General features: G+C 34.2%; 4 protein-coding genes and 1 pseudogene across 7 annotated transcripts in view; all 5 read left to right on the forward strand.

Moving 5' to 3' along the window:
- The first annotated feature begins 1,858 nt into the window (after nucleotides 1-1,858).
- On the forward strand, nucleotides 1,859-33,887 carry LOC115482732. Of its 4 annotated transcripts, XM_030223712.1 has the most exons (10): nucleotides 9,642-9,983; nucleotides 30,028-30,134; nucleotides 30,216-30,327; nucleotides 30,397-30,787; nucleotides 30,857-31,071; nucleotides 31,135-31,293; nucleotides 31,962-32,326; nucleotides 32,411-32,599; nucleotides 32,678-33,369; nucleotides 33,642-33,887. In XM_030223712.1, the coding sequence occupies exons 1-10, from the start codon at nucleotides 9,685-9,687 to the stop codon at nucleotides 33,795-33,797; spliced, it is 2,685 nt and encodes an 894-aa protein (XP_030079572.1). In that variant the 5' UTR covers nucleotides 9,642-9,684; the 3' UTR covers nucleotides 33,798-33,887. The 4 variants fall into 4 exon arrangements, with proteins under 4 accessions (XP_030079574.1, XP_030079572.1, XP_030079571.1 ...); XM_030223714.1 differs by lacking the exon at nucleotides 9,642-9,983 and adding an exon at nucleotides 1,859-1,988 and having other exon boundaries at nucleotides 32,411-33,369; nucleotides 33,642-33,886; XM_030223711.1 differs by having other exon boundaries at nucleotides 32,411-33,369.
- LOC115483016 (putative uncharacterized protein DDB_G0283051) lies at nucleotides 9,106-9,630 on the forward strand (the record flags this gene model as incomplete). Its single annotated transcript, XM_030223715.1, has 1 exon — nucleotides 9,106-9,630. A coding segment is annotated over exon 1 (222 nt), but the record flags the coding sequence as incomplete, so codon positions are not given.
- Nucleotides 33,888-37,027: 3,140 nt separating the features above from the next.
- On the forward strand, nucleotides 37,028-38,706 carry LOC111600350 (catalase). Its single transcript, XM_023316421.2, has one exon. The coding sequence runs from the start codon at nucleotides 37,171-37,173 to the stop codon at nucleotides 38,689-38,691; it is 1,521 nt and encodes a 506-aa protein (XP_023172189.1). The 5' UTR covers nucleotides 37,028-37,170; the 3' UTR covers nucleotides 38,692-38,706.
- Nucleotides 38,707-62,765: 24,059 nt separating this feature from the next.
- Nucleotides 62,766-66,159, forward strand: LOC115483015 (annotated as a pseudogene).
- An 814-nt stretch (nucleotides 66,160-66,973) lies between these two features.
- LOC115483014 (cell wall protein DAN4) overlaps nucleotides 66,974-72,089 on the forward strand; it is a 5,707-nt gene continuing 591 nt past the window's right edge. The window contains 4 exon segments of the mRNA XM_030223710.1: nucleotides 66,974-67,139; nucleotides 71,017-71,366; nucleotides 71,421-71,492; nucleotides 71,495-71,644. Of these exon segments, the coding sequence (XP_030079570.1) occupies nucleotides 67,108-67,139; nucleotides 71,017-71,366; nucleotides 71,421-71,492; nucleotides 71,495-71,644 (604 nt within the window). The 5' untranslated portion in view covers nucleotides 66,974-67,107.

A 72,089-nucleotide genomic window follows, 5' to 3' on the forward strand; every position in this document is an offset into this window, starting at 1 on the left:
CTAATGACAGCGAAGATGAGTACTCATCGAAGGTGGAAGCAGGGCAAGAGGAAATAGAAATCGATGAAAATATAGGCGAGAAAACGCAGATCATTGAAGCAAAGTCAAGGAAGTGGAGGTCGATGATACCACCGTGAGACTGGCATTGGAAGTCTTACAAAAACGGGCCAACAAGCAAAGCGAGGAAGAAAATGCTTCAAAGATGGAGGAACGAATGCAAAATATTTGGAATCTTATGCAGGATATAAAATGCGGGACGCATAAAAAAAATTGAAATTGAAAAAGTGCTCCTGGTGGAAGTGATCGACTAGAAGATACCCTGAACCCAGCACAGAGCTGCTACTTGCATCATTCTGCGCTTATATAATAAATAACATTGAAATATCTCTATTCGATCATTTTATTATTATATTTATCGATATTTATTATTAAATTAAATAGAGATTTAATAACTACAAAATATTTTAAAATTTAAATATAAAAAATAAATAAAAAACCATAACTAACCGAAAAATATTTCAATATATTCAAAATACAAATTTTTTTCAATTATATATATATTATATATATATATATATTGTGTATTTATTTTCTTTTATTATTATTAATTTATTAATATTTTTGTTATAATTCTAACGAATTTCGAATTGCCCATTAAATATGAAATTTATATTTGAAATAACGGCATCTCGCTTGCACGCATGCCATGTATGTGCATTGATATCAAGGCGTTGTCCTGTTGCCTCGCTTTCGCTGCTCTCAACTCCGTCCACTTGAGTAACTCATTAACAGGTGCCGTGCAACTGGTGTGGTCAGAAAGGATAGCAGGATAGCAGCGTCGAGCCGAGCCGAGTCGAGTTGAGTTAAGTTGACTCGAGTTGAGTTGAGTTCTCATTGTTGCATATTCATTAAGAAATGCGGCACTTTAACGGCCATGTGTGTAAGCGAGCGGGTGTTTGCGTGTGTGTGTAGGTAGGGGGCGCTTTGAGTGGCAATTAAACAATGCAAATATGTTGTTCAGTGGTGGGCGGTAGGTGGCGCCAGCTGCTGTTGTGGCTGTTGTTGCTACAATTAAGAGAGGTGGGCACTGCCCATTAATCTGACAGGTAATTGCAATTAAACGCGAACAATAAGACCAGCCGCCGCTGAAAAGAGCGTCGCAGATATCGAGACACTCGAGGCGAGTCTTGTAATTAAGATATTGCGAGTGACAATGAAACCAGCTAAGTGCAAATTCCGGACAAAGTGTGGAAAATGATTCACACATTACCTTGCTTCTGCCCTGCTCCTATGTTTAATTAATGAGCAGTTCATCTTTTACATTACATAATTTTGAATTTGGCGCTATGTTGCGAATATCTAATTGCTCGCTGCTATATCATTCCTAATTGCCACAGTAAGCAACCTTTATCTGGATATGTGTCAACTCTATTACCAATTTGAGCACAACATTTATTTAACAAAAATGTTATATAGTTTCAGATACAAATAATTTGATTGCATTATTATTATGAGTAAGAGTCGTTAATTTCAAAAATATATGTGTTTGTAAAATCTTTAATAAAAATACAATTTCAAACATGAAATAAATATAAATTCCGCACATTGCTTAACAAAACAAACAGTGGCGCTTAAAATTGAATTTAAGAGGGCAGCTTATGTGTTCAGATTCCGCTTTTTCGATATTTTGTGGCGGCCAAACGATAAATTAATACTTTAAGGGACAGTGTCATTCTGTTGTTAACGTTTTCCCCACACACCAAAATGACAAGAAGCTCAGTGCTACGTGAAAATCTAAACGAAAAGTAGTAGATTTTTATGTGTGTGCAAAACAAAACCTGCGGCTCGATTAAACAAAAAAATAAAAAACAAACGCGCTATTCGTGGCAATGTAGCTCAAATTTGTTTAAATATGTATAAGAAGAGTGTCAAGTAACAACGACAGCCGTTTAAATAATGCCAAACAAAATGGTTAAAATATTCTTCAGGTAAATAGCTAAGTGAGAACGACCAGCAGCAGCAGCAGCAGCAACAAGAACAAGAACATACGAAAACATAAAGCAGCAACAACAAGGGAGAGAGACACTGAGAGTGAGATAGCGATTCAGCGGTGCTGCTCATTTGCTTTGCGCTGCGTTTTTATTTTTATGAATGACGTAAGCGCACACCGCTTTGTACCATACAACAGCGCTAAAAAACGACAAAAACAACTTTCCTTTGTGTGTTTGGTGTTGGTGTTGTAGTTGTTGTTATTGCTGCTGCTACTGCTGCGTGTTATTATTGTTTTTGCTATTAAAAGTATTGTTGGCTTTGCCAAAAAAGCAAAGAGCCAGCCCTCATAGACGGTATGTCGTATGTGTACATGTATGGGTGCCTGCTTGTGGGAGAGATCGCCACACACACACGCGCACACAAACACAAAAAGTAGCGTCGTTGGCTTTTTTCTTGGAAAACGTGCTCGGCACCAGAGCGAATGAGCGACAAAGAGAACCAGAGAGAGAGAGAGAGCGAGTGCTCCAATGGCAACGCTTTTGGTAGACTCTCTCTCTCTTAGTTTTTTACAATAACATTAATTCTTTTTGGTCAATGACCTAAGCAACGCTCTTTGCTCCGTTAGCTTAGCTTTTTTCGCTCACATTCTGCTTATAGCTTTGCGTTTTTTTTAAAGGAATTGTTAACAATTTTTTACTATTGTTTATGGCAATTCGCTAGCGGTCCGTTAGTTTCGGCCAGAACGCGGACCTTGACTGGTTTCGTTTTTGAACGCGTCTCTGGAATAGGTCAAAAAATTAAACAAAAAACATATATAAATCAAAAATAGACGCTGTCAGCATTCAAGGCAAATTCTAGGCAAGAAAAAGAAATTTATTGAAAAATGTGTTAATATTTAACCGAATCGAGCTATTGAGCTTTTATTGCTCAGTCTAGGAAATCAATTTGCAATTAATTCAAATGCGTTTACCTTTCAACTATATCAGAGTCCTTGGCTCTTAGTGTAAACTTTGAGATGTGCTCAGCAGAATTTATTATTGTTATTTGTGGCACTGATAAAAGTACGTAATATTTTATTATATTCTTAAGTTTATATTTTGAGAAACAATCTTCAAAAGATTTTTAAATGAATAAGAACGTATATATATATATATATATATATATATATATCAAATTTCATTAAAACTTAAAAACGAATAAATATAAATATATAATTCAATAACATTATTAAAATTAGGGAAATTGTATATATATTTCCATTGTATTTCAAAACATAATTAATTAAACAAAACCAAAAATTGATATAGTCAATAATCTGGAAAATAATACCCACGATCTTTCTTTTCTGGGAAACAAAAGAATATTTTTTAAAACTTCTTAACCCATGAAAAATCTGTGAAAACAGAATGCCCGAATCACAATACTAAAATCTTTAAAAACTAATTATAGATAACTAGGCATTTCTTAATTGACTCAGAAGTATTTTATAAGAACTGAGCAGATCAAGATAAGCTCTTGCAATTAATTCCAGAAAAAATACTACAATCTTAAGCTAACATTATTAATTACATTTGTTTCTGGTATGACATCAGGCAATGTCAATTGCTAATTGCAATACATCATATTTTAGTCATGTGTGTAGATATATCTATATCTATATCCATTCCTATTGCTATGTCTATCTAAAGTGCAATGCCAGACATGAGCAGAGAGTGCACTCTGCCCCCAATAATTTATCATTTCCCCACTCGACTCATCCGCAAATGGCAATGCATTGTTGTTTTGTTATTGCTATTATAAGAATATTATTTGACAATAATCTACTTTTGCACTTAAAGTGATTAACGCGGAAATACATGGGCAAGTAACAAATAAAATAGAAAATAAATTATAGTCAAAAATAAAAAAAATTCCTTATAAACATCAACAACGTAGCGAACAACAAGAAACTTCAGCTAAGAGAGTGTCTTCTGCTTAAAAAGATTAAATAAATTCTTTTCCGTTATCTTATTAATAACAATAACGTAGAAAACAAAACAACTGCAAGCTCAGTCGCTGTAACCAGAAAACAATTATTGTATTTTGAAGAAAAATAAAAAAAGATAAAACATCAAAATATTTGTTTAAAGGTTATGAAATAATTTGAAGAAGAAAAACCGTATAAAAAAAAGATTAAACTGTAGGGAGTGCCCGACTAGCATAACGATTGAATAACATTTCTTCTAGATATACGTTCTTAATGAGTTTTAAATTTTTTACTTTTTTGTTGAAATGGTGAGATGAATTATCTTAAACAATAATAAACTCGTACTGTGTTCAAGAGTGTGAGACGAGGGAGAATAGACTGATCTCATACTGATCATACATAGTAAAAATTTAGATTTTGCTTAGGACAACAAGAGAATCAATTTTGAAATTTTATCAGTCTATTCATAACTTTATAACATATCCACAATAAGAATCGTAAAGCAATAAAATAATATTCCTTTATGAACAAGAAAAGGAAAACTTCAATTAAAGAGTATCCAATGCTGTGCTAGAAATGCTCGCAATGCTCAGGCCTTTGTTTACGGTTATTCTAGTGCGTTTGCAGAGAACTAGAGAGAGAGCACAAATGTAATGTTCTGAGGAGTGAGCGCCATGGCGCTGAAAGCCTCTCTGCATCTCCCTTTGCTCTCTTTCAACATGCTGGTGAGCGCCACTGGTAGCGCTGACAATGTAAACAAGAAGAAGTAGCGACGCATCGCGTCGCAAAAGAATTAATTGCATTCATTACAATAACAGTTATTGAGGAAAAGGCTGCAAGGAAGAGGAAGGCGAGTCCGGCAATTGAGCAACGAGTGAAAAGCAATTAAAGCAAAACGGAAATAAAAACGTGTGTAAGCAAAAAAGGCAAAGCCCGGGCCATAAAAGCCTGAAGGTCGTTTGTGTTTGCGCGCGATAAATTTGTATTTCATTTTTGGCTGGCGTCTCGTAGCTCTTCTTCTTTTCTCTTCATATTTTTATTTTTAAATAAATATCACACATACGCATATGCAAATATGGCATAAAGTTTTGTTATATTTACTTTGATTGTTTTCAGTGGTTTTTGTTTATCTACGCCCTAGCTTTTTAGAAACTTATCGCTAGGCACACACATGTCCACATATATATGTCCATGTGCGGCTAGCTTGATTGAATTGTCGTGAAATATGCGCATAAAGTAAGCGGCCAGCGCTTATCAGAGTCAAACAGCGCAAAGCTAAATAAACGAAATAAATAAAAGTAAAGCTATATAAAATTTGAATATCTAGGCAACAGAATGTGCGCAATGCCAGGTTAAGGCGACAAACCTTCCAAACGCATACAATCGCACAATTTGTCAATCAACTGGCAATCAACTGCCAATCAACTCATCGCCCGCTCCCCCTTTCAGAGAGAGCGTGAGAGAAGGAGGGCGCGGGCGAGAGAGGCGCCAATGTATTTGCCATTTACTTTGGCGTGACCAATTTGCAAATGTTTTCAACTATTTAGCTTCAGCTTAGCTCTAGTTTATACCCTTCATTTAAATGTTTCAATGAGGTAATAGTTACGTCCCAAAATTTGATGAATATCAATTTTAAATATATTTTACTTGAATAATAAATCAATAATTAATGAATTGAATATTTTGTAATCAATTATTTAAAAAATATAAATATAAATAATTGAATTTTAATTGATTTTTGATTAATTTGATGTTTATTAAAGTCTGTTTTACGCCTTATATTATTTTTTAATTTAAAATCAATTTATCCATATTATTTTGCATGTTAATTTACGTCAAACTTGATATTCCTTTTCTTGATATATTGTTAAATTCTAATATACCCTAATACTTAATTGTCTTACTTTAGCGACTTACTCAGCCCATGCAAAAATAAAAGAAAAAGCAAACAGAAAGCAAACGCCGCAAGTCGCTAATCAAGCGCCTAATTTCTTGCAAATTAGCTAAGACGATTAAATGATAAGCTTTGATCGCGTTTTTATGTACTGCGCAGTCAGGTGTAAATATTTTGACATTTGATATTACCTTTCATTAGCTGAATCCATTCCACTTGCCCATGAATTCAATTAGCTAAGAATAAACTAATATTTACTGTTATTTTTAAGTAGGTCGTCGTATTAGATTAGCATTTTGTATTATTCATTATCCAACTCAACACCCTTCCAGTATTTTATGTCATTAGATCGTATTCTAACTTTAAATATCGAAATTCTTATCCACATTTGTATATAATCGAAAATAAATTTAACTGCTAAGCTTTATCCGTTCAGAATATTCTCATTTTTAACATATATCTTATCCGCTGCCAATACAAATGTATGACAAATCTATAAGCATTACTTATCTTAAAATACACACAGATTCTTATCCAAACAAATATATATATCATTTGCCATACGTCATCAATGCAGAATATATTCTTCGGATAAAACCCATTATAGTCAATAGCATAACTAGTCTGTTATCCGTATTCAACTCAAATGTATGCAGTATCTGTCAGATCTTGTCTGCTGTACGTTACGTTTACGTTTACGTTTTTGCTTAGTATTTCATTCGGATAACACCCAATTTAGTTAACATTTATGCTAACCGCTGCCAATTAAAATGTATGACAAATCTATTGTTCCTAATTTAAATATATTTCATTGTTCCACATTATCCGTTCAGAATATTTCATTCGGATAACACCCATTATAGTTAACATTTATGTTATCCGCTGCCAATTAAAAGATATGCCAAATCTATACGCACAGCTTGTTATCCGGCTTTAAACGAATTCGCAATTTGTAAGCTTTTTCTTAAACGTATTCACCTTATACACACAGTCCAATCATTTTTGTTAAGTTTTTTTATTTTATTTTTTTTAAACGTTTTCAATAGATCATTAATAAACAAGAAAAAAAACAAAAGCAACCCACAACAAAATGGCATCATCGCAAAATGCTCATTTAAGGCGCGTACATGACAGCATCCACAATATCTCTAAAAATTATTTTGGCCAAAGGCAAAAAAGCATACAAACATACATAAATATAAACTACATATGTGTTTATAGATATAGATATATATAGTTGGTTAGATGTGCGCAAATCTTTTTGAACTTTCGTGTGGCACAAGTGCCAAGAGCAAACCCTGACATACATTATAATATTTAAAGCAACGCCCTCTTTACCGTGCCAGTTTTTTTTGTTTTAAAAAAAAAATAGATATATCACTATATATAACTATATATTCATTCACCTACACGCGCTCATAATCTCATTTCGAGCGGCGTCAATAAATTATTGTTTGTATTTAAATTTGGCATCTGGACTGTCATATATAGTATCTCCCAGATACATTTATTTATATATATATATAGGTTAGCCTGTCTTTCACACACGCCCACCAACAGCTGCTGACAATCAGAGGAACTCATCTCTTGGCTAGCAGCGCGGAAATACCTTAGAATACAGCTCATATGCATGATACCTGCTTGTTGGTCCTATTTAAGGAGCAGCTGTTGCCATGTTTTCTGCATTCATACATCCCACTTTTAGACCTTATCGCCGTAACTTATCTGGCTCCGATTGTTACTCACATTGGCCCCAACTAAATGCCTAATTTTTGTTGCTGTTGTTTTTTTTTTACTTTTTGTTTGCACAATCTAAAATACCAATGAGTAATCACTATAATTTGTAATTAGGAGCATTTCCAAGAGTTAGTCATAGTATTGAGAAACGAACAAGAAAAAAACTATGATTCCACATTTATTATAATAACTTTCATTGTTGGGAGCCCAGACAGTTTGTTTTGAAAATCCATATTAGAAAAAAAAGAGAAAGCTACGCACATTGGGCACGAAAAAAGATTTCTGAAATAAAATATTGTACTTAATTTATGACTAAAAAATATACAACTATATAAATATACAAACAATTAAAGTATTTCATTTAAATCTTTCAATATGATGCTAAAAAAATGTTTATATTTTTTTATATATATATTTTTTTTTTACTTTTCTGTTTTTTCAATTAAACTTTTCTTTTTTAATTTTTATTTAATATATAATATTTAATAGGACGTTTGGCATAATAATGTTTATCATATAGTTTACAATTTCAATGATAAAGTAATTGTTTGTATATAAAATTTAAATTAAATGAAAATAGTAAAAACATAATTTTTACTTTCAAATAATTTAGCAAATGGGCAAAAAAAATTATTTTAAATTTACTCCAAATGTTTTATTAAATTTGGTTACAATATTAATATTAGCATCCATATAATGTGTGCTTAGGAAATATCAAAATTAAGTTGAACTTTTTTTTATTTAATTTTTGCTACCACTGTGCGCTGCTTCAATATTGTGGAAATTGCGAGCAGTGCTGGTTCGTTGCCATGAAACCCATTCGATCGAACGACCGATCGATACGCCAAATAAGAAAAAAAAACATAATTTTTCGACTATCGAAAGCAGCCCACGCGCGCTGTAAGCTGAGAGCAGCAAACTTGAGATGGACAGCATTTGATTGAATGTTTGTTTTTAAAAACAAAAAACTTAGCAAAGAAAAGCGGCCAGCGGCACAAAGAGAAGCAGCACACATGAACGAAAGAGAGAGAGAGGGCGACACACGTGCGTGTGCTCTCAGAGTAACAACTGCGCAGCGACCGCAGTGCGAAGTGACGCTGAGCGTAGTACTTCTGCGCGCTTTGTTGTGCTGGGCGAATCATTCAGCAACGTTGGCTCGACGCGTTCACAACGTTGTGTGTTGGTCGTCGTGTGTGTGTGCGTCTACGTGCGCACTGTGTCAAAAGCTGCTAGCTTTCGGGTGCTATTCGTGTGTATGCTGTTTGTGAGGCAATTTCCGTTCGTTCAAAATGTACACACAAACACACGCATACATATGTATATATAAAATCATTTCTAAATTTGTATAAAGAAAATAAATATATAAAAGAAATTAATTTGCAGCGCGCGCAAAAAATAACAAAATAAAATAAAAAATTTGAAAAGCAAAGCCAAATATTTACACTCAAATATTTGTCATGGTGCACACGCCTACAGTTGCTAAAGAAAACAACAAATAAGTGACTTTAAGATATATATACATATACGTATTTTATACACAATATTTAAGAAAAGCTTATCAACATTCTGTTTGTTTTGGTTTTATTGTTTCTAAAAGAAAAAACAAAAATACTCTGTTTATTTTCTATTTTGCGCACCTCAAAAATTCTTTAGTTGAAAGTGAAAGGCACCGCTGCACCTCTGTGTGAAATGTTGTCTCCGGCATCACAGCACAACAACAAACAGCATAAAAACATAAATCAGTAAAGGGCAAAAGGAAATTATTGCAGAAATGTTTGACATAAAGTCAGCAAGCCGAAGCCTTTAAATTATTTATTCGATGCGCAGCAAATTGGCCAAAATGCGTTTGCAACAACGCTTCAACAGCAGCAGCACCAGCAGCGGCAACACCAACAACAACGCTAGCAGCACAATGGCAGCACAAGCAATTGTCGGCAGCAATCGAAGCAACAATCAACGCGCCAAAATACCAAATCTCATCAACAACAATCGCAACAATCACAACAACAATGTCTACAACAAGCTGCGCAGCAAAGCTAACAACAACAACAACAGCATCAGCAGCAGCAACAGCAGCAGCAGCAGCAGTCAGCCCATGCAGCTCGATTCAGCTGAAGACCTGGTCGAAACACTAGAGGAGACAACAACAGCTGTCGAGCTACGTTCCACGTCTGCCGCCTTGACAGCGGCTGCTGCGGCAAATGCTGCAAATGTTGATCAACTGCGAGCGTATACAACGCTGCGCAGCAACTCCACATCGGCCATCATAGCGGAGGCTGCCTGTCTGCCCAATCTGTTGGGCAACAGCTCAAGCATGCTCTTCTCCCGCCCCCGCACCCTCAATGTGCACAATATCTGCCAGACGCCAGCGCAAATAACGCAATTGTTTTTTGGGTATGTTTAATTTACTTTTCAGTTTTCCTTATTTAGTTATTTCTATTTTTTTACTAATTTTTGGTGCTTGGTGCAAAAAAATTGAGCTATATTTTATGAATTTTGGCTGTGACTAATATTTAGTTTAAGTAAATATATATGAATTAATTTAAAAACTGACTATTTACTAAAATGTTTATTATATATATCTTTTTTATTGAGATTTTTTAGAAGCAAAACTTTATACAACAAATTTTTTTAGCAAAATAAAACCCAAATAATTATAATTTTTAACAGAATATTAAAAAAAATATTTTAAATGCAATTATTTATATATAATTAATAGCAAATGTTTTAATTTATTCTACCCACATGGCAACTGATTTTACTTTACATAGCAAATATTTCGCATACCTCTATAAAATAGTTCTCAGCCTTTTTTTTTTGTTTCAATGCAAGAGCTCTAATCTAATCTGTCTCTTATCTTTAGTTTTTTTCCCAGACGATTATCCAAGAACTTTTGCTATGCCATATGGACTGTTTCTATTGCGTCTGACACACCCACAATTGAACTTTGAGCATTCTCCCATTTGTCTTAAGCAATATTTATCTATAAAGCATAAATTTGCTTTTTTTATAGTTTCTTTTGAACTGCTTTCAATGTCTTTTCAGTACATAGGTCAAACTCTCTTCAATTGCTCAAGGTCGCAATAGCAATCGGAACGATATAAATATTTATATATTGTTACCATAATTTATGGGCTTTCAAATTTTATTCGTATGGCGTCATGTACTATGAATGAACCACATATAAATAACGCAGCCGGATAATGACGGATAAACCTATCTGTCTTTTGTTGATGCATTTTTGCCATAATATGAATGCATTACAAAAATAGCAATTGAAGCTTTCAACAATGTAAAGTTATTTGCTGATCGTAACGTAATTGGCTTAATAATAAGCTGGAATTAAATAAGAATGTAGCAATAAATTAATGCTCGACTGCGAGCTACCCTCAGTTACCCTATGTTGTTTTGATTGAAATTAACGAGTTTGCAACTTTAAACTTACAATCAATCTCAGCTTTAATCTTTGTATGACAAAATATTACATTCGGATTGTTAATCCTCTATATTTCTGTTATCCGTATTAGCAAAAGAGAAGTCATATTTTTCAAATTCTCAGATTCGCTGTTATATGTTGTTTTACAATGTATTTCATAGGTTCCTGTTTATCCGTTGACAGTTGACAAATTTGCTTTTATCGGTCATGACAAAGGAAACGATTTTAAATTTTTTTTTTAGATATATATTTCTTTTCTTGTATACATTATTTAAATGTATTTATCTCAGTCTCTGTTATCCACATATATTATCAGTTTTATCCGTTTTGCCGCCAAAGAGCAGCGGATAATATATTTAGCTTATCCGTTCAGTCACATTTGTGGCACTTACTGCTTGATATTCATGACATAAACCGTGATTAATCACATGGGCGGCCGAGACAACACATGAATTATGGCCACGCCTTTAATCTAATTGCGCTGCCGCCTTCCTGGGCGAATGCCCCCCAAACAAGCCAAAAAAAGTCGAATAAAAACCAAAATAACAACAAATTTCTTCAAAAACAAATACATCTTGTTCTCTTGTCTTCTTTTAGTGCCTTTTGTTTTGTTGCACAAAAATACAGCGAGCGAGATTTTGTCATCGTTATTTTAAAATGCTTTATATATTTTGTTTATATATATACTAAATACTATATACATATATATTTGATTTTTGCGAACTCTCACAACGCGGCGCGCAGCACTAAAAATATTCAATTAAATGACAAGGCGAACTTTTTGCTGCTTTTATTTTTTTCACACAGAGCAAAGACATTTTTTTTGCTTTTCTTTTACGTTTATTTTTATTTAAATTTTATATTTCTTTTGTCGCCAATGTGAAAATTCAATGAACTTGATCTCTTGCCAGCGCGTGAGCTGCATATACACATATATAATTCTTATTTTTATTTATTATATTTCATTTATTGTTTATTTTTGTTATTGGCAAAATAAATTGTTTTTAAATGAGCCACAATAACAATGTATTAAAATGTCAAATGCTGTAAACACAAACTGTGCAATATATAAACATACATACATACATATGGACATACATATTTCTTGTCACAATTTGCATACGATAAAGTCATAAGTCAGCCGACAAATTGTCATTTTCATAACATATTTATTGTGCCCGCGGCGTTGACAATTGCTTGGAGCACAGCAAACGAATTTTGTAGTGTAACCCGACTTTGAGATACCCGAACCAAATGGTGTACAAAGCCAAACGACTTGCGTGCTTAGAGTTTTGTAAAAATTATAGGCAAATTGTCTGTGATTGTATGAAATTGTATAAATTTGCTGCTTGCATAACCCGAGTTACGTATACGCATGCGTATACTTAATATTACAAATTAAGAACTACGGATAGAATTTATATATATTTTGTGATATTTATGTTTTTATATTAAAAAGATGATTACATGAAAAATATACTTAGTAGAAAAGAGCAAGAACAGAGGGTTTTCTCTAAATATGGAAATATATTAAATACATTTATCTTTGAATCTCGATTGTCCTGTTTAAAATTCTTCCTAAAGCATTTTATTTTGAAAACTTTCTTATTTTAATATTATATTATTTTTTTAAATTTAGTAATTATTTTAATAAAATCTTTAATTTATATTCAAAGTCAAGTGGAAAACCTTTTTTAAAAAATATAGTTTTAAATGTTTAATGAATATAGATTTGTATTCAATTAATTTTTTTTTTTAAATATTTAATTTTAGTTTAAATAAAAATTGAATTCATTTCAGTTCGCTTCAACAAATTTTAATTTTTTTATATTTTTTCCAAGTTTTAAACAAACAAATAATCGTTACAGGGTATTTTATATGCAGAGCGATACTTCATTTAATTAAATGATTTTTACGACTTTGGACCACTGGCGGGCCTTTGTCTTTGCTTTATGCATTGGCAAATTGAATTTGAGCGTCTGACTTGGTTTCGTTTTATTGTTTCTTTAATTCGTGATTCGTTTGACCTTCTTGCAGATTGCTCGACACGTGTTATTCATTTGCAAAATATTTTGTAGGTAAATGCATTCATATTCAATCAATTGTGAATCCACACACACACATTCACACACACCCAGATTTACTGACAGCCAAATGTTTGGTGAAATTAACGCTTTTGTGTGACTTTGCAACTGGAACGTGAAAACGGCAGCAACTAATTCAAACACATAAATCACAGAGCTGCGGCTATAAAAAGTTATGGGCTCGAAGCACACAGAGAGGCTGTTAAATTGAAAGAGTTGTTGCGTTTCATTATTAATTACATTTTGTTGCTGTTGTTGTATTTGAATGTCGCTTTAATTCAATTGCTGCAAGTCAGAACGTTGATCACACACTGACTGCGGTCATTGTCTTTCGCTTCGGTTTTTTGATGCTTCAATTTCATTCATTTTATTACTGCATCAATAAATCACGCATTGACCGCGCGCAAAGGCCGCTCTTACATATATCTTTAGATATATACACAGATACATACATATATATGTATTTTATGACTTTATCAGAGGCACTTCAATTTAGCAAAAAAAAATATTGCCGCATTCTTTTGTCAATTGTTTTATGCCATTTACTATCATATTCTTTTTGTTTTATTATTTTCCTTCTTTTTTTTTGCAATTCAATTCAGTTTTGTTATTGTTTTTGTTTTGCTTATATGAGCTGCATTTATCGCTTTTGGCTTATAAGTACTTGTGTTTTATGGCGTCGTGATATTATGCTTTATTTTTAACTTGATTATGGCATGGAGTCCAAGCATATTTATATGTAGAATATGAAGATAATAAATAATTTCATTAAATAACAAAGCCTTTATTAGCCACAATTCGAGCCATTATGTTAATTATCCAGCTACGAGTAAAAGTAATTTATTCCTATAGTTTTCAAAGGCGTGATCGTTGTTGAAATTCATTTAATTAACTCTAGAGAATTTCACAGCAACTATACCTCGCCAGCTTTTAATTGTAGTTTAAACACTTAAATTCACACCAAAAGCTTAGTCACATAATTATCCATAATTATCTGTAATAAAAAACTACTTTTTATCTTAGATTGTGTCGAAATTTAATGCTGTGCAAATCTCATATACATATTTTAAGTAGTCGGATAAGTTTGGCTCGTTTGTCCACATGCTTATTCATGCAGTCTGAAGTAAAAAATTGTTTAACAGGCAAATTGACACCTAAAACAGGTTCATATCGAGATATGTAATGAATTTGGATTCGGATAATATTAAAAGGCACTTTATGAGTGATATAAAAGTAGTATAGTCATTTTCACGGCTGATAGAAGTGTCTTGCGTGCTTTTTGGGGTTTTCGGATAAAATCGGATAATTTATCCGATTGTTCAATAGTTGAACGTTTAAAAGCTACTACTTAACGGATAAAATTGTAATCATTACTCATTGGGCAAAAACCAAGTTAATTGATGTAAAGTTTAACTGTGCTTTGTCATCTATAAATATATATAAGATATATATTCATATAATATTTTATTCATGTATTTTCCATTATTGTGTTTTTTTGTAAAAATCAATTAGGCAAAAGGTTTTGCTTGGCACTCAATTTTCACACAATTGCGCCCGGTCATCGCGGAACTGCGGCACGTTTGCTAATAAATAATAATTAATGTTGTGGAAAAATGCATTTTATAAACAAATGTGCGCATTCGCTTATTATTCATTCAGCTTTTCCACAAACGCCTCCATTACGAAACGTGTAGTAAACAATTTGGCCCAGTCGAGAACCAGCAGACGAAATACAAATACCGAATTAGAAAGGAGCAGAATAAATCAAGTAATTCCAACAGATACTCACCAATTTGCATAGCCATTGAATTAATTGATTATTAATAACAAATTGCAATAGCGAATCGAATTTCTACAAAAGCAACTGCAGTGAGCTAAAAATAATGCCAACTACTCATAAAGGCCTTTCCTACACACTTACTGCGTATACGTAATACGTTTAGCTAAAGGCCAAGTTGACTGACGCCTTAAACAGAAGTGCTTGGCAAATATATATGTATATTCGTGATAGCAAATCGATAATGCTAACAATGTCGGCGACTTATATAGCCAATAGATCAGCGCCATACGCTATTTTGATTGTTACTCTATGGTGTCACCTGCTATATACACAATTAGATCCAAGCAAACAAAGGGTATTATGAAGTCAAGGAAAAGTGTTTATCAATTATAAACAAAGCCAACTAAGTGACTAACTAGATGGCCGAGACAAATAAAGTAACAAACTTTTATATCATTGTTTAATGCAGCTAATTTAGCCTGACCAAATATGAGCAATAGTAAAGGCAAGTCCAAAACATTAATAATCCATTTGACATATTACATTGTTTTTGGTTTCAATTTGCAGCTAGACTCATGCCATTCTGAATGCAATAACAAAATTTATATTCTTGCAATAGCCTATGCCAAAAAAAATATTTTAAAATATTGCAATATTGAAAATCTAACCCAAGTTTATTTCTTAGATATTTATTTTGTTTTGAACATTTTCCTATATATATTTTTAAACAAAACAACCTTAAATTAAATTTTATAGCAGTAATTCGCTCATGTTCAATTTATTTTTAAATTTTAATTTAAATATTTGTTCAAATTAGCCAGCGTTATCTCGCTCTTTTTTTCAATTTTTTATGATAGACAATGTTTAGATTTCAATACATCATAAATATAAATATATATATATGTGGGTGTGTGTGTAATATTTGTGCATTTTTATAGTCTTCAAAAATGGCTGTTTTCTCTATTTTTAGCACAAGCATTCCATAGACACAGCCACAGCCATGGCCATAGATCAGTTTTGTTTATGCTCTTGCATTGCACTTGATTTTCATGGTCCGCGCGAAGAGTTGCTCAGTGCCATCGTTTGTATACACAGAAGAGCAGAAGTAAAAAAAACATAAGCAAAATTATTGTTTAACACATTCGTTGTTTCGTCTTTGTTTTGTTGTTTGACTTTGCTTTATTTAAAAGCATTTCTAAAAATAAAATTCGACAAGTCGAATGAAAGAAAGTGTGAAAACTGAGGGCCGAGGCTACTTCATAATTTGCTAAGCAAATAATTGCCACAAATTAGCAAACATAATCGTAAATATTTAGCTCAACAAAATATAAATGCACAACACATATAAAAAATCAAGAATAATAATATACAAAAATGCGTTTAAATCATGTGAGCGCCAAGTAAAATGAAACAAGCAACAAATTCAAACAAAACAAAAGTTTATCGAATTTATTTCGTATGGAGGCGTTTTTGGTTGGCTGTCAGTTTTGGCTAAGCTGCTCCGATTGTTCTGCATTTTATGATTGACGTCTTTAGACGTTCAAAAGCCGCATTTTAATAGGATTTTCTTCTTATAGGTTTTTTCTTTTATTTCAAATAAATATCGAATATTGCTTAAGGACAGTAGCTAAATGCTCTTAAGGCGTAATGATATAGCAATTGATTGCTTTCGAGTGCATTTAAAGGCGTGGTGGTAATATAATAGGTGGATATTGCGTTTTTTCCATACCGGATAAAATCGGATAATTTATGAGAACTTTTCTGGTGTGCCAAATATGCAAAATTGAACTCCAAAATGTTTTTAGCTGACTTCATGGTGAAAATATGTATGGATAACGTGCTCTGATAGTTCCAACATGGAATTTGCATTTATTTTCTTTACATTAAAGCTAAAGACAAACATTTAACATTTTTCGTATGTCGGATAGTCTCGGATAAATTATCCGGTTTTATCCGAGACCTAAATCACTCATAATTATTCCAGTTTAGTACGAATAATACTTATCCGCTGAATTCCAGCATTAAATTTAATATTTTTTATTCATATTTGGCCACAAAGAAGAATGATTGTAAGATTATTTCACGCCCTGAAGTTTATGGCTCTTGACCTGCCTGTCTATAGTAATCTTCCCAGTCGATTATTCATCCAGCCAAGCATTAAATTATGAGTAATCTATGTAAAATGCGTGACTGTACTCTTTGTCTTTAGATATGATCTCATTCTATGATCATGATCATGATCATAGCTTGCTTTGCTGCATTCAAAAATGAAAGACTGCCGCTCTTGCCATAACCGTTAAAGCTTTTGACTCTGCCCTTATTAGTCACTACAGCTTTAAAGCTCTAACGCAAAATAGACTTTGAATATAGTAACACACACCCACCTGGTAGCACCTGCCGCATTCACTTCCACTTCAATACAAATGTTCATTTAATTGAAACGCTGCTGCGATTGCAAATGACCTCAGAGCTCACAGCTGAGATCGATCCATATGCAACACGCGCAACTGACTCACTTTGAATGTTTCACCTGAGAGAAGAAGAAGCAGAAAACAAATCAATTAATGTACCGACAATCGCAATTGACAGACGAGCAGTTACTCTGTAAAAGAAGAGAAAAAGAAAAGAAAAGTAAAGATTTTCATAAATTTATATAATTTGTATAAAATATCGAAATATATATTTAACAAATTTTTTCCATATCTTTTGCATCTCAACAACTTAAGCACCTTATGCTCTGAAATACAAATAAGCATAAATGAAATATAAAATACAGGGTATACAAACAAGTGTTAAGTTAACTTGCCTACTAACCTTGCGCAAATCACTTTTCTTTGGTGTTTGGTTTTTTTTCTGACTTCAACTTTTCATGCACAACATGAGCAGCAATCGATGCGCCCACACGCACACACACAGACACACTCACTCAAGAATTAAGCGTGGTATATTAATTCTTTGGTTTTGGCACATGTAACCCATTTATTTTTGAAATGTTGACCTCATAACTAGCCAACGAACTGTTGAGCCTATATAGCGTGCTTTAAAATCGAAATTGACGTACTCCCCTGCTGCCGGCAAGATGTGTGTGTGTATGGGGGAGTAGCTGAGCGACGACGGCAGCGTCCAAATGTAGCGATGACAACTTCATTTCATAGCATGTGACAGACAATCTCTGTGGCTTTTTGACGGGGTGCCTTTGTTCTGAACCGACAGCAGTTGGCTGGGTCGAGCTGGTCGCTGGTCGGCTATCGATACTTTCAATCAGAAAACGATAATTCATGACATCATCAAATGGCAACAGGCCGTAGCATTGCTCCAGAGAGAAAGAGAGAGAGAGAAGCTATTCTCCCACTCGCCCTATCTCCCTCTCCCTCCCTTTCTGGAGGGGCAATGCTTGAGTGGTTCGTTTAATTAGTAATTTAACACAATATTAAACGAGAAGCGCTGCCTTGTAATGCCTATAAATACTCACATATATATATTTATATATATATATATATATATATATATATATATAATATATATACGTATATCTATGTCTAATCCAAACATGCGCCATCGCCCATTCAGTGTAAACAATTTTTGCCATGACATCAAAATTCGTGCGCCATTAAAAAAACGGAAAAAATATTCACCACAAACTTACTTTAATCGGCATTTCATTGAGCACATTTTGCATGGGCATTGCTGTTGTTGTTGTTGCTTCTATTTTTTTATAGGGGCTTGCGACTTCCCGATAATGCATTGCAAGCGCATTCGATATTCAGTTGCCCATGTGATCGTTTCCATAGCTCGGTTACTCTGTCGAGATCCTACAATATTTCGTTTTCTATTTGAATTTACGAAACTCGCGCATTTTCATTTGAGTCAGTCGCAGTTCCTCAATAAATTTACATTTGCTCAGAAATTGTGTTTGTGTGCATTTTTTGTGATCTCTTATAGAAAAAAAAAATAATAAACAAAAATCTATTGTATTTCAATATACAAATTTGTGGTTGAGAATTCTTGAATTATTATTGGAATTACAAACGATACCACATAAACCACATTTCCTGTTGAAGCGGCAAAGTCTGTGAAAATTGAGAAACTACCCAAGATCAAATAATTTTTGTTTACTTGGTAAGCAATTGGTAAAATATATATATTATATTTACGTTAAAATTTTTTCGTAAATTTAAGCATTCTTGTGGCAATTTTTGTTGCCTAATCATTCATATTTATATAGTAATACTATCGTCATTCAATAAAAATATATTCATTCATATTGTTATATCTATGTCATACACATTAATATTTCTTAAGTTTCCACTCAATATGAGCGCGTCATTTGATATGGGTTTACCATAGGAGGTATTTTCCAACAGCCCACGATCCAAGTGCTTTTGTCTGCTTCGCATTCAAAAATATGACAGCTTCGTTTGCATAATTGTCTAATTTATCAATTTTTAATTTTTTAAAATTTACTTAATTTATTCCAATTTTAGGGCGAACAAATAATTTTATGAAAACAAATCGTTTAGTAATTTAAAAAGCAAATTTTTTATTAAAACTAATTGATTAATTTTTGACAAAAAGAGCTAATTTTTGACAAAAGAGCTAAAAAATTAAAAATTTAGAAAGAACAATTAATTATTTTCATTCATATATATATCATATATTGCATTCAAATTGTTTCAAAATATTTGTTTACTTTTATAAAGAAAGATTTTGAAAATTACTTATCTTTTTTAATAATCTATATACTTTTTTTCCATCTTTGGCTTGGGGTAAGATTGGTTAGAAGCAAAGTAAAAGTTTGTTCTGTGTCTAAATATGTTAGGAAAAATATTTTTATCTAAAAAAATTCAGATTATTGTGCCATGTTTCCAAGTTTCTTACTATTTTCTCCGAAAACTCTATTGTCTCTAAGGCAAAAATCCCCACGAGCATGATTAAACTATGTTTTTTATGTGGAAAAGTATTTCCTTAAACTCAAATGTTTGTTTAACATGAATCGATGGCAAATGGTATTTAAATTGAATTGAATCAATTATTGTTTGTTCAAGGGAGAAACGCTGGCGTTTGCCCTTTCCGCCAACAAATCCAAACAAAATAAATTCCTGGAAGCAAACTGAAGTGCTTGACCAGCTGTGAAGGCAAATAAATGCAATAGATACAACAAAAATATATACGAATATATTTATATAAACCATTAATGACTACGCCAAGGTCGAGTAAAAATCAAAAAAAAAAAAACTACTTTCCGACGGTACGAGCAGCTGACATAAAAAGCTCAACACTTTTTTTTTACCAATTCTTGAGTTATATTGTTTAGATTAGATTACGGCTACAATCAATTGTAGTTGTGATTGACAAATAGCTGAGCAACAAAAAAGGAAAGAAGAAGTCTACTATGCCACCTTGATGGAGCTCTAAGCAAATATAAAAACCTTTAACCAAAAAAGAAAACAGAGAATCAAAACCAAAACAAATTACGAGCCATAAGTGATATCATGCGCTGCGCTACAATTTTTTGGCACACAAATAAATACAGAAATGGGCAAGGAATAAGAGAAGAAATATATATCTATATATATATATATATATATATATATATATATATAAATACGTATATGAAGAGGAGGCAAAAATGTATGTAACTTAAAAATAAATGTTGATGTCACTTTTAAATTAAAGCCAAAACAAAGGTTAGAGGACAACGACCAATGCCGCGCAATGGTTTAAACATAGCTAAACAGAAACTCAATCTAAACAATGATCATTGGCATCATCATTGTGGTCATCATGCTGTTGCTCGAAACTGATAGTCATCTCTGTGTCAATAACCACAAAAGCCATCTATCCTCTCTTCAAAAAATGGGGGAAAGCAATACCCCCAAGTTGGTTGGAATCATGTTTGCGATTGTCTATAAATAGATATCTAGCCAGACGTTTATAGTAAATGAGTCGAGGCTGAGGGGCAAGTTGGGGCTGGGGGCGACTCAAGTTCGCATTAAAGCAGCGTTATAAATAAACAAGCAATTAAGCAGATATGCCTTTTACTTGGGGTAGGCTTTCGTTTGTTAACTTATTTAAAGTTGGCTCGATTAGGCGATTGGCGCTTATCATAAAATGTTTAGATATTTACTGTATTCTGACATGCCCATAACACTTTGCAGATAAGATATATGAAGTGAAAAAAGTTAATAATACAAGCCGTTTTTTTTTTTGAGAAAGTTAAGATCTTATAGAAAAAGATGCCTTTGTTATGACATAGCTAACGAAATTTGTTGACTTTGCCTTTGAAGTTTAGATGAGATCAGCGATTTTTTGGAGTTCATAATTTTTCTTGTTTATAAAATAATCTATATATATATATATATATATATATATATATATATATAAGTTTTGAATAGAATGTTTTTATTGTAGTTTTATTCAAAATTTGTATATTTTTTGGAATATAGATATTATTAATACATTTTTTAATATTTAAATATTAAAAACAAATATATTTAAATATTAATATTTTAATTTAATTTAACTTCTACAAATACGAACTAAAATCACCAAAAAAAAATAAAAATTTATTTAGTCATTCAAAGCTTGTCTTACATTTTGTCTCTAATTCCCAATAATTAACGGTATGCTGAAAAAACATTTTCAAAATAGCTTATTAGAATTGGTCTTACTTTATCTAAGTCGCATTCATAACTGTATATTTTTGAATATGGCCAAACCATTGGACGCTAGATAAAATTCCAGAGGCACACGTACATGCAGCCAATCAGAGCGATTGATTAGCGACACCTACATTCCTTTCCATATGTCGAGCTAACATTTCTCGTTAGTTCCCATTAGGGTATTAGGGCTTTGATTTATTGACAGAGTGAAGTGACAGTAGTGAAGTAGGCCGCCAGCTCTGCGGGATATGTGTATGAAAGATATGCGATAAGTAGTCGAAAGTTCAAAGAGCAACGTGACATGACGTCACACGCACATATCAGCTATGATGTGATAACTTTTAAGTTGCGACATTTATTGAATAAATATAAATATGAGGCGGTCTTAAGTAAAGGTGCTAAAAAAAATAAATTGAATAAAAATTGCAATTAAAATCTTTGTTTGGCCTCAAAAATCGGGCCCACCAAAAACAGCTGTTGCTCTCCGAGAGACAGAGCGCTTCCATTGCGCTCTCTCTTCCATTGAGTATCACAGAGTGTGAGAGAGAGAGGGAGCGCTTGGTTGCAAAGTTCTTTTACGCTATTTCCTGCTCCGCTCATTGGTGCTCTTTGCTCTTACGGCTTTTGCCATGTGCTTTGCTCGCGATGTGTGCTCTCAGAGCGGCGTCATTTTTATTATTAGTTATGACCTCATCATCGATTATTGCTTTGAAAGCGTACGGCTGTGAGACTGTGCATGTGTGTGTGAGAGTATTTGTGCGTGTGTTGGTCGTTTATTGAAACGAGTCGTCAGCGCTGCTGAGCAGCTGCAACCTGGCGGGGGTAAACTGTGGGCCAGCTAGCGGGCGGCTGACTACCTGTAGCTGAGCGGCCCGGGCGCCACGAGTGTTGTGCAAACAAATCTAACACACCTCTTGTTCAATATACATAAATATATTTTTTTTCGCTATACTCGACGGCTGTGTTCTTGTACCCTGTACTTAACACATAATTACAGTATATTATTCTTTGTCTTTGTCTGCAAATCACGGAAGCTGTATTAGCTTAGATTTTAAACTAATATATTTAAATCTTAATATTAATTAACGTTTGTACGGGTATTAAGAAAACAGGAAACTATACATCATAAAATATATATTTCTATAATATTGAAAAGAGCTGAGGTTTTCAAAAATCTATTTTTTGAAGTCCCAACGATCTTTAAATATTTTCTCCAAATGATTATTTTTTATAATTTTTTTGCTATAGATTCTTATACTATTAAAATACTTTGAAATTGCCTTAAAATTGTTTAAAGAAAATTTTTAAAAAAAGATATTTAATCTTTTTTCTTGTTGAACTTTTACAAATTTTTACTAAATAAAAAGCTCAACTGCATTTGAAAGCTATCAAAAAAATGTTGAAATTCATATAAGTACAGGGTATCATAAGTGCGATCATCTTGCCTTTAGCTACTAACTGACATAGCTGTCCGCTGATTAATCTTCATCTACATAAGGCAGACCAAAGCTCAGCGCTATTTGACATGTGTAGCGGCATGTTGTTTTGCAGATTTGTATGCAAATATTTTGCTCTCTAACCGCACGCTTGTCTGTGTGTGTGTGAATGAGTGTGTGCTTTGTGATTTAATTTACAAGCTGTTAAATTTAAATGTGTGCTCTGTGATTTGTTTAGGCGCCTATTGTTTATATAGTTTTTGCGCTCTGCACCTCGCCAGACGCACATGCGGGTTCTATCTGTCTGTCGAGTTGTCTCTTTGGTATGACATGCAACATCAGACATCATCAGCATCGTCATCATGATGATGATAATCATCTTGATCATGCGCTGGCTCATCAGCGTCATCTAAAGTTCAATGTACATTTGTCTCTTGCTTAATTGCATTCGGAAATTGTTTATTACTCATTTGTAAGGCAGTCGCGCGTGGGTCAATGAAATCATTTATGCAGTTTCATTATTTTCTATATATTCTTCATGTTTTTTCTTAATATTAAATTTGTTTATTTGTATTTAAAAGGCTTTGCACGACTGAATCGTCAGTTGATTTGGCCCCAGGCCAACAGGAAAATTGCATTTGCAGTAACAGATTTTTTATCCATTTCAATTCTTATCATTTGCGGATGTGTTCATATGCTTTAAGCATTATGAGTGATCCAATTTATGCTAAATGGCGCTTATCCGCCGCTAATGTACTGTGCGGATAAGCTATAAGTGTTGCTATTTTACAGCTAATCCATTCAGCATCTCGAATTGAGGCTTTGATTAATACTTGAGGATTTGCCTATCATTCTAATGCATTTAACAGCTGTTAAATCATGCCGGATAAACGCCTCTGACGGCACAAATTAAAGTTTAAATACCTAATGGCGTTTATTATGAAATAACCAAGTGTAATTGCAGGCTCGGATAAGCGCGGATATGTATATGTAATTGAAATGTGTAACTAATAGTTTTATCCAATATAAGACTGATACGGTTTTATTTATATATTACGAAAGGCTAAATAGAACGAATAGAATAATAAGATGATCCTAGCCGGATAAGTGCTTATCATTTAAATTTTATATGATAATGAGAGCTTGTTTCTTTTTCAAGCTTACTATCCAGATTATCACAAACTAATTTATCACTATATTAAATTGAATGTGAACAACTTTTCAAGTGGAAAAATACTTGATGTGAATCGGGAATTTTAATGAATTGTTCAAATTTGTTTAGAATCACGATTAGATCTTAAATCGTTTATAGATGTCGGGTGAACGATACAAGCTAACTAATCGTCTTTATGAACATGTAAATGATGGGAGATCTAACTGTTGTCACGCCCCCATAAAAATACCATTAAATGAACAGATCATCAGACATATGTCAGGCTGCTATTAAATATGGCATTGTAAAGTATTTAATTGCGATATATGACGTCTTTTGAGTTTTACAATCAAAAAAGAAAAAGCAAAAAAAAGATTGCATTTCTTCTGATTTGTTATCAGCCAGCTATAGGCCTCGACTGCCTTATAGATTGACTTAACTGATTCATATATGGGACACGCTATCTAAACCACGTAGAGCTCCGTTACTCATATATTTATGACCAAAAATACTTTATATATTTTAGCATAGTTTTGTGTCTTATCATTACGAATTATTTCTTTTAATTTTCATCTATTTCCGCTTGCCTCTTATCCAAATTCTTGTTTACAAATCGTATTTTACAAACATTTATCTCACTAGCTCAGTTTCTGTGTTTCGCTCTCATTTATAATTTATTACGCGGCTATAAACATTTCTGTCCCACTGTAGATTGTTTATGAATGCAAGGCCTTAGTTAAAAGCCCAATCAGAAAAAACAAAAAAAAAGGCATAAACAGAAACAAAACTGTAGAAGAAGTTAAGAAAACTTGTTTACCGTCCTCAATGGAGGCCCGGCAATTGGCTCATCATGTCAAGTTCTTAGAACTGTTAACAGAATTTCATCACGCAGTTGTGAATCACGGTAGCCGGCATACTAACGAAAGTACAGGGTATAACAGGTAAATAGTGTTGGAAGTATCTAGAAATATTTCATATTGAAAGCTCTATGTGATTATATACGAGTTGGGTTGCAGTATTGTGGTAGCCGATATACCCTTTCAAAGTGGTCAAATACGGGGTATTACGAAAAATGTTTTCTGTATGCATGCAATATAAATAAATATATAAACAACTTAATGAGAAACCTTAAAACCACTAAGCAGCATGGCGTAATTATAGAATACAGGGTATTAAAAATTGTTAAAGCATTAAAAAAAAATGTATTTATATATATATATATATATATATATATATAAAAGAATAATCTTCTTAGACGAATGCATGAGTGATAATCTTGCACATAAATACATAGGGTATTAAGTTGACAGGGTATATGGAAATTAGCAATTTATAAAGCATGAAAAAGGTTTACTTGTAATACACAGAAATAAAACCCGAAAAAGTATTTTTAACACTATGGAACTACTACAAAATGTGTCTATATAGTAGCTTATCATACCCCATTAATAACAACAAACACAGAGCATAACATGAAGAGTCAGCATCTGTTTTTATATGCACAATTCGAAGTAACTCCACTGCGATTGCACTTCCTCATTGAGTGAGGAGCGCTGTGCCCGGAAATCTTTCAACATCTGAACAATGCGTGTATTTCGTGTATTTCTCTGACTTATGTGTAAACAAAACATAAAATTTGTTATGTCTGTTTGCCATAAAAAAAACGCACACACACACAGATAGAGAAATACCAAATAAGTTGATGGCGCAACCTGCAGCCCAAAAAAAAAAAAAACAACGACGCCCACGCGGCAAACGAAAACGAGATCGGAATGGAGATCGAGACGGGCCAAATGCGCCCCAAAAATAGAGCTGGCCCAACTCATTAATTTGCCAAATTTAGTGTGGCCAACACTTGAGCGTTGCCAAGAGCCGTTTAACCACCCCTCGCCACCTGCCTACGCCTTTGTGCATGTGTGGGCGTGCCATCTTCTTGTACACATATGTCTGGGGTGCTGTTGCGGCTGCTGTGGCTGATGCTGTTGATGCAGTCATGTAATTGGCATTTCGCTAGCCATCTCTTTCACGCTCTCTTGCTCTCTTTCTCCCTCTGTCTGTAGACAAGTTTTGACCACAGCCTGCACTTGTCGCCGCCGCTGCCTTTTGGTCTATTGGCTTTCAGTTTCTTGGCAATGACATAATCCCCATTTGCATTCACAATGCTCTCGCTCTCCATCTCCCTCTAGCTCTCAGCTGTTTTTATTTTTCTGACCAAATTTTGAGCATAGTCTATGATTAAATTGTTTTCTCGCTGCGCGTGTGGGCAGCAGCAAACAACCAGACTAGTTTGTTTAGGCCATAAAAAATGTTGTCACCCCACTAAGCTGACGCCTCTGTAGCAAAAAAAATGTTAAAAAAAAAACAACTCAAAAAACAGTCGCAACATATTTGCTAATTGGGCGTGATATTTAGTGCGATTTGTATGCCCAAACAAAGAGATCAGGTAAATGGGTATATATAATTCATATTAGCTACGCAACATGTCCACAATTCGTAGCAGACTATTCTAAAACATATATTAATTAAGCTCTACTAAATGTGTATGTAAATAAACACAGATCAAGTTTTAAGCCTATTATATAAGTCACTCTAAATGCTCATGCCCAGGTGTTAGACTTTTATTTATTTCATATAAAATAAATATATATATATATATTTTTAATAATTATTAATAATATATATTAGTTTATTATTTCGATTACAATTAAATTTCTTAAGTGTGTTTATACTTTTTACTAAAGTATTCAAAAGAAAAACTGAAAAACATTTTATAATTAGCAATTATTTAATGATTAAAAATAAATTCTGTATTGAGTAGATTTATTTATTATATATAACAAAGAATATTATCAACAAGCAATTAAAAACATGAACTCATTAAATAAAATGAAATCATTTAAGCCTAAGGTATAAATATTTCTATATGAATGAGCGAATCTCTTATTTTTAAATTTCCTCATCGAAACGTTGCACCCAATTGTGATTATTATCTATATACTTTTTTTTATGGGTACACTAAATTAGCTAGATTATGGATTGAAGTAGCCATAAAATTGGCAAACAATTTTATAATACATTATCAGACTCAAAATCAATAAAAGTAAATAAATAAATGTAAAATAAAATTGATAAAAAATAGGTCAAAAACAAAAGAATTTTTTGCAAATTTTAATATTTTTGAGTATTATTTTATTTTATATATTAACTAAATTGAAAAATAAAATAATATAATTAGTAATTTTTTATATCAATATATATTATAATTTTTTTTTATTTTTTATTGTATTTCAAGTAAATTAAAAAAATATTTTTAAATAGGTTTCTTTAATATTATTTCGACTCTAGACCTCAGCCCAAGCCTCAACAGCTGGAAAAAACTTCCTGACAAATGTACTTGCATTTGAAATTTATTTGCCTATACTGTTTATCAGCTGGCGCCTATAAATTTTCTATAAAAGCTCCCATACGTATGTAGCTGCTTAATTAGCTATTAATTTGTTTGTGTATAAATTTGCCATGGTCGACATTGAAAAAAATATAAAACAAATACACAAAACTTGACGTCAGCTTCCCGAGCTGCTCTCAATTGACAGCTGATAAGAGTGTTAAAATGCCCAAAGTGGGACTAAAACACAAACAAATTGAGTATTATTAAATTCCAAATTAGATTTAGTTGCCTAACGTAGCTCAGCTCAAAAAGACCTAAATAAAAAAGTATTTTAAAATATTTCAAGTGTGCTTTAAAATATTTTTGATATTAAATTAATTAAATTAATTAAAATAAAATTACATTTAAATTTAGTTACAAAATGTAATTTAATTGTGCTAATGTGTCAATAGGGTTTCTTAAATGTATTTCGAAAATTACAATTTTAGCAACAAAGAAAAAATTAACAAATTCATTTTTTTTTTTTATATTTTTGTTGTTGTTTACGAAATTTGTTTTTACAACTTAAATTGTGCATGATATCATTTTTGCGTTTTCCATTTAACGAAAACAAAATGTATTATTAAACAAAATATATTGTACACACTGTGTATGTGTGTGTGTGTAAAAAATATTTCAAAATGAAATGGAAATCAAGTAACTGCGTCGCGAAATATCATTTGCCCAGTTTGAGTTGCCTATAAGCGCAAACAATATCAGCTCTATAGACATATATACATATATATATGTATATATATATATATATATATATATATATATATATTTATGCACATGGCATATATGATAATTTTCTGCTTTTTCTCTTTTTTGTTCTCTTGTTGTGGCACACGCGTCGTATGCGCAATATTTGCAATAAACAAATTATTTCTTGAACTCAGCTCGCTGCACAAATGATGCAATTGCCATTGTATGCATCGCGATTGCCGCTGTTGTTGTTGTCGTTGTTGTCGCCGCTGACTAGCTGCCAATTGGTGGCAAAAGGAAATACGGAAGCAGACGCTGCAATTGCCATGCTGCCGGAGGCTGCCACAGCAGCTGCCACAACACAAATAGCGTAAAGCACAATTTTCTCACGTCATTTTTTTTTTGTTGTCTCGCTAATTTATGGCAAAGTTCTCGTTTTTGGCACTTAAATGCTGAACATGACTCGTTTTGGTGTTCTCAAAACATGGAACGTGCCTCGCATCCGATTCCAATTGAGAAACATTTAAAGCTAACCATTTTTTGTTGTTATTTTTTCCTATAAAAAATAATTTTTTTGCTTTTCTTAATTTTGTTTACAAAAGTTGTTGTTGTTGTTGTTGCAGTTTGTCATACTATTGCGTGTCCTTCGCTTAGTTCATTGCCATTTATAAAAAAGGAAAGTGTCGTAAAGCATTTGTTAAGACAGGTAGTTGGCTTTGTTTGCTTATGGCGTTCCTGCTTGATTAATTTAAAGTTTTATTGAGTAATTAATTGGGAATATTTATTAACAAATTTTATTAGAAATAGAAGAAGTGTTAAAATGTTTAAAAAGTCAATATTATTAGACAGCTATACAAATTATAGTCTGAAAGCCTAATTTTAAGTTATGAGAATTGCAGAGAGAGGTTCAAATGAGGATGATAATAAGAAGAAATGAGAGATGATATAAGACAAGGGTGAAGAGAGATGCTAGATGCTAGATGCTAGAGGATAGATAATAGATAATAGATAATAGATAATAGATGATAGATGATAGATGATAGATGATAGATAATAGATAATAGATAATAGATAATAGATAATAGATAATAGATAATAGATAATAGATAATAGATAATAGATAATAGATAATAGATAATAGATAATAGATAATAGATAATAGATAATAGATAATAGATAATAGATAATAGATAATAGATAATAGATAATAGATAATAGATAATAGATAATATATAATATATAATATATAATAGATAATAGATAATAGATAATAGATAATAGATAATAGATAGACGATAAATGAGAGAAAAAGGAAGAAAGGAGAATAAAGAGAAGAGAAATTAAAAATAAGTGAAAAGAGATGACAGATGAGATATAAGGATAAGAAATAACACACAAGAGATACGAAGGGAGAGATAAGAGACGATAGGTGACGAGTCATGATAAATGAGAAATGAAATAGGAAATGACAGATGACAGATGAAAGATGATATAACGTGACAGATGAGAAATGAGATAGGAGAGCTACAAACAAAGCCTTACCATTATATCAGCCCAACAACAGTACTATACTATATTTGAAAATCGCAAAGAAAGGCGATTGGTCAATAAAAAATAATAAATAAATGACTAATTAAATATATGATGAAAAGTTGCATTTAGGCTAAATAAACAACAGACGATTGTTAATTGCTTTAACAAACATGTAGATGACTTATTTAATAACTGTTTTTTCATTATTCATAATATTTACAGAGAAATTCTGAATGCCTGGAGAGCGAAGGCGCGCTGCAATGTGGTGCCCGATGAGCGGACACAGGAGCTCTTCCACGAGCTAAGCTTTCATCCGAGCCAAAAGCAAAGTAAGTAAAAATTATGAAAAATTATGAAAATTATGAAAATTATGAAAATGATGAAAACTAATGGGAATTTTCCTTGAACAGTCAGCGAAATGCTGCAAACGGCCAAGAAGGTGGCCCGCAAGGGTCGGGGGCAGACGAACGGCTTGACATTCGGACAATTTTGTGTGCTGGCCGCGGATCTGAAACGTTTTCGGTGAGTTCCTCCATCGAATCGATTTGTGTGAACTGAAAATAAGAGTAAAATTTGTTTGACATCATTTAGCGCCTCAAACTTATCGAACGCATCGAACTTCACTGATGTTAGATACCAACAACTCTCCAGCTCTCTACTGCAGCAGCAGGACGATGCTGCCCAAGCAGCGAATAGCTCCAATAAAACGCAAACGTCTGGGCAAGCCGCAGCCAATGCAGCGACAACAACAACAACAACTACAACACCTGCCTCTAAGCATTACAACAAGAAATCTGAGAATTATGCCACGGAGCTGCGCAGTACAAAATCATTTAGCAGCGTCGACGACACCAAGAAGAAGAAGAACGCCAGCAATGAGCCAGTCGAAGTCTTCCTCGGCGGCTCCTGCAACCCAACCACATGGCGAGCCGATGTAGCTATACCCGCACTAAAAGAGCTGGGCATTTCATTCTATAATCCTGTACGTATAACAAAATTGAGATATCTGTAGAAATTTCTATATTAACAATTCGATTATCCAACGCTGCAGCAAGTATCCGATTGGACGCCCGATCTCATTGAATTGGAGCATCGAGCCAAGGAAAAGGCACGCGTATTATTCTTTGTTATGGATTCGGAAACACGCGCATCTGCTGGTGCCATCGAGGCGGCACACATAGCGGGTCAAAACTGCAAGCAGCTGGTGTTGGTTTTGCATCCCTATAAACCAAATCAGAATATCCTGCATGAGCCTATTTCGCATCAGTATGTTAACTCGAGTCAAACTATCCTTGAATTCTATTTACTTATTTCGATTTCTTTTTATAGAGAATACCTCGATTTAAGTCGCAATCAAATGATACTTAAGGAGCTGGTCTCCCGTCGCGGTCTGCCAGTGTTGGATAACATACCGTCTGGCCTGCAGCGCACCAAGGATATCTTATCTGGCATCAGAGATCCACCGTCCAAAATATCTTCTATATTAGAGTGAGTATTGAGAGAGAGATAAGAGATGAGAGATGAGAGATGGGAGAAGGGAGATGGGAGATGTGAGATGAGAGGTGGGAGATAAGAGATAAGAGATACAGAGATACAGAGATGACTAATGACTAATGACTAATGACTAATGACTAATGACTAATGACTAATGACTAATGACTAATGACTAATGACTAATGACTAATGACTAATGACTAATGACTAATGACTAATGACTAATGACTAATGACTAATGACTAATGACTAATGACTAATGACTAATGACTAATGACTAATGACTAATGACTAATGACTAATGACTAATGACTAATGACTAATGACTAATGACTAATGACTAATGACTAATGACTAATGACTAATGACTAATGACTAATGACTAATGACTAATGACTAATGACTAATGACTAATGACTAATGACTTATGACTAATGACTAATGACTAATGACTAATGACTAATGACTAATGACTAATGACAAATAGAATCCGTTCGTTGTTCCGTAAACTGAGCTTCGTTAAACTGAACTCTCTCTTGAAATTAGAGGAAGTTACTTTAATAGGCATTCTTAATGCGATTCCTTATATAAAAATAAAATATATGAATATTATCATAATAAATCTCATATCTAATAAAACTACATCTCTTCTATCTTTGCAGTACCGTACGCGGCGCCTTCGATCGCGTCAATCCCCAAAGCGAACTACTCACTGTGGAACAGTGTAAACGTGCTCTCTTATTTTTAGGCTATGCTCAGAGTTTAGTTAATTTAGATAATCTGAATAAGATAATAATCAATCAACGCGAATCACTGAAACTATTACAAACGCAAAGTACAAAGGCGGGCGAGCAGCAACTGGAAGAGGAGCCGCCTCAGAGAAGCTGCCAGGAGCTGATCGATTTCGATCTGTTCTGTGTGATCTCCGCTTACCTCTCAGTGCTGCAGCAGGAGATACACGAGAGCGGCTGCATTTCGCCCATCAAGGGCACGAATGTGCCGCCGCCGCAGGTCTACTTTACCAACGGTGAGCTGAATAGCTGAATAGCTGAATCACTCTATCGAGACAGCTGAACTAACGTTTCTTTCGTTTTTTGTTTGCCAACTGCAGCTCCTGATGTGGACATCTATTATGCTGCCAGCAAGAATATATCGCGCACGTCAAGCAATGCCAGCGTCCCGTCGAATAGCAGCAGCGGCATTGGCCACGATCTGGAGCGGCAGAGCCTGTTCGAGCAGCTGAGCCGCAGTCGGGATAGCGGCACCTCGTCGCCGCAGCCGCTGGGCGGCGCGTCCATAGGTAAAAAATTGCAGCCACACATAATGCTGAATGTGGAATCGATAGAGACAACTGAAATAATCACAACCAAAACGATAGAAACCAAACCGTTTATGGCTGTCAGCAACACCAACAACAACAGCAACAACGCCAACAGCAGCTGCAGCAGCAGCAGCCATCAGCCCGCCCCGGAGGAAGAGGAAAGCGATTCCAATGACTCGGTCTTCTCCAGCAGCAGCTCGATAGCCAGCGCTGGCGATGCCCTCTGCTGCTCTGGCCTGGATCTGCGCGATGTCTATTTGGGCGGCAGCTGTGTGCTGCGCACCAAGTGGCGCCAGCAGCTGGCCGCTCCCTATCTGCAGTCCAAGAACGTTAGCTTCCATACGCCCGCGCTGCACGAGAGCATTCAGCAACTGGCCACGCAGCAGCCAGAGCAAACGACGTCGACAACGCCGCAAGTGGCTGCCGCCCAGGATCAGCAACAGCAGCAGCAGCACTCCTTTGTGCGCACGCGACGAAAGTGTCGTGGCAACCAGCTGCAGCTGGAGGAACAGGAGGAGCTAACCGTGGCCGAGGAATCACTGAGCTGGTCGCTGCCGCCCATGGCAATGCGCCAGAGTCTCTACAATCCCGCTCTCTTGGACTCCAGTCGTGTGCTGCTCTTTGTCATCACCAACGAGACGCGATCGCTGGCGCCCATGACTCTGGCTGCCCACTGCATTGGACTCATGTACAACGTGGTGCTCGCCGTGCAAATGTTGCCCGAGGACTGTGTGTTGGGCGGTGAAAAGGTGAGCGAGATGGGAAAGTTAGATTGGGCTTATGGGAAAATCTAATTGGGTTAGTTAGAAGCTAGTATATGAGTTCTGAGAAAAAATGGTATAAAATTGTTTATTTTTAAATTCTCACAATATTAAATATTTGCATATATATCAATAATTTCTCACATATTTTTAGAGTCTAACTAAAATTTCTAATTTAATTCAAATTGGATTTTTCATTAATTGTGAAACTTTCTTTGCCATAAAATTTCTAATTGTGATTCCAATTGGGTTCTTTATAGTTAACTGTGGCCGCCATCAAGGACTACAATCGCGGTCGCTCGTATCTAATTGATCTGGCCAAGCGGCAGGGTGTGCCCGTGTTCAATGACATCCAAGCGGCGCTTGAGTGCACCGTGGCCAAGGTGCGCGCGTATAATAACAGAGAGCGCAGCTAAAAAGAAGAACATAAAGAAATGGAAAAATCAATCGTACCTGTGTTTCAGTTCTGCAGCACGTGACAAATCTAAGCTAAATTTTTAATACTTAGTGCAATTTATGTAACTGTCTATTTAATTTAATTTCCTTTTTCATATTTTATGGCCTTACTATAAAAGAAAAACAAAAACAAAAACTTTCTTAACAAATGTGTCTTAATTGTAATTGATATGAAAAAAAAACAAAAAAAAAATCTGTACTAAACTTTGCTACGTATAACTGTTTCCCCACTATGCTTACATACATATATATTATAGATACGTATACGTAATATTCCTGTAAAACTGTAAATGAAATATGTCGTCGCCCAGAGAGCGCATTTCAAAACAAAAACAAAAACAAAATGGAAGAAAGCATTTTGCTTTATACTAATTTATTATTTATTTAAAATACCTTAACTGTACATGTATGCATGTGCATTAACTGAACAACTGTAAATATTAAACACATACATGCATACACACACATACATATATATATATATATATTTAAAATATTCATAAATTTAAGTAAATAATTCAAATATATTTAAATATTTAGTGAGCATTAAACCATATTTACATATACTTAAAAAACAAAAAACATATTAATTTAGTGGCCCACTGTACCCAGTTAGCAGGCAAAAATATCTCAATAAACAAGTTTTTCTAACATAACACAAAAATTTTATATAAAAACATAAAATTTAAATTAAAAAGATTTAATTCATTCAAACAGCTAGGCAGCGATCGCTCTGTTAAATAACAGCTGATTAACATTTATCACAGTTGTGGTAGCTACACAGATATCGATTACAATCATATCGATATTTATAGTATTAGCTTTTTGGAACAGCTGGCAGCACGCTTTTCGATCAGCCGCCCACAGTGCGGCGCACTATGCGACGTGACAAGTGACACACACATACACATGCACGCGAGTAGTGTGTGGAGAGTGAGAGAGGGAGAGAGCGCGCACGAGAATGCCACATTCTTACGCTCTCCGCAAATATTGTTAAAATTTGTGATTTGTTGCTATTTTTTTTTTTGGCGTAGCTTCTTTTTGGTAAACATACAAAAGTTGGCATTTTTGGTTGTATTGTTCGATAAACCCTTTGAATCTGGTTTCGCTTGCCTGCCAATTGCTACGTTCTTCACATTCCCTCACTCACCGACCAATTCGCTGTGCCGTTGGATTTTGCCACTTTGATTTTCAGTCGCCTATTGCTCGTATTCGTCTGTGGTACGTACTGTGCCCTCGTCTAGTTGGACTGTGTGTATTAGTGTGAGCGTGTGGGTTCAGTCAACCCGCTGCCAGCGGCACAGGCCCCCGCTCCAAAAATAATGCAAAGTGTGTAAAATTTTGATTAACAAAAAAAAAAAACAATCAGGCACGCGCGTTTTATGCAATTCTGACGTGTTTTTAAACAGCAAGTGAATAACACAAAAAATATTGTTTGATTTTTGCAAAAACAAATACGTAACAGCAACAGCGGCGTCTGTGTGCTCATGTGTGTGTAACCAAAGCAGCTGTGTAAGTGTAGACGCGAGCGTGCCAAAGAAAAAGAGAGGCAGAGCGAGCAATGAAGTGATAAGTGCATACCGCTCTCATGCTCAAGCTCTCTCTCTCCCTCTCTCTGTGTGTGTGCGAAGGGACTTGTTGCTGCCGTCGCTGGCGACCGTTGCAGACAGAAGCCGTAGTTGAGTTCAAGTGACGACTTCGCACTGAGAACGACCAAAAACAAAAACAATAACAAGAAATATATATATATCGTTTTTGATTGATATAAATGAATATGCAGCAACAGAGTCGCAGCTGAAAATAAAATAAAATCATTTTAATGTCCAAGTGTTCGCCGTTACGTCTTTAATTGGCGCGCAGCAAGAAATACACACAAACAACAAACACAAGCACGAACACACACTCGTCTATATAACATCAAGAGCAACAATAACAATAATAATAACAGTAGGACAGGCAAAAGCCGCTTAAGTGCAACAGTAATAAAAAATAATAATAAGAAAAGAGCCAAAGCAAAACAAAGAAATAGCAATAAGAAGCACACGAAGAGGTGTGCAAGCGTGTAAAATACGATTTGAGTGCCAAAAAAGAAGAAAAAATTAAAAACATCAGCTTTCAATTATAAAGACGAACCATGCAAAAAGCACAAATAGGAAGGAAATCAACAAGTGTGTGACGCGCGTCTCCGTTCGTTCGGTCGTCTGCTCTGCTTCGCTTTCATTCATGCGGTCAACTAGAGTCAACAGCCATAACAGCAGCGGCAGCGTCTGATAAAAACCCAAAGCAACAGCAAAAACAAAAGTAACTGCATACCAGTAATAACAACAACACCAACAACGACAGCTACTTCCAACGGCGAGCTTTCAAGTAAGTTTCCATATGCAACCGTGTGCGTGCGTGTGTGAGTGCATATAGATGTGTATGTGTGTGCAATTAAAGACACACACTCACACATACACACCTTCATTCGCTCTTCTGCATGTGTGTGTTTTGCCTATTTGCTTAACATTTCAGCTATTCAAGCTTTTAGTCTTACTTAGTATATTGACTGCCATTCAACCATGGACACGTGTGTCGCGTGCAAACAGAGCTTTGCATGCGTCGAAAATCTAGCTGATAGATAATTGCCAGAGACAAATTGCCATACTTGATGAGCTAGTCATAAGGTTAGAGTAGAGAGCCAATTGCTGTTTGATCTCTTATCGTTAATAGATAGATAGAGAGCTAGGTACATAACCAAATGAGAATAGTTCGATTGAACGGTTCATTAAATTGAACTACTGAACTATTTGCGGGTGATCAGTGAACGATATATTTGAATCGATTAGGAACGATGATGATGATGACGTCTGTTTGTTACGTTCCAGACTGATGAATGAATAACTGACCTGTTCATGAACGAAAGATTCTATTGAGCTATTTAAGTACTAATGCGAATTGCTTACGAACCACAAAACAAGCATCAATCAAGAACTGCTAAGCTAACGGAACTAGTTCTTAGAATTGACTACGCAATTGAACTAAATCAAATCATGAGTTTAAAATAGATTTCATGATTCATGAACAGCTGAAATATCTTAACTAGAGAATAAATTGAATATATATGAACAGATTAGATAGTATAGTTATAATGAAAAGAAATGTGTTCCGAAATGAGTTTTTTCTTTCAAAATGAAAATGCTTTGAACTTAACATCAACACTCATTTATACGTATTGTTGACTCGTTCAGTTTATATATAATAATCGCTTCAGATTTCCAAATTTTTTGAAGTTGAAATATTCTTCAGTCTCTGTATATTGCACATATCCATACAGTTTAAGCGAAATTCAAAATGTGTTCACGTGATCCGGCTTCCAATCAGTTAATCGATTACAAGAACAAAGATTCAGAACCACCCAAGGAATGCACCACTTCGGGTGGCATACCTATTGGGGTCAAGGATGCAATACAGACGATTGGGCCGCGAGGCCCTGCTCTGCTGCAGGATTACATTTTCCTTGACGAGTTGGCGCATTTCGACTCGGAACGTATACCAGAGCGCGTGGCCTATGCCAAGGGCGCCGGAGCCTTTGGGTACTTCGAATGCACCCATGATATAACCAAATTCTGTGCTGCATCGATTTTTGATCGTGTCAAGAAACGGACAGCGATTGCCATGAGGTTCTCAGTGGCCTGCGGTGAGAGTGGATCGGCGGATACGGTGCGTGAGCAGCGAGGATTTGCGATCAAGTTCTATACGGAGGATGGCATCTGGGATTTGGTGGGCTGCAATATGCCCGTGTACTATGTGCGGGATCCGGCGCTCTTCCCCAGTCTTGTGCATGCCCAGAAACGTAATCCACAGACGCATCTCCGGGATCCGGACATGTTCTGGGACTTTATGTCGCTGCGAGCGGAGACAATGCATGCTCTGCTCATGTATTTCAGTGATCGGGGCACTCCCGATGGCTATCGGCATATGCATGGCTATGGCGGCCATACCTACCGCATGGTAAATCCAAGTGGTGAAACTTTCTATGTTAAGTTCCACATGAAAACAGATCAGGGTATTAAGAATTTGGATGCACGTCGCTGCGCAGAGTTGGCCGCTCACGATCCAGACTATTCAATACGTGATCTGTATAATGCCATCAAGAAGGGCAACTATCCCAGTTGGAGTTTGTTTATTCAGATAATGCTCAACGAGGAGGCCAGAAAGTGTAAATTCAATCCTTTCGATGTGACCAAGGTGTGGCCGCAAAAGGAGTATCCTCTGTTACCAGTCGGCAAATTGGTACTAGATCGTAATCCCACCAATTACTTTACAGAAGTCGAACAGTTGGCATTCAGTCCGGCTCATATGGTCCCTGGCATTGAGCCGTCGCCAGATAAAATGCTTCAGGGCCGTCTGTTCGCCTACGGCGATACTCAGAGATATCGTCTGGGTGTTAACTATATGCAGATCCCTGTCAACTGTCCTTATCGTGTGAATATCAAGAACTTCCAACGTGATGGCGCGATGACTGTCAACGATAATCAGGATGGTGCACCCAATTACTTTCCCAACTCCTTTTGTGGTCCCAAGGAGAGCGCTCGAGCGCTTGCTCTGCAGACCTGCTGTCCCGTTTCGGGTGATGTCTATCGCTATATGAGCGGCGATACGGAGGATAATTTCAGTCAAGTCACCGATTTCTGGACCTACACTTTGGACAATTGCGGACGTAAGCGTCTGGTGCGCAATGTTTCGGAGCATCTATCGGATGCCAGCCAATTCCTCCAGGAACGCGCCGTTAAGCTCTTTACCATGATCCATGCCGACTTCGGACGACTCATGACAGAGGCTCTAAACACAGCCAAGATCTCTAAGTTCTAGTGATTATTGTAATATTTTTGATTGTTATATTTGTTTCAATTGGTTATTGTAATATTTGATTGAATAAATTGTTGAGCATAAAGTAAGAAAATAAAAATGTGGGTTCTATATCCTCATTTCTCAAAATAGGTATAACTATTTTGATATTAGAGTGGAATCAAATGCGCTTGTCACGGTATAACAGTTGTTAACAGTAGAAACGTTGCTTTATATATAATATATTATATATAATATAGTCGCATTATATTTCATTAAGCTCAATATTGTATTTAATAGGTAGACCATATCATTGACGATTCCTAGTATATCGCTTTCTATCCATATTCCCAGCTATCTCAGTTTTCATATATACGAGTATATCAAAACATATTCTATATCTATATCCATATTTCTATTCGACACACATGATATTCATACAAAGGATAGATATAGGATAGTATTATTCTTATACTTAAACTAGCCTATTATAACATTCGTATGCCCACTAAATGTCATATTTAACAGGAAGCTATTCTACCAATACTATATGCAAAAACCCTATTCCACTACCTGAAAATAAGAGTCACGTTTCAGGCACGATCTGAAATATATAAAAAGCTGTTGCCGTGGAGATTAAGTAAAGGGGTAAAGCCGTCCCGATTTGATAGTGAGGACCACGTATATAGTTGCCATTGGCTTATCAAACATTTATGGCTAAAAAATAATAAACGTTTGATAATAATCACTAACTTCTTATCACTGAACCTGAAATTTGTTGTTCTCCACTTTTTTTTTCCGATAGAGAAATGAAGAAATTTTTTTCGACTGTTTATTTCAACGGGCTTTCGGAATAGATTATTTCAATATGATATTTATTTTGGCGCTACGAGTCACAAAAAGCTCTGCGCGTGGGGTGTGTCATAGAGTTGCTTTGGTTTATGAATTGCTCATAAAAATGGACAACTAAAAATGCAGATAAAGCCAATATATCACCAGGCATATATATATATATGTTAGCTGGATCATAAAAATTGGCTCCCTGCCTCGCCTGTCATGTAACCAGAACATAGCTGTATTATACTTAGTATTTTATTGAGGATATTATGGCGGCTTATCGTTCGCTCGCTCCGATCGAAAACCCATTAAAGCTATATAAGACACATTTACGTGTTTCAAATATTGATAGACTAGTTGTATTACAGTTTCCATATATATATATATAAACTAAGCACTTATCGTTATCGTTCGTTTACAGTTGCTAAGCATGACTCGCACATGATTGTGAATTATATTTGATAAGAACGTACACTCGTTTATTATGAAGCACCCCCAAGATCTGACAATTACCGATGGACAGCAGCTAATGGAGATTAATAAAGTGGAGCAAATGGAGCAGGAGCTCAATGAGCCAGGTGAGTGTCATCTAAGGGCTATTAGCCGTCAAGTCTTGAGCACTCATATAACAAAATCGATCGATAGATTCGATTCGGTGTGATAGCTAATCAAGTTATCAATATCATAAATATAAAAATTATATTGAAGCTTAATCCTAAATCATATATATATGCTTCGTTAAGGTATTTTTGTTAATCTATACAATGACTTAAATACTTGAGGGGCTAGAACATTTAATTGGTTACTCCAAAAAACATCGAAAATGAATTGCTCATAAATTTATATCGATCAATTAGTGTTAAGGAAGAAATACAACTATATGCTAAAATATACATGAATAAACTGCATAACCACGTTAATGCTCTAGCACTAAGACTACTGGATGACTCAAGCAACCAAAGGCGACTTAAAAGATTTCATGTCCTAGACCTGCCCTACAGAAATAGATAAATATATAAAGTAGGTAAAGATATGGATTAATCTCATTGGAGCCCAGGCCATCCGGTTATGTAATATTATTGTTAAAACATTTGTTTATTGTCTAGTATAAGACAGATTGCAAATAAAAACAGCAATTTAAAAAAAAAAAAAAATATATATATATATATATATATATATATATATATATATATATATATATATATATATATATATTAATATGATCACATTAAAACACAGTCCAAAAATACTCCGTAATTATTATATTAAATTCAGAAAAATTCTGAAATTACTCCGAATTGATTGCAAAATGTATTATAAAATGCAAATTAAAATAAAAAACTCCGAACATACTCCGAATTTACCTACGCAAATTAAAAGGCAAGAATATTTCCGACTCCACACTCCGAAAAAATGTTTGTTGTACATCCAAGTGAATTATGTTAATGAGCTACTTAGCAATGTTTGTTTTTGCTGCTGAAACAATTAGAAATCCGTTTATACTACTCCGAAATTTTAGATGCCATAAACTCTTAAGTTCAGGGTAGCAATTTCACCTGCCTGCCACGTGGCACGTGCCCGGCCAAAAAAAAAAAGCAAAACATGTACACATAAATGCGCTCAAATTGCGTTTTATATATGCGGATTGCAGCACATGGAACAATATAGGAGTATGCTAGAAGGGGAGGTGGGCGCGTGAATTATAAATAGAAGCGAGATAGCCTTGATAAACCAGCTTGCGAATGGGCGCTTGATAAGCCAGACGAGCAATCATTGTAAATGTTTATAATTTGTTTATTGATTAGCAAGAACTTGTTGTTGGGCGAGCAGATTAAAAAATTGATTAGTCGTGATATAAGCAACTGTTTTACGATCCAATAATTGCAAGCAAAAAATATATATATGTATACATATTTATATAGTAAATAAGCTAAATTGCTAACATGAAGTTTTACAAGACGGCTTAAAATGTTGCTGTCGGGACAGAACTAAAAAACAAAAACAGAAAAACTTAAATTAAAACATTGAAAATAAATCTCAAAATGGCGCGCAAAATAAAAACGAAATACGAAATCGTAAGCGTAATGCTTAACTTAACCCCAAAGGGTTAAATATGCGCAATAGCAAGCACATACGACTTAAAACAAAAAATAAGGAAAACAACAAAAAAAAACTGAGTGAAAAATAAAACCTAGTCGTTGTCGCTGTCGATCTGAAGTGGCCCGGGCTCAAGCCCCTAGACATAAGCCCAGCATTTAATTGTTGAATATTTATAGCTAGCCTAGGCGAGCTAGCCAGCCAGATGTTGACGGAACAGGCCCCTCTCCGGTATGGTTCTGTAGTGTCACCTTTTTAAGCGCTACGCTGACATGACGAAAACAATTTTCAGCTGAAACGCACTCGGCTACTCGCACTTAATATGATTTTTCAACATTGAAATCAGGCATTATATGAAAATAAAAATAAAAAACAAAGAAAAAAACTAGAGTAAAGTAAAGTTAACTAAAGTGAAGTAAAACAAAAAACAAAAAAATAAAACCCGTGCCAAGTAGTTGAGGCATTTGACTGACCCACCCAAAGCTTAATATATTTACACAACACATATAAACTATATGCCTATATGCCTATATACATATATATTTAACTCTGCGCTGATATTATTCTATGGAGGTTATCGGCTAGACGCGAACTCAATTGATTTGTGCATTGCCCCGATTTAATAATATTTAATATATTCCGTGCCCCGCCCCCTCGATCCTGCACTTACGTGAAGGTCTTGTTTTCTTAGTTCGGTTTTTATACTGGATTGCTTATAATTATAATTAAAAATTTAAAGGCTATCTAGATAGTATTTCCGTGCTTATGAAATATATGTATGCTAGCACGATATCAACATCGTTTGCTCCCAAGTGGGTTGTTTCTATTTATATATTTGTTTATTTTTCTTCTCTTTTAGTTTTTATATCCGCTTCGGACACTCGTTAATTTAATCATAGAGATAATAGAGTCGCCTTATGTCACATAAAAGTGAAAACAATAATGCAATTGCTCTTGGGCTCTTGAACTGATTCCGAAACTTTAGATAAATGTCGGTATTGCTTTTTTACTGAATGAATAAATTATGATAATATGAATTAAGATAAAGCACCTGTCATTTCTTTAAAGTTTATATTGGCCTTCAATCTAATGAAAATTAGACCATATTTATGCAAATTATCAGTTCTGTATTAAATAATTTGTACCCAATATGGTAAATGGTAATATAATGAAAAAATTGAGTAAGCTTCTATTTGACATAGCACAAAAAAAAAACAGAAAAATCTACTCCGAAAAAATATACTCCGAAAAATGAACACTCTGAAAATGGCTATTCCGTAAAATTAATGCTTCAATTAATAAGTAGTCCGAAAAATGAACACTCCGAAAAACGTTCCATTCGAAAAATGAAAACTCCGAAAAAAGATTTTTCCGAAAAATAAATATTCCAAAATATGAAATATTGAAAAAACACGAATAATACATAAAATAGGTATTCCGTAAAATGAATACCCCGAAAACTAGGTATTCTAAAAAATTAGCTTTCCAAGAAAAAGAACACTCCGAAAACTGAATATTTCGTCCAAAAATTAGTATGTGTTGAAAAACAACGGAATCAAGACACAGTTGAGTCTACTCCGAAAAAGACTATTCCGAAAAAGTGATTTAACACCCAAAACTATGAAGCACGCCTAAAACAATTCTATCAGCACTTTTAGTTTGCTCTAGCACCGCTCCGAATCAATTACCTTGACTCTGAAAAATTTGTTTCCTGAGCGCTTTAGCCACCATTATCTAATTCGGATAGAGAGGAGCTAAGCGCTCAACTTTATTCCGAGTCAAGTGTTAAGTGCCGAGTTAGTTGATAGTTTTCTAGTTGTTTCCAACGCTACGATACGAGCCCAACACTTGAGCTGATTTTTCAATTAGGCGGTCACCTTTTCTCAATTTCAGAAAGAAAGATCTTCTCTACACATATGAATATATAACATACAGATACAGAAACAGATAGAGATAGATTTAGTTGCATATAGATGCATGCGAAACACTCAACAATGTGGACACATTTCACTTAAAGTTGTCGCCGCCTAATGAAGTGTAAATAGTAAATTGCAGTCAAACATTATGAATATCATCAGTGATCATCATGACCATTATCATGATGATGATGATGAATGTGCTGAGCATCATTATTGTCATAACAGTCATGAATAATAGCAATAACAATTGCAACTGCAATTGCTTAATGATAATGCTGTTCATGACGCAGATGACGAACAACACATGCAAATCACATGGCTATGCTATGGATATAAAATTCTCTCACACACACACACACACACACTGATTCTCACTCACACTCAGTCACTGCAAAAATAAACTCAGCTCCATCGCTTTGTATGGTTAATATAAATATGTATGCAAATAAAATAATAAAATTTTCGCACAAAACTCACTTAACGAACTACACAGAAGAAGGAGAAAGGGGAGTTCAAAGCGGGACGTGGGGCCATATTGTGGGGTAGCGGTGCGGTGTCTTTTGGCTTGGCTAATTTTCATATTTCTCTGGAAATTGACAGACACTCAAGTTATCCACATGTGCGCAGGCCGGGAAAATGCGACATGCAAACACACACACACATGCATACACTCGCACAACACATCACACAACAATGCCATGAACATGACATGCATTTTATTATACCCTGTAAGTGACAGTGAAAGTGGGGCTATAAACAGATCTGGCGATGATGTATAGACAGCGTGAAGATTTCTTTGGATATGCACAACTAATTTAAGCTAAATGAGAACAGTTAGGCTCAACTGATCTAGAAGTAAATGCTAATCTGTATGTTATTTCAAAATTAAGGAGTAAACTCTTGTTGCTATATTCTTAATGTATCAGGGAATAAATGTTTTTAATGAAACGCTTCTATCTGGCCCTAAACCTTAAGACTATAGGGTATATATTCGCCAAGCATTACTTTCGCGCAGCTTTATGAGCTTTTAGCTTTATTGCAAGCTCTACATTTTTAGAGCTGAGTCTTAACTTTTTGCCTTGAACTAGGTTTGCAAGTATTTTTAATGTAAAAAGCAAATAAAAAACTGCTTAAATAAATTAAATATAAAAATAAAAATTATAAGTATATGTACATGTAATATATGTATTATTATATGCATTTTATATATGTAAAATATATTTTCAAATATATCATAAATTATTTTGATTTTATAACTTAATTGTAATTCACAATTATTTTTTATTTTTGTCAAGTTTTCAAGAATTTGTGATATTAAAAATATAGCAAAAATATAGATTATACATTATATTCGTATATATCTGAATATACGCTATATACCTGAAGCATTATATCCAATTGTACCATATCTTAAGTCCATTTTTACCTTCATATATGTAAATTACAAGCTCTGCAGGGCATCAGCTAGTCGATTATATTTATTCCCTTCCATTCAACTTGTAAACTTGTTGCTTGTCAAACATTACTCAATTGCGAACTGCTAAGCTCTCGTTCTGTTTCCTGAGCTGACCCAGGGTATCAGCTAGTCGATAACATTTGGTTTAGCTTTCATTCAACTTGTAAATTTCGTAGCTTATTCACTTCTTTTAGTTGTTTTCATTATTTTCATCAGACTGACAATCACATGCACACACACACACAGTCACACCACACCCATGCAGGAAACGCCGGGTTGCACACACATACGGGCGACAACTGTACAGTAGTCACAAATTGCGACGATCCTCAGGCAGTGCCATGATTCATTTAGCTCTGTGCGTTCGATTTCAAACCAAAACATATGCGTCATACTCATTCCATGTGAGATATGGTATATATATACATATATATATATATATATTTCCATATTTATGCGCTCATATTTTGTAATTGCAATTAATGCAATCTCTGCCCCATATGACAGTTGCACATGCCGCCGCTCCAATTGCATTGCCCAGAACGTTGCGGACTCATTAATGTGGGGGCATTTGTCAGCCAAGCACTTGTGGGAATCAAAATACTATAAAATCAAAATGAAAAGAAGAAGAAGAACAACACATATTTGTTTGCAGCCAATAAATAATAGAAACTTTAAAGTTAATTAGATTTAGCATTGCCAGAAATTCCTTCTATAATGGACTTAGCTTTATTACTTTGACTCTACTTAAAACTAAATTCACTAAATAGTCTAAATAGTTCACTAAAACAGATTTAAGCTTAAGTAAGGAAAATGTACTAAAATTTTTAGTCTGTTTATAAAAGGAACAATTAAGTTTGAGCAGGGAAATATTTGAGATCGATGTTTCTCTTATAGTGCCCGAAGCAAAGTCCAGATAGTACAGAAAATAAATAAAATATTATTATAATTTATATTAGTATTATTATTTTTTTATAATTTAATGTGGGCTTTTTTTAATTTTTAATATTTTTATATTTATTTTTATTCACTTATAAATATTTGTATTATTATTAAAATTTTTATAATTTAATATAGAAATAATTAAAAAAATAATTATATAAATTTGAATAGTCTGATAAATCAAACCAATATCCTAAGTTCAAAATGAAATATTATAATCTAACCTATATATATATAAATATATATTAGCTTAAGGAAAAGGAAACGGAAAGGTATATCTTGTGTTTTCCCGGATTTTGAATATATTACGCCAGAGGAAATTGAGAAAGTTGTCTTAGTATGATAAAGAATATGCGCGCTCAAGCCAAAGCTATATATAGATATATCTAAGTAGTCTGATGCAATAGTTGAGCCAAACAGAAATCAAACAAAATGGGTTAACTATATATAAGATTAAATATATATTTAATACACATATATATATATTAAATATATAATTAATAATATATATTCTGGTAGGCTTGAATCTATATTTTTCCCGGAATTGCTTACAATTAATTTTGATAGCATATCACGTGAGATATTTAACTGATTGATAAGCGTTAAGCTTAATTGATTTGGCTAAACGCTGTGACGTCACAAGCACGAGTGCCAGCCTCAGCGATGACGTTGCCAACTTTAGCCGGGCATTCAAAATCAAAAAAATAAGTCAAAGTACAACTGCACAACAAAAAGAAACAACAACAACAACAAAAGTAAAAACAAAAGCAAAAGCAATAACAAAAATGCCATCGCCTTCGCTTCCACCAACACCGTTTGATTTCGTCACAGAAATTCCGGCGTATTCAGCAGCGCCGGCTAAAGTGCGAGAAATACAACAACAACAACAACAACAACAATAAGAGACGCCGACGTCCATGTCGCTCTGGCTTTGCCTCCAGCTCCGATGATTGTGCATGAGTAAGTGATGTGTGCGACACGGGTGTTGAATGTTGAATGTTGAATGACAATCGCAGGGGTGCACACACACAGACACATATACACACACACTCACACACACTTGCACTGCCAGCGAATTATATTCAATTGAATCACAAGTATCAATCAACGCCCAACGTCCAGCTCAGCTTTGAAAACCAGCTCAAAGAATAAACAAAAACAATTGAGCCTTAACAGAAAATGGAACGACTAGCACATACTCTGCAAGAGACTTTTAGATTCGAATTTCATATAAGAAAATTATAGATAGTATCTATTGGTGTGACCTACCAGGATTATACTACGATAGCAATTGGAACTTAGAAGTTGAAATTTTTATACATTTTTGGTTTCTTTTATTAGGCATGGGAAGTATACATACCTATTAGATCTTTGAAAAAGGAGCATAGCAAGCATATTTTTTTATCTATATATTATTATTTATATGTATTCAAGAAAATTAGAGAACTGTAAAAGAATCATATATAGAATTCAGAATAATATATATAACTTTTTTAAGATATATACAGAATGCGAAATAGATAAATAATATAAATAAAAAAAACATATAATACAAGTATCTTATATACTATATATAGTATCTATAACTTTGCATCTATATCTTATGACAAACCCTATATCTTTATTTCTCTGTTACACACAACAACTCATGCACATCATACCCAACTGTTGTCTACTGTTGCCTGCAACCGGCAAATTCTTTCACTTATTTTTGTGAAGAAAAAAAAATGTTTAAAAACAACTTGTCTTTGGCAGCGGTACCGGTACCAGGGGCACCCTATCAAGGCGAATCATTAATCTATGTACGATTTAGTTGCTCGACTGCCAGACACGGCTCACAGCGTTACCATCCCAGCCTGGAGCTGTGCCTGTTTCACAACCAGACTTCTTTTTGTTTTATATAGACAAAGATACACATATACATACAATATATATATATATATATATACATATATATATATGCATGTCTATATGTGTGTATGTATGTTAATATATATATTTATGGCCCGTGACTGATAAGCCAGCGCCTTTGACAGCTTAGCTTGGCTGACTGCTTCACTCTCGTATCAACAGAGCGACCTATAATGTACAAATGTATATATATATATATGTATATATATATCTGTATCTGTAGAGCTGACAGTTGCTACTGAACTCCGGGATTCAGATAATGATAAAGCGGGCCACTCGACGCTGTCGCCAGAGCTGTGCGATATGCTTGTTTGCCAAGCTGAAAGTGATCTGATCCACAAATAGGCAGACGCAGACACGCAGGCCAGGCCTATGAGTGTACCACAATTGGAATAATCTAGAGAGACACAAAACGAACAGCTCATACCCTAACCAAAATAAATAAAGGCATCGCATTACAAAATATTTTTATTGGCTTTGTGTTGTGACAAGTGCTAAAGTTCCTCTAGCATAAGGCTACGGCTTTTTGCTCATTGAAATAATACAAGAATACAAATATAAAATATATATAAATCCGATAAATATTATTTGCAATAGATTTTATTAAAATGAAAATTAAATTTTTGTTTTGGCTAAATAATAAATGCTGTTTTATTATTTAACACAAGAGGAAATGGTTTATATTTATATTAAATCTTTTTGATAAATAAATATCATTTATTTATTATATCATATCATATCATATATTGATAAATAAATATACATATAATAAAACAAAAATTAATTTTTAAAATATTTTTAAATATAAAAATTAAGCAATTTTCTTCAATATAAAAATTATTATATAAACTATTTTAATTTTTTTAACAATATTCTTTCAAAATGCATATATAATTTAAAAACATGTATTTTTATAAAACAATAAATATTGTTAAAAAAAATTAGAATAGCTTATATTAAGTAATATAAATATATTTATATTTATATTATATTTATAATATATGAAGTGTGATTTGTGTGAAACTAGAATTTAATATATATTCAAATTTATTTACTTTTAAAAAAAACGTAAATAAGTTTATATTTTTATAATAACTAAGTGCTGCAACCTCTGTCTGGCTCTTACTCACTCTCCCTCCCTCTATTTTTAATCTCTGTGTCTTCCAATTTCCTCATACTACTCTCGCTCTTTTCACTCTCCCGTCTCTCACTGTCCCCCTTCCACTCTCTTAACATATCTCTCTTTATTGTTTTCAAATATTTGCCATTGTCTTAATACTCTATTTTAGATCTTATACACAACTCCTTCACGCCTTATCAGAATGATTAAAGCTTTGCATTGTTTTGATATACTTTTAATTTTAGTTAGCTAACTCTGTCAGCTAAAGAGTGAAAGGAAGACGGATTTGACTGTCAATATAATTAGTATAAAATAGATAAAAAGATTACAATATATTTGTGTAACTTGATGTATTCAAGTTATAAGTTATAACTTAACTTATAACTAATTTTTTGTTGCCTTTCAATTATTGATAATTGTATTTACAATATATTTGCTTATAAATATTTGAGTTTCAATATCTTGTTGTTTGTCAAGATATTTTGTAAATTCTAATAAAACTTCAAACTGAACTCTAGTTGATAAAAAAAGCTGTTAGAAAATAGCCAAAAAAAATTTGCGACGCCAAAATGCGTAGGTAAATCTGAAGTACAGTCGCGATAATCGCGCCGCAAATCTAAATAAATAAAAGAAAAAAAAACAAAACCAAAAAGCTTCAAATGATTGTATGATGTTTATGTTGTTGTTAATGTGCGACACTTTGTGTGCATACATATGTATAACAGCCATTAAACAATTAGACCTGTGTATGCACATATAAATATATATACGTGTATATATGTATGTATATACGTGTGTAGAGAGCCAGAAGATTGATAACAGGCCAGAACAGAGCCGACTGCGCATGCCCTGGCTGACTCGCTGGCACGAACACAAGACGATCCGAGCACCGAGCTGTAATCGCCGTAAATTGTTAACAATTTTTTGCTAAGGCAACAGCAACAAGTGCAGCAACAGCAACAACAACAACAACAACAACTAGCATAGTAATAATATTTAATAAACTTTATGTGTGTTTGCCGTTTGGCGAGAGCCTAGAGCCGAACGCACGTCGATCGAGTGACAGCGACAGCGACGTTAGCTGTGGCAGCAGCAGCGGACTGCGCTGTTGTCGTTGCTGAGTCGCCGTTGCTGTCGCCGCCGCCGTCGCCGGCCGACGTTGACTTCTATATCTACAACAAATAATATTAAGACAGTTAGTACGTGCTGAGAACATTATTTGAGGTTTAGTCAGTGTTTCGCACTGGGCGGTTATAATACATAGAAGCACCGAGAGCACCGACATAGCCGGTGTCCGTCGTCGTCGTCGTCGTATTGTGCCGGTTGACATCGCAAGAACTAACAAAAATAAACACAATCAATTTGAATTTAGACAAAAAATTCACAATATTCCAAAAAAAAAGAAGCAAAAAAGACTGTGATAAGAGAAATAGTTGAACAACAACAAAGAGAAAATACTTAATTAATTAGCATTATTTATTTATGTGTTGCAACTTGTTAACCCCAAACCTGATTATCGATGTAAATATATCTAGATATATCTATCTATATATATATAGACATATATATGTATCGTTGAAAAACATTTCGAGTATCGTCTTCGTTATTTTCAATTTTAATTTGTGCAAATATTGAACTTTACTTACGTGTATGTGTCTCCGTGTGTGTCTGTGTGTGTACAACAACAACAAAATATGCGCCAACAGCAATTTGTGTGAAAATAAATTTGCGCCGAGTGTGAAGGATTTTCAAATATTTGCCCATTGTCGCGTCTTGCAAGCTGAGAAAAAACGAGGAAACCACTCTGTGAATAATAATTATAGTTAGATATATATATATATAGATATATATATATATATATCTAAATTAATTGCATAGAAACGTTGGCCAATTAGTTCATAACAAATGTATGCCTCAATGTTGCCCAGTTTGTTAAATATGAAAACCGAAAATTTAACAAATTCGGGCTATGACGATCCATTCCTTTTGGAGGAGAATCTATTGCAAATGATGGGTGAGTTCAGGCGTACAGTCTTACAGAGTATATTGTTATATATTTTAATCTGTAGCCATGATATTTAGCCTTGTTATTATGGCTTTATGGCGCCTCGTCCAGTATTCGATATGCGCCATTATCGTTAAGCACATATATCTGTATATATCTTTGATTTTACAAGCCCAATAGAACTCAGGGCTATTTTTTGTTAAGAAGCTTATCTAAGCATACACTGAACGAAAATTTATTACTTTACAATATCAAATTGGGTATTTGTAAGAGTATTTCAAATAAAATTGAGCTTGAAATATTTTCGATTATTTTTTGAGGATTTTGCAATTTATAGATTTTTGTTTTTCGATTTTTGGAATCTGCTACGATTTCAATAGTTTCTCACTTCCTTTTAATTTTCATTGCATACTTTTGGCATACTCGTCGAGCACCTGCTGAGTACATTTGAACTTGACTTATCATTATCAAAAAAACATTTATTTTAATAAGAAAAACAGTTATTATCGTGCTGGCTTAGATTAAATGCCCCTGCAGACATATAACTCATATATATATAGTTTATATATGTAGGCAGTACAATTTTTGAGTATAGCCTTTGCAGTTAGGTTTTTTATAGGTAATTTAATATATCTTTAAAATCAAAAGATTTTGTTACCTTTAAAATTGCTCTGCTCTATATTGAAAAGATCGCGATTATTACGATTTTTTAATGAAATAATATAGTAAAGATTTATACAATACAAATTATAACTACTATTAGTATTATTTGTTAGCTTGTTTTGAGGCCCGGCAATACGTGATTCAACACCAAAATTTATTTTAAAAATCTAAAATTAAATCAAGAAAGATTTGAAACTTTAATGTTTAAAAATATAGAAAAGACAGGTGATTGAAGCTCAATTGACTCATCTTTTGATACAGATTAAATATATGTACATTTTTAAAAAGTCTAGCTGCAATATTTTATAAATATATATATTCATAAAATATAAATTTAAAAAAAAAATGTAAAAAAAAAAAATTAAAAATTTATTAAAATATTAATTAAATTAAAATAAAAAATATATTTATTATATTATTATTATATAATAAAAATAAAATAAAATATTTATTAAACTAAAAAGCAATTTAAAATTAATTTAAGTAAATATATATATTTTTTTTGAATATTTACATATTATATACTAATTAAAGTTTAAATTTATATTTAACTTCTGGCTAAGAGCATTTAGCCTTCGTTCTTCTAGCACCATTTCTGCTCTTCACTAACATTTTTATATTCCTTTATATTTTTTTCCTTTTCTTTCTGATTTGCTTGCGTACATTCGCTTCGCTCTGATAAGATACATTTTAATAGCGCGTGTTTATACTTTTGTTTTTATAATTTCGTTTTTCTTTTTTCCTTTTGACAACAGTTCCAAAAATATATCAAAATTTCACTTTCTGTGATTGTATAATAAATATATATTATATAAAGTGTAAACATTGCCAATATATGTCATGTTTAAATATATAATATACATATATTATATTTACCATATCTGAAGAGTTTTTATAATTCTTCTACTTTACGTGAATCGTGTTAGATTTTTTATCAAATTCTTTTTCATGTTTTCTATTTTCTGCCTCTGATTAGCACAACTTTATTGCAGTGCTTATCAAAGATTAGCTCTTGCATTTACATATAGAATAAGCTCTACTATAGTTGATTAGATTTTGCTCAAAACAATCATAAAACACGAATTGTGATTATGCGGACTTTTGGGGGTCTTTGCGAGTGTGTATGGCATCAGGTATATTCTTAGATTATTAATGTTGCTAAATATATATATGTACATATGCATATCAGTATAAAATTATATATATTTGTGAGCTTATTATCTTTGATCTAGGTCTGTGTTTTATTTTACATTTGCAATTATTTTTACGGCATATAAAATCACATTAAAGAACAATTAGCTCAATGGATATTTTGCTCTCGTGTTTAAACTGTATCTAAATACATAAATCTAGTTTGTTTAACATTCCATGAAAATAAAATTATATATATAAATATATACATATATATAGGTATATTATGAACACGAGATGCTCATATACGTTATTAAAAAATTATAAGCAAAATGATTACAAAGACTTTTAAATTGTTCAAGGAAATTTACATTAATAAATTTAATTAAAATTACTTGAATTGTATAAATATTAATAAGGTAGTATTTTTTATTATACATATTTTTGTTTAAGATTTATTGCTAAGAACTAATATATAATAAATAAAAAGTAATAAAATAAATAATAAAACTATAAATAGAATTTAGTAATAACTCATTTTTTATTTAAAGACTATTCAACAATTTTTACAAACTTATGAAATTTTATAATTTTATTTTTATATTTCCTTTTTAAAGCACGTACAATCTTAACATTCGAAACTACTTGAGAGCATCTCAGAGATTGATTCATCTATCTGATCGTCTTTTGCTTCAGTTTATCGCTTGTGACTTAATTATTTTGTTTTCATTGGCATTTCACACACGAATGCTTTAATTAATTATTAATTGCATTCATATTTAAGACGTAGACGTCAAATTATTGAGTATTGCTCACCTCCGTTGGCCCCTCTGCCAGGGTATTGAGTACCGTAGTATACTCGCTTGTGATCATATAGCAACTGCGGCCCAATCAACGTTTATTTTAACTGCACGTGTTATTTGTAGATACTTAGCTTTAATTTCTTGTAATTATTCAGCTACCTAATAAAATAATCAATAGCTTGGCCGCTTGCAGTGATCCAACCGGAAATACTAGACATACACACACAAGCATTCAATGAAAAAAGTAGACAAAAAAGGGGGTAGCCATGAAGAGGGCGGATCATTTACACTTGAGACACACTCGAAAAACTAGCGTAATTACTTATTGATAACAGCAAAAATATAATATACTGCCAAAATCGTAAAGCCACGCACTTGGCTGAGGCTTCATAATTAAAATTGATAGCGAAATGACACAATTGTCTGACTGTGACAAGCACGAAGCTTGAATACCCTTACAGAAAGAGAACTGAAGATACATTCATTACATTCATACATTAAAAACATTTAGTAAATGAATTGAATGTATTCCTTTCCATTTCCACGAAGATTTCTTAGAAAACTGAAAAGCTCTTTTTAACGACGAATTGCCTGTATATAGTCAGATATAAATGTATATATATATATTATAGACAGTCAAATATATAATATATCTCTTCTGATATATGACAGTATGATATATGTATTCTATAGTATTCTATATTATAGTTCCATATATGATAGTACGTTGTGTGCTAGTTCCGTATTAATCGTAATTAAGTTTTGTTAAGTTGTCTAGAAAAGCAAATAAGTTTTTCACACAAGAAATCATTTTTAATGATCGACAGCTATAAATACATATATAAGACAATCATAGGAACGATCTATCTATAGCACAAAGCTAATATTTAAATAAGAAATGCATAATAATTATGAACAGATCAAAAAATTTGTATTTACATAATGAAATTGTATTAACTATACGATATATATCGTATATTACGATATTTGTAGTTTTACTAAAGAAGTCTATTTGTGGTAATTCTGAATATATTTAAAAAATATGTTTCTTATTGAGTTAAGCCTAATGCAGACATAATTTGTGATATGTTTTCTGCTAGTTAGGGTATTTAAAATGTCAAAAGCTGATTCAGACAGCAACAAACCCAAATAAATGGTAGCTTATTGATTATGCAGACATATTAGAAACGAGCTACTTGATAAGCCCATCCATAAGTATCTATAAGATACACTAGATAAAAGATATGTATAACAGAAGAAGAAAATAAGATTGTATTAAAAAAGAGGTATATATTAAATAAGTATTATATGTAGTTTACAAAGGTAGATAAATAGATAACATATTTAAATAAATGAAAAGAAAAGATCTGAATCATATATAAATTATAAATTCAATAGCCAAAGAATGTCATATTTCATTTTATAATTTTCTCTTCTTCATATACTTCTTGAAGTGCTTTTTCGACACTCACAAAGAAACCTTTTCACTCAAGTAAATAGAACATAATTTGTATGACAAAAAACATTATCGATAGCCAAATTGAAACTTGAAATTTGAACTTTGTACCTGAACGAAGCTATTTTTGGGGTAGGTCCATGCCGAATCGAAGTATTCCTGACTTTCTGTGTGCTTATCATGCTTTGAATGTGGTCCAATCACTGTGACTGGCCAAAAGCTGTTGAGGCCCCATCCGGCCCAAAAACAACAACACTTCGTATGTGTTCTTGAAAGGTGTTTAACATAAAATTAAAAACGAAAACAAAAATAAAACCCAAAAAAAAATTACTGATGATACATCTAAACTATAGTTGAAGAGGTGGCTGGGCTTAATGGAAAAGCTTATTAGTTTATACGAGCTGCTGATGATTGCCGAGACAAGTCAAGTTCTAAATGTCGCCGGCAATGGCAGCTTAGTTCAAGGCAAAGACGTAATTTAATTGCACGGCGTCTGTTTGGAGATACAAATGTATCTGAAACACGTTAGAGCCCAATTAAAAAAGAGCCAAGACACTAAGACTAAAGCAAACATTTTAAATAGAAAATTACACCCGACTAGATATATGTATATAAGAGCGTCAGGTCGTATGATAGCTATAGATACAGATACATTTGCAATTGCAGATACAGATACAGATACAATAGCCCGCTTACATATAGTTAGACAAGTTATTAACAAGCAGCAGCACCAGCAGCAATTGCTTTATATGATTGAACCAGCTTATTGTCTTACCTGCTTTGACTTTTTGTTAATAACAATTTAATTGAGACGTTTTTTAGCATTTTAATTATAGACAATATGCGCGCAATTATTCGTCATAAAGATAATGATAATTTCAATAAAAAATAAAAAGTTGATTCTTACATTTGAGCGACGTTAGCTAATTGGTTCAAGTCCGCTTTAAGATATATCTATAACTAAAAAAAAGAGAAAGAGAAACAAGTTTCAACAATGTCATACACAAATATATATATTTATCTAACTATTTGACAAGTATTTGAATTTTGGAACCAATATTGGACTGACCTGGGAAATTCCTTGGCCCCAGCCACAGGCATTTCACATTTTGAGTCTAATAATCCCTGAATCGGTTAAACCCTTTCACAAGCACTTGTTGTGATTTCTGTATATTCACACAGCTGTCATATCTTTCATGTGCCGATTGGCTCATAATCTATATATATGCATATATATAGACACTATATACTATCTATTAGCCCTTTCTAATGTTTAGCACAAATAAATGACCTGCGGGTTTTTCGGCCTTATTGCATCTCATCGCCGATAACAGTTGACAATGAGGTGACAATGACGCGATAGTGCACTTCGTGTGGGTTCCAATAAAACACCGACTACACGCGTATATCTCAGTAGATAAGTCTGGGCAAATATAGGCATAGGTCACGCTGGTTGCGGATGAGCTCAACATTATCTTTGCATTTGCATTTGCATTTGGGTTTTACGATCTGATTTGTTTGATGACATTATTATTTGATTGGATAAATATACGCTTTTTCACTTGTCATTCATCATCATCATCAGCAGCAGCAGCAGCAGCTTTTTATAGCGAAATTATTCATTCAGAAATAAGTCTGAAAGGTCAAGTTCTTGACAGCTTAAATCATCTAAAGAGTTTGGATTTTTAACTAGAAATTGTAGTTAGTTAGTCTCTTCATTTATAATATCATTAAGCTCTCAAGTTCTTATCATAGAGCTAGCTCAACATTTAAAAGTAATAGAGATCTTAACTTTGTATCTCATAGATACTTTCTGTATCTTTTCTTTTGCCAAGAAATGTTACTATTGTATCTCAGAGATAGCTTAAGCTGATATTTCATATCTCTCAGTTTCAGTTTTGTTATATCTCACAGATATTCAGATGTGTATCTTAAAGATTTGTGAGAAACGTACAGATAATTTCTACATTATGCTTACTCTCTTTCACGCTCTGTTTTACCTACTTATAGCTATCATAAAGATTTGTGTATCTTAAAGATTCTTTCTTTGTGTAATACACACAGTTAACTTTCCATTTCACAGATTACATTCTCTGTCTCTTAGATAGTTTTATATCTTCTAGTTTGTTTTGTATCTTACTGATTATTTTTCTGTGGCATGCGCTTGCATATCTACTCTATCTCAGAGATTCTTTAGTAGCTCATCATTACATGTTGTTTGTATTTCATAGTTACTTTTGTAGCTTTAAAAGACGTATGTGAATTACAGATAATTTTGTATCTTAAAATTTTGTCCTACCAACATTTTGTATGCTTCATCAAACGTTGTGCGCACGATATTGTTCAGCATCTCATGAAGAAGTTTGCAATTAAATGCAATTAGCTTATGTAGCTAGAGATTTGGAGATACTTTTGTATCTTAATATATTTGTATTTCAAATATTAAGTATTCAACACATAGCACCACTCAAATAAGTATATATCGTAGCTACTAGCTCTTTATTGCTTGGCTCTTAGATACTTTTATGACTTACAGATACTTTTGCATCTTTAAGTGAATTTTCACATTTTAAAATATTTTTAGTCTTTGTGTGTTAGAGTCTTTCTTATTGTTAAATAGTATTGTATCTCAAGGATGCTACGAATCTGTTAGTTAGCATTGTATCTCAAAGATTCTCCAGTCATTTTTCATCTGTCAGTTGTACAGTTACTTTTATGTTTTCATTTGTTGTTAACAGATTTTTGTGCATTTCATTCATAATTTTCATATATATAATTGTTTTTTGTTTCTTTTTTTTTTGTTCTTTTTTGTTTATTGAAATTTCTTAATGAAATTCCACCTTTCAATCGGCTCAATCAATTGGCACATGATTTATTATAACTTTAAGTACAGGCGTACTTTGCTAATTGCTAAGCTTATTGTTAACTTAATTGTGCATGTTATATGAATAAATACATATACATTTATACATAGAAATATATAATTTAATAGATTTTTTAAAACTCTACGCAATAATTTATAATTTATTCAAAAAACATTTTTAATGCCAACGCTCGTGGCTGTTCTAATGAATTTTTAAACAGTTTTATCAGCTATATAATTCGCTAGTTTTTTAGCTGCAAGCCCTTAATGCCAATTAGCTTGGCTGACCTATGTAATGGCAGGGTTGTAAAACCCTAAGCAGTTAAAAAACTATATAATAGAGAAATATCAGAATTGGTAAATTTTAAGAGGAATAATTATTTAAACAAAAGCTCAACGAATGTTGGCAATTAAGCAAGACCTGCATATTACAATGTGGCGCTGCCAGATCGAGAAAAGTCTAGGCGTGTTGCCAGTTATTGTGATAAGGAAAGAGTCGGGTCTACTTATATATATTTTTATATATATATGGAATCTTATATTGTTTTGCTAGGCATTACCTTGCAATTGGAAACGTTTTTCACTTTTCGCCTTTGTTACGCATACAAAATAAATTCGATCTTCAGCACGCAATTCCCCAATGAATCGAACAAAAGCAACAAATTATTATTTATATTTTTTTCGATATCGCGTTGAGTCACATTTTAGTTTTTTTTTGTTATAATCGCTATCAATTCATGCTACGGTTCGTGGCCATGTGCAATTTTCATTTGATTCGATTTTAAATCGAGTATTTTGCGTCGTCCACTGTCTCTTCTTCTCACCCTCTCCCTCTCTAAGTCTCTCCATCTCTCTCTGTCTCGGTCTGCTCCTCTGTGTCTCTCAGCTATCAGCGCTGGCATTAGGCACGTTATTGAAATGAAGCCGATAAGAAGCTTCCCCTAGCTGGTCTGTGTGGGTTAAGCGGGGTTACGGCAATTGGGGGCAGCAGCGGGGGCTGTTCAATAAGTTGTGCACGGATTGCACTGCTCTGAAATTACACGTTGCTCTAATGTCAGTTGTTTTCATTGTTTGAACAATAGGAAAAATGTTAAGCAATAATTTAAGCTGATGTGATGAAAGGCATTTGTTCCATTATACACATCAGTTGCAGCTGGACTTAATCATTTTAGTAATAGCTATAAATATGTATATATAAACATATATATGATGGACATTCATATTGGTTGCGTAATTCTTATTGCATTATTCTGTTCCTGCTAAGTTGATTATAAATATAAGTGTTTAACTTTGATTTATAAACTAACTTTTACATAATAAACTGAAAAACTGTTGAAAATTGTTAATCAGATTACTTGGTCTATACGTAAAGCTGTGTATATATATACAATTGCATTAGGCGTATTACATATTCCGCAATATTTCTTGTTCATTAAATACTTGTACTTGTTTTTCGTTTGATTAACATAAATTGCATTAAACTTAGCAATTATTTTTACATCTATTTTGCAAAATATTATTACCATTAAATTTCCATCAGCGCTTAATATGTTAGAAGCTGTATATATTATATGCTACTGATTTTTTCTATAACTAAATAAATGAATAGAAAGATTAGTCGAAATAAATGTTTAAAATTTTATTATTACTCACATAGCATTCAATCTGAACAAAACTTAACAATAGAAATATCTTGAAAGTGATCTTCTGTTTATATTATGACATTTTATAGTATTCGTAGTAGTAGTAGTAGTAATAGTAGTAGTAGTAGTAATAGTAGTAGTAGTAGTAGTAATAGTAGTACTAGTAGCAATAATAGTAGTAGTGGTAGTAGTAGAAGTACTAGTAATAGTAGTAGTACTAGTAATAGTAGTAGTAGTAGTAGTAGTAGTAGTAGTAGTAATAGTAGTAGTAGTAGTAATAGTAGTAGTAGTAATAGTAGTAGTAGTAGTAGTAATAGTAGTACTAGTAGCAATAATAGTAGTAGTGGTAGTAGTAGAAGTACTAGTAATAGTAGTAGTACTAGTAATAGTAGTAGTATTAATAATACTAGTAGTACCAGTAATAGCAGTAGAAGCCGTATTAATAGTATCACGAGTATTAGTACTACCATTAGTAGCAATCATATTAGTAGTAAATGTAAATTTCTTAATGTATAATAAAATCTTTTTTATCTGTTTTTTTTTTCTATTAAAGAAAACTTTCAGTTTATCTGATATGACAAATAACATATGTTATCAGCATAAAATTCTATAAGATATGATATGTTACTTGAAACGATTATCAGTGAGCATTGAGTAATATAACGACATTATAAACGCTGGCATTGCTTTGCCATTCAAGTAGAAATATATAGAAATATATATACTATATACATATAATCGTACACGTACACTCGTGTAAGTTTCCAAACATCATTCATTTAAACGCGATACAACAAAAATATTTTTATTGTTTTGTTTAATTCGTGAATAAAGGAAATTATGTTGTGCCTAATGACATTATAATTTAAATAATTTTTAATGGAATATATACTACTTTACCTGTACCTCGTGATGTTTTAAAAGTTAAAAAACATATATATATGTTTATAAATATATATTTATGTATAAGAAGCATGAAAAAATAAATTAGCTAAAAATAACATGAAAATTGCGTAGTTCGTGCAAAGTTTGTTTTCTTCAGATAGAAACCAAAAATAAATATAGTATTCAAATATAGTATTCACCTCTTGAGAAATCAAAGAAAAATCTATATCTGGGCATAGACATGTGCCAATATATTAGAATTTGACACAGATGCATACACAGTTATTAATGAATACCCGAAAATATGGATAATTAATTATTTTCTATAATTTCATTATTTATCTGCTTAACTCTATTAATATCGCTTACAAGCCGTCCTCATAAATCAACATCTCTCTCACATTATTGAAAAAATGAATATACTGCGAATAAAATACTGTGAAAAGTCAATATAAAATGTTGCAATGAACGACTAGCTAATACCTTGCCATAATTTATATATTATAAGAAAAAAGCTAAATTGAATTTTTTTCAAATTTAACAAACAAAACAGTAATAAAAATCTAAACACCCAGACATAAATTCCAAAAATTAGAAACAAACGCACACGCGCCTCACATTTATCTATATACATATACTTTCTCTATACATACACACATGTATTTATGTATATAGTGGCGTCGTTTTTATAGTGTATTTCGGGGGCTCGACCCGCACAGTTGTATAAGTAAATAAAAATTGAACAGGCTCTAGAGCTCTATGTAGTCATAGATACATGCTTTGCACATCCGCTTCGTTATTATTAAAGCTCGACAACAACAACAACAGCGGTAAATACAGTGCGTATTACTTGTTGCCCTTATCAGTGGTATACGAATGAAATATTTTTTATGTTTTGGCCATAAAAATATTTTTTGGCGCAGAAAAATGCAAGAAAAAAACTAATGCTGAAAACAAAGACGAAAATGCAATGAACATTCTTAATCTCCGATTACGAATCGATATACCCAAACAACAAAAACAACAACAACAAGAAACTAAGAAGAAAACAACAACATTTAGCTTTGCGAAACTAACGGTGACTCGGCACGTCAGAAAAAATATTGAACTCTAACGATGACGCTGCACAAATTCATACGCTCCACTGATTCGCTAGCTAGAGAATTGACAAACAGCGAATTGGCGAACTCTCGCAGCGACAACGGCAGACACGGCGAACAAGCGAGTTTTATAGCAAGACTCAAGTAAATTATAGCGCTATAATAAAACTTTTGGATAAAGCGCAAAACAAAGAGAAAAATATGATCATAGCCCAAACATGTTATCGTCGTTGTTGTTGTTGACTTTTCTCTTTCTTGCTACTCTCTACCTTCTTCTACTTCTGCTTATAGAGTTATTTTTATACACTTGTTTGTGGGTGGCTAGATTGGTTCTCGTGAGGCGTGAAAAGCGAGTGTTAATTGAAGGTGTCTGTGTCGAATGATGTAATTAATGTCTGCGAATATGTTGAACTAAAGTGTTAAATTGTATATTTAGTAATTACCGAATGTATATTAGATAAAATAAGGTGCTAATAAGTAGAAATTGTTGAATCATAGCAGTAAATCTATCAATTTAAATTTTACTATTGATAATTAAACCTTTTAATCCTATGGCTAACAGAATAAAATTAACAAGTGTTTTTATTAATATTATTTATAATTGGTTTTATTTTTGTCATATTTCTGATTTATTTAAATTCATTAAGCTAATTTTACAGACAAGCCAATAATTTATTCATTTTATAATTTTCGCTAGATTTCTTTATAAATATTTTTTATATATATTTTTTCTTAATATTCTACAGTTCTCAATGCATACATTAAAATAATAGGCGATGTCTTGTTTTTGTTTTAATTATAGCAGCTTTCTTTGTGTTGTTCGGGTCTGTTTTTCTGTGTCTATCTCGTGCCTTTACACTCTCAAACACACGTACTCGCTCGCCAACACAAACACGCATACATATAAAGAATGCTCAATTTAAAGCCGGCTTTTTTATTTATTTATTTGTTTATGTGCTCGGCTTCTCGCTTGCGTTTGCTTACGATGTCTTCAAAATTAATGCCTTTACTAGTGTATGTGTCAGCGTATAATTATTTCTCTTCTCTTTATACATGCATTCGTTTACGCTCCAAGTCTGGTTTGTGCTCTCCCAGAGAGCGCCACACAGCGACAAAAATATGTACATATGCAAACACAGTGAATTGATTTAAGCGTCGATTAACGCATACAGTGATACGCACACGAATAGAGACTCAGAGCGAAAGCCGCGACAACATACGATATGGATATGGGGCAGCGGCAACGGCAGCAAGCGCAGCAGAGGCTTGGCATCTGTTTGAATGGTCAGCCAACAATCGCGCGCTCAGTGAAAAATGTTGTGTCGTCTCGTCTCTCGTCTCAGTAGCACTAAAATGGTGCGCAAGTCGGATAGAGTTAAATTCCTACTAGTCGCGATATAGGCAGCATTCTGTTGCGTGGCAAAACCAAAGGCGATGCCAGTGGTGGACGTGTCAGTGATGGGGAGGCGGCAATAGTTAGGCGACAGCGCCAAATTCAGCAGCGACGTCGACGACGGGACAACAGCGCCAGCAATACAGCCTCAAGTGATGGTGTGTGTGTGTTAATTTTATGCTATAGTGTTATAGTGTCTACTTTTTCTGTTCTTATTAGTTACAATTTTAAAGGAATATTTATGTTTATTTTTGACTGCTTACAAAGTTCAAGATCAGTGTTATTCAAACTGCACCAATCGCATATTGAATTTTACGTATGCACAGAGAACTGCAGCTTAAATAAACAGTAAACTCTTTTTCGAGCCCTTAAACTGTAAAGCAGTGCTGATCAGCTGCGTGGGCAAGCAGCGCCTATACAACTGTTGTTATTGTGCTGCAGTGCAATCATTTGAAGCTTAAATATTTATTATTATTAAAAATTTGATGCTTTTTGCAAAAAAAGTTAATTAGTATATATATATATACACTCGTAATTTTATTGCGCAAGACTGTAGCTCAACAGGCATGTGTCTAATGCTTTTTAAACTGCGCACTCGCCTATTGCGCTTTAGGCATGCACTGACACAGTATGACTCAAACTGTGAGCTATTCGAGAGCTGCTCAAACTATGGGAGAGTGCTGCTGTTGGCTAAACTGTGGAGGAAAACAGAGTTATATAAATAATGTGAATTACTTTGCATAAAATATTAAAAGAATAGCTATTACATTTTTCTGTACATACATACATATCTATATATATATTTGATTTATAATGTCAATTGCCTTCTCTCTCTCGCACACAGAATCGGCCGAAAGTCAAATAATGCATGCAGATGCTCTGCCTATTGGGCATCCTGCTGGCTCACCCATTGGCCATGCGCTGAGTCCCAATGTCGTTGGCCTCGGCCTTAGCAATAGCAGCAATCAGAGCAGCGAGAATTTCACTCTCTGCAATGGCAACAGCAATGCCAGCAACAACAACAACAACAACATCATGTACTCACCGAACAACAACAACAGCAGTGGCAGCGGGCAGCCAGCAGCAGCAGCAACAGCAGCAGCAACAACAGCAACAACAGCAGCAACAGCAACAGTCGCCGACAGTTTGTGCAATTTGTGGAGATCGGGCGACGGGCAAGCACTATGGCGCCTCCAGCTGTGATGGCTGCAAAGGCTTCTTCAGGCGCAGCGTTCGCAAAAATCATCAGTATACCTGCAGGTGAGTGCAACCAGATGATGACTAGCCCAAGACGCTCTTAAAGCCAACTGTCTCGCATTCGTCAGATTCGCGCGCAACTGTGTTGTGGACAAGGATAAGCGCAATCAGTGTCGCTATTGCCGCTTGCGCAAGTGCTTCAAGGCGGGCATGAAGAAGGAGGCAGTGCAGAACGAACGCGATCGCATAGTTGCCGTCGCACCTCCAATGATGATCCGAATCCAGGCAATGGACTATCGGTTGTGTCGCTCGTCAAGGCGGAGAACGAATCGCGACAATCGAAAGCGGGCGCCGCCATGGAGCCAACATCAATGAGGATCTCTCGACCAAACAGTTTGCCAGCATCAACGATGTCTGCGAGTCAATGAAACAGCAGCTGCTCACCCTAGTCGAGTGGGCCAAACAGATACCGGCCTTCAATGATCTACAGCTGGACGATCAAGTCGCTCTACCTCCGCGCCCATGCTGGTGAGCACTTGCTGCTTGGTCTCTCGCGCCCGCTCTATGCATCTGAAGGATGTGCTGCTGCTCAGCAACAACTGTGTCATCACCAGGCATTGTCCAGGTGAGTTGTTACTAGCTAGACAACTTGTTTGTTATGTCTCTCAAGCTCTGCATCCATTTCAGATCCACATGTCTCGCCCAATTTGGACATTTCACGCATTGGAGCACGCATCATTGATGAACTCGTGGTTGTGATGAAAGACGTGGGGATCGACGATACCGAATTCGCCTGCATTAAGGCATTGGTCTTCTTTGATCCCAGTAAGTGCAGCAGTTAACGACATCGAGTTGCTATAGATTTCAATATAAAGCTACGAGCATGCAGCAGAGGCAATTTATCAAATCTCTTTTCTCTTTTCATTTTAGATGCCAAGGGTCTCAATGAGCCGAATCGCATCAAGTCCTTGCGCCATCAGATACTCAACAATCTGGAGGATTACATCTCGGACAGGCAATACGAGTCTCGTGGTCGATTTGGCGAGATTCTGCTCATTCTGCCGGTGCTGCAGTCAATTACCTGGCAGATGATTGAAACAAATCCAATTTGCCAAAATCTTTGGCGTCGCGCACATCGATTCGCTGCTGCAGGAGATGCTGCTAGGCGGTAAGTGGAAGCGCGCTATGCAACTTGGACATCTATTTAATCTGTATCCTTTGCTGCTCGCACACAGGTGAACTGGCAGACAATTCGTTGCCCTTGTCGCCGCCCAATCAGTCCAACGATTACCAGAGTCCAACGCTGGCGGCAATTTGGATGGCAGTCAGGTTAGCTCTACCCTGGACACGCTGGCATCGGCGAGTAGCGGTACGCATGGCCTGGATCTGGATGTGCAACAGATACAGGCGCTCATCGAGGCTAACAATGCGGAGGATACGTTACGTGCCTATACAAATAACAATGCTGCTGCCGTCGCTGCCGTTGTTGCTGCCACTCCCTCGTCTGCCGTACGCCTCCATTGAGCAGCGCCGCCTGCAGTCCGAAATCGCAAGAGAATGCCTACATGGATGCGGCGGCATCACGTCAATACAATGTCCAGCACAAGAGTCAGCTAATGCACAGTCCACAGCGAGTGCATCCCTACCAAAGAGTGGCCACATCGCCGGTCGATGCCGGCCTCGGAATGCGCAATCCGGCGGACATCACGCTCAACGAATACAATCGCAGCGAGGACAACAGTGCCGACGAGCTGTTGCGTCGCACGCCCCTCAAAATACGTGTGCCCGAAATGATGGCGCCCAGCTATGTGATGGGTGCGTATACCCTATATCTGTAGATATTTAATTTGGAGACTTATTTGAATCTTTTCTTGATTTGCAGAGCCATGTCGCATGACGCTTAAACAGGAGCCCGAAACGGGCTATTAACTGGTGCAATAATCTAAGTGACATACATACACACACACTACCCTTCCTTATGATACCCCACCACACTCTACCCTATTCTACTCTACCTCCTCTACAGGCCCCCTCTTGCTAGCTGCTAAGTGCTATACAACAAAACAAAAACAAAAACTTACTTAATTGTTATTGACTTGAACTTTTTGATACAGTTTTTTTATTAGAGTCTAAGTAGGTATTTTGGAAATTGTTGCTTAATTTGTAAACACGCAATTGCAATCTATTTTATATTTTTATTCAAAGGATTTGCTCAAAAACTTTAAAGTAAACTGTTTGTTGGTTATCTATAGATATATTATACATATTATGCAGACATATGTATATAAATACATATATGCAATACTTTGTTTTAGGCTAGGGTGTTGTTTAGTAATATGAAATATATGATTACGTTTAATCAGTAGTTGATGAAAGTTGAAGAACTATTTTTATATGAAAAAATATATATATAATTATATAAATACTGTATGTATAAAATACAAGTTAATTTAAAATGGCTGAGTGAATAAAAACAAACATAAGAAATGTATTGTAAAAAATTAAATAATCGTTTCTTTATTATTTTTATAATGTTGCAGGCTGTTAAACAATACAATGAATTCCAAATAAGACACGATTTGATTTGAATTTGGCGCGCATGTTAACGCAATTTTGACAGCGTCGCAACTAACACTTATTTCGATATATATCGCAAGGAAGAAACACATTGTGTCGATGTAAGATACTTGTTAATATTATCGATGAAAATTCATCGATACATAAACCTCTAGCGATGATATGAAATAGTACTCACAGCTGACGAAAGGCCCAGCACTATTATTAATGTCATTTCATTTTTCGTTGTGCGCAATAAAGTTAGCAGCTAGCAGATCAAAGAAAACGATTATATGCGAAAGCAGGAAGACCAGCTTGGATAAAAAAAAAGCTAGTGAAGTCTGTTAATACATTTTTGCCAATATATTAACATTGAAAAAGAAAAGTTAAATCAAATACGCACTGCAAAACTCGACAGCTAGACGAACAGCAGATTCAATATGTTCGGGCATAAGCTTATAGTATGCACGACTTTGCTCCTGTTGAGCAGCTCTGGTGAGTAAAGCTAAAACTAACCCCATACCGCGTAAACGCCCGCAAAAAACTGCAACTCTTTGTTCAATTTACTTGCTTGTTCATCGCAATTTAATTTCTGTTGTGTTTCTCTTGCTGTTTCGCCTATTGGCATCCGCTTGCACGCACGTAACCCGTTTGACGGGCTGATGGATGTGTTTCTATTTTTTTGTGGTTTTATCTACAAGGGCTGTTGGAAACAACACAAAATCGCATGTAGAATAATTAATACGTATTAAACACATTTACGTGAGTATGTCAGTGTGTGTGTCTGCAGCACATTGACATTTATCTGGCTTGTGACACTTTTCTCGTGGTTGTCGTTGGTGCAGTGTAGGACAAAGTGCTAAAGTAGAATCTAAGAAGTCTAACAAGATGGTGGCTTAGTACCGCTGCAACATAAAGTACGAACAAAAAGGCGAAGCAAATGCAAGCGGTTTCTTTAGCTCTGACTCCAGTTACGCATACATGCGTTATTGTTACTGATGCATATATGCATATGTTTGTTTGTATTGTATGCTGGCGCTTATCTAACCGACAAGAACAACGTTCTACCTGCATAGAGCATGAGAAACGGCAACGGGCAGATAAAACAATTTGCTTTCCTATTTCTCTCTATCTCTCTTTCGGCTTCTTCAGCCGGCAGCAGCAGCAGCCCCCGCATTGCATATGTACGTTCGTTTGTATGTAAGTGTGTAGCAGAATGCAGGCATATTCAATTTCTCACTGTTGCCTGCTTCTCCGCTTTTGCTCTTTGGCTACACTTTGCCGTCTTCTTTTGTTGAGCCTGACATCAACAATTTAATTATATTTGATTCACAACAACGCTTAAGTTGTTTATTTATTTAACTTGCTTGTTGTTTGCCTTAGGCATAACCGCCCCCTCACATACACGTATATATCCCCTTTATCAGTAAGCACTAAATGCAGGCGTATTTGTGATATAGCAGCAGCAACAGTCGCAGAGATGTGGTAATTCCCCCTAAACTATTTGTTGAATGTTTCTAGAACAGAGCAGCTGCTGCATGTTTTTAATATAATAGTCGTTGGCAAATTAAATTTGTATACAAAAATAATTGCTTAAAAACGAGTTTTAAAAATTGTAACAATTTGTTTTAATTTGTTCATTTGTTAACTATTTAAAAATATAAAATAAAAATAAAAATAAAATAATAGATATTTAATTATCTTAAGCTTAAATTTTGTTTGCAATTTGAGTATTGACTCCAGCAATATCTTTGCTGCGCTGCATATATCATTTTTATATATAAATTTAATCAGGCTTATACTTTCCGTTCATTAGCTGCATATGTTTATAGCTATATATTATTTATATTTGTCTAATCTAACTCTTGCAATCCTTCAACAAAGACGCAGAAAGTATACCATCTATATATATATTTACATACGACTGTATATATACATAATATATATATTCGTGTATTAGTTTCAGCTGCGGAAAAATCAAATTGTTTATTTGTGCAAAATTTTTGCTGATAAGATTTTGTCACACATACTTGAGAACTGACTCGTATAACTGTAGAATAAGCCTGATGAAGCTATAGGACATATTCATACATATATTTTTGTATACATTTGAAACTGGCCCGCATAATTCGAATAGGATCGATTGTTGATATGCGTCATATAGATCGGAAAAGTAAGCGAATTTAGAGTGGAAGATATTTTGGGAAAAGTTAGCCAGATAATATGCACTATATTAGCAGATAAGAATAATTATAATATAAATATAATGTTAAAGGTTTCGATTAAATATATATAATATATACAAACGAGTCTTAAAGCCCTCTATTAAGTATAAACTGAAGTAATTCCCTTTAAGCTTCTGAGTTTACATAGAAACTCAATAATGAGAGTTCTTTCATTTGATAGCTAATACATTGATATAGATATACATAGTTTTATAGATACTTATTGGAGTTACTTTGTTGCATGCTACATATATTTCTAAGTTAAATTATTCCACTTTCTTCAAGAAGCTTAAATTATTTCCTGCCACAAATGCAATTCCTAAAACGAGAGCAAGTATTAGGAAGCATTTCCTTTGAACTTTAATTAGAGGTCTCGCATTACACATGATTTTCTAGTGTGCATGCCCATGGCAAATAAATCTTATTAGCTGGCGCAGTTTTCCTGGAATTTTCCAGTTACGCCTGAAAATTGTATTGAAGTTGTCTCTCTGTCCGTTGTCTGTTTCGAAAGGGGTTTGGGTTTGTTCTGGTTATTTGCTGTTTGCTGCTGCTTAACTTGCATTTAAAGGTCATCTCTGCAGTCGTGTTACAATGGCATTGAACTAGAACGATGGGCGTGCCAAGTGGGGGCGGTACGGGGCCGTAACGTGTTACCTGTGTGTCTTGAAAGTGGCAACTATAAGTACCTTAGCTTTTACTACAAATATATGAATATAATATAATAAGCTGCGTTGAGTCATTAACTAATGGAAGAAAAATATGTGTATATATAATATATATGCAAATACAGATATAGATACTTTTTAAGCTTGCAAAATTGTTGTGACGAACTGTAAACTCAACTTTATAGATAAAAACAAAGAGGATTGAAATAAAAACAAGCTATAATTGAGATACGCTGTTCGGGTAACGAAAGCGAGAGTATAAGATAAATCACAAACTATCTATACAACTCCAGAAGTAGAGCATTGGACAGTCCGTTCGAGCCGTTCTCAACTTTATTTATTTACAACTTCTGCGACGTTTAATCGCCAAGTTAAACGGAAATAAGTGACGCACATGAAGTAGGGAGTATATGGAGAGTATCTATAGGTCTATCAGTAGCAACTGTCGCTGAATAAACCCTTTGTGCGTGGCGAGTGCAAAGGTTTAATTGAAAGCCTTCAAACACTCCACAAATCTATGTCACTTGCAACAGACACGCCCACAAGTATAGACAGCCGTCCTGCCCCTCGCCCCCACAGCCGTTGGCCAACGCATGTACTTCTGGCTGTTTGGTTATCAGTTGGCGACTGTGCAAATATTTATATTATTCATCAATGTGACTCAGACAGAGCTCTGAAAACTAAGAGGGCCGACGCAACAATATAATGAAATACAAAGCGCTCGACTAAAATTTTGTTATTCATTGAAACATGATAATTATATTAAGTCGACTCTTGATTCTACATGAAGTGGACGAATGGATGCCTGAATAGAAAGCGCTGTAAATGCTTTGTGGTCGTGAATGATATATTTATAATATAAATGTATAAATATATATATGCACATATATATTTCTTAATTGAATTATACGTTTAGTATATATGAAAGGTAACTCGGCATTTATATACGTTCGTTATATATCGTATGTAGGTGAAGAGCTGGAGGTACGGGTAGAGATAGAGAGGGAGACTCTGAATACATAGTATTTATGGGCATATGAGTTTACCTTTATTTATTGCCTAGCAAAATATAATGTATACTGATATTACTTGGATTTTGAATTTTACACTTTCAGTAATAAGTATTGCCTGCCTAGTCTAGTTTGCTATGTCGAACTTTCCCCAATTTCTTTAAAGAAAGGAAGGATTTACTCTACATATGTATAGCTTATATGGTCTTCCGCCTATCTCATTCCGTAACTGCTTCAACAAACGAAGAATACAAATGAAAGCCAATCGAATTGAACAGCTCTGCCATATTTTCTTAAAACGTGGCTAAAGACTTGGCAAAGGTTTAATGACCTGTTAACAACTGATAAATGCAGCGCATATCGTTTATTTACACATCAAATAATAAGGAAGACCCACGCAGACACACACAGATAACACTTTTTAAAGACACAATTGTTTATTAACGCACACCTTTATTTTCATCTCTTGCAGTTTACTCGCAGTCGCTGGGGGTGAGCTTGAAAATGCCGACTTTCCCGATCAGGAAAAGCCGTTAACATCGAGCAGCAGCAGCTCGACTTCGACAACCTCAACCACGGCTAAACCGCCCATAACCAGCAGCTCGAGCACCACTTCAACAACGTCGACAACAACAACAACAACTAGCACTGCGGCCCCAACAACCAGCACTGTGGCACCAAGTACCTCGACACCTGCGCCCGTGCCAACCACTACACGCAAGCCACAACCGTATCCAGAACCAACTGCCGGCTCATGGAACTGCTCCTGCATTATGCTCACCATGGCAGCTCAGCTCAACTTACCTACGAGACAAAGAGTGAGTTCTAGTCTCTCTCAAGTCCTCCAATCACATTATTAACTTTAACTCTTTGTAGGCGGCAACATGTCCAACGCCCTGTTCAACGTGCCCAGCACTGCTAAATTGGATCATTGCTTGTGCGATAGCCGGTCACGCAGTTCATGCAGCTGAATTGGGGTTCAGTTGACTCGCAGGAATCGTTGGTGCTGCACTGGAGAACAAGAATAAGTCCGTTTCACTTACTTACTTCCATCAAAGTGGTCTTGCCGCTATCCGCTGCAGATTTCCCCGATGCTAAGGGTAAGTGCTTAGAGAGTAGAGAGTAAGAATCGTTTGCATCGCTGGGCACAGTTATTGGCAGTTGCCTTCATCTGGATAAATTTAAAATGGATTTTCCTTGAAATTTTATCTTGAAAAAATAGGCTAAATGTGTGTAGGATCCAGAGTAGAGTCCTGTTTACTTTGATAGAAATTTGTGCAGAAAACTAGGAATAATGCCTACCTTAGGCGTGGGTTATATACATATTTATGTATAACAGATTATCTTATCTTTTATAAAGGTTTTATATTGTTTCTAGTTATAAAAGCTGATTACAGCTAGCCATGTGCGTCTGTGTGAACACGTATTAGAGCTGTAAATGGGTCATAAAATAAACTACTGAACATATTCAGTATTTATTTGCAGATAAAGTATTCCCTTTGGTATTGATATGTTATATATGATTTATAAAATTGGTTATTCCAC

This window comes from Drosophila hydei, unplaced genomic scaffold (genome assembly GCF_003285905.1).
Source record: "Drosophila hydei strain 15085-1641.00,03,60 unplaced genomic scaffold, DhydRS2 tig00000265-arrow-arrow-pilon, whole genome shotgun sequence".
Classification (NCBI taxonomy): domain Eukaryota; kingdom Metazoa; phylum Arthropoda; class Insecta; order Diptera; family Drosophilidae; genus Drosophila; species Drosophila hydei.

Excerpts from the sequence above, each read along its gene's own strand:
- LOC115482732 (XM_030223711.1), top strand. The coding sequence starts at position 9,685 with ATGCAGCTCGATTCAGCTGAAGACCTGGTCGAAACACTAGAGGAGACA. Across the intron at positions 30,788-30,856 it reads GCATTTCATTCTATAATCCT|CAAGTATCCGATTGGACGCC; the intron begins GTACGTATAACA and ends CCAACGCTGCAG. Across the intron at positions 33,370-33,641 it reads GTGTGTTGGGCGGTGAAAAG|TTAACTGTGGCCGCCATCAA; the intron begins GTGAGCGAGATG and ends GGTTCTTTATAG.
- LOC111600350 (XM_023316421.2), top strand. The coding sequence starts at position 37,171 with ATGTGTTCACGTGATCCGGCTTCCAATCAGTTAATCGATTACAAGAAC.